The sequence below is a fragment of the Acinonyx jubatus genome, chromosome A1 (genome assembly GCF_027475565.1).
Source record: "Acinonyx jubatus isolate Ajub_Pintada_27869175 chromosome A1, VMU_Ajub_asm_v1.0, whole genome shotgun sequence".
NCBI classification, from domain to species: Eukaryota; Metazoa; Chordata; class Mammalia; order Carnivora; family Felidae; genus Acinonyx; species Acinonyx jubatus.
This window is the reverse complement of record NC_069380.1, coordinates 31,703,446-31,775,534: the sequence shown is the minus strand read 5'-3', so window position 1 is coordinate 31,775,534 and position 72,089 is coordinate 31,703,446. Positions and strand designations below refer to the sequence as shown.

Here is a 72,089-nt window from a genome sequence, read left to right as displayed (position 1 = left end):
AAATGTACAATTTCATGAAGGATGTTTTATCATTTGGTGTGAGATATTTAAAAAAGCCATTATACATGCAAAAATAAATTTAGCAGCATAGTATTACTTATTATTGTAAAACTTATTTAACCAGTATACTTTTTTCACTGCACATGAAGTCTCATTTTTGTTTTAACCCACTTAACAAGTGATGCACACTAATTTTAATTGTGTGAGAATATATATGACTTGTGCGCCTAATATTACATATTCCATTTGGGAGCTACCATTTATTTACATGAAAGTTGCAGCATCAGAAATACATAAATGAACTATTTAGCATCTACTATGTATAATACCTGAATGTTGTATTTTTAGCCTGTCCATTGTATCATTTTATAATTCTTATGTTTTATATTTAAAAGTTGAGATAAGTAAAAGTAATTTACACATCCATTTATTAACATTTCTCGGGGCGCCTGGGTGGCGCAGTCGGTTAAGCGTCCGACTTCAGCCAGGTCACGATCTCACGGTCCGGGAGTTCGAGCCCCGCGTCGGGCTATGGGCTGATGGCTCAGAGCCTGGACCCTGTTTCAGATTCTGTCTCCCTCTCTCTCTGCCCCTCCCCCATTCATGCTCTGTCTCTGTCTGTCCCCAAAATAAATAAACGTTGAAAAAAAAAAAAAAAACATTTCTCTACAGAGAGCATATAATCGGGAAACATAGTCTTACTTCTCAAATGACAAAATGCTAAATTAGAAAAATCATCACTGTATTCTATCTTTTTAATATTTGTTTTGCTGGGAAAATTACTTTTAAGTATTAAAATTACTTTTAATAAGTAATTTTGAAAGTTTCATCAAATAACTGTAAGTCTTAGAATGGGCAAAAATCACCTTGAGGAATATTTGGAGAAATATCAATATTTTTATGCCAGACGTTAATTTGCATTTTAATACCAGTGTTCCTTTTGTGTTCTCTGCTAACCAACAGTGCATTTCTAAAAAATAAAATGCACTTGCTCAGTGATAGACTTGGATACTACTTCATGAGTACATTTATTTTCTCTCCAATAACTGCTCATTTGTTTGTCAAACATTCTATGATGCCCTTAAATCTCCACTTTAAGGGGCATGCATTTCAACAATTATTAGTCAATTATAAATGCTGTTTCCCTTTTTGTCTGTCATCTATTCTCTGATGTGACTTCTTCATGAAAAACGTCAAAAACTCATGAGAGATATAAAACTAAAGACAAGTGTTAGGGTATACTTCAATAGGATAGTAGAGATGTGAACCGCAAGTGAGCCACGTACTGTAATAATAAAGAAGTGTGAGGGACAGTGGAATTAGGAGATCAGTTAATCAAAACGAATGTGATTTTCTTGGACAGTAGGTTGGGCATACAGCTGATCCTCCTTGGGTTAGAAAGACTATATCTGCCTTAAACCTGGATGATTGCCTGGAGTGCAGTGGATGTCCCCACTGTTAGCAAAACTGCTTCCAAACATCTCAAGGCTCGAAAGGAACGTGGCACGAAGCCGTGTGCTGCGTGAACTATATAAATCTTATCGCCCTGCTTGCCTGGCCTGAGCAAATCATTGCTTACGGAGTTCTTCGCCTATCCCTGGAAGTGTGGGAAGAGAAGAATGGAAGAATTGTCAACGTTACTGTCATATATTTAAGGTAATAATAGGTTTAAAAGGATTAAAATCCGCTTTACTTTGAAATATCTAAATAAAACAAACATTTCGTATTTTGTTTCAGAGAAGGCACACAGATGCTGGCTGTTGAAACCAACCCAGAATAGGTTGGTAAAGACGCACTGTTCACATGTTTCAAAAATGTCGTGAGTGAGTCCGTTGGGTCCGTGTTCCAGCTGCTTTATTAATTTAAACAGGTTGTGCCTTCGTATCCACCCAAATCAATTGTTCAATCAGCACAACAAGCCACCTCAACTTCTAATAAATGACAACAATGACAAAATTACCAAGAAAACAAACCGTGCCGTCTCCAAGTCTCTGTTCTATATCATACTCTTCTATCAAAAGGTACGGTGGTCCCTTCGCATCCCCATTGTTTACTTCTATCTGTGTACCTCTCATCTGACACATATCATGCACACTTATCTGACACGTATACCTTGTACACTTCTTACCTGACACATAATTTGACATATCATGCCGTTTCCAACATAACCATGAAATAGTCTCAAGCGTTAACAATTGTATCTTTACACGACTTATATTAATATAAATTTATATGATCACCGATCTTGTGTTTCCTTACTAGAATTTTACAGTTCTCCTCTGACCACTACTTTATGGCTCAGATGCGGGGTAGAGAGTGCCCCCTTCTGCCAGGGGAACGGAATAGCAATTATTAAATAGATCGCAGGAGCTACAATCTGGTGGAATGATAATGAAAAATGAAGAAAGAGGCCACATTCTGGAGGAAACTCAGTCTGGCAAACAACCTTACAGTAAAGACTAGAATAGTGTTTCTCCAAATATAGCTGTTGGCTCACATGCCTCAAAATCACAAGGGGGAATTTTTAAAAATACCAGTTTTGAATTCCATCACAAACTTGATGAAAATGAATTTTAGGAGGTGGCGCTCAGACTACCTACTAACAAGATTCTCAGGTTATACTACACACTGAAGTATGACACACATTAAAGTAAGGGTTACAAAATAAGGCAGAAATAGGTACATAAATAGAAAATACTGTAACAACATCTCTTACCTGCAGTTAAAACTTAAAATTTATGAAAATACATAAAAAAGAAGCGGGGGGGGGGGGCATTTGTGTAAATTGCCTGCAGTTTCTGGGGCTTAAAGAGGAAGATTTTTATTAACCTCTGAGAATAAATATTAATTTAAACATTTAATGTTTATTTATTTTTGAGAGAGACAGGAAGACTCTCTCAAAGAGTCAGAGTGGGGAAGGGCAGAGAGACTGGGGGACAGACGATCCAAAGGGGCTCCATGCTGACAGCAGAGAGCCTGATGTGAGGCTCAAACTTAGGATCTGTGAGATCATGACCTGAACTGAAATCCAACACTTAACCGACTGAACCACCCAGGCACCCTGAGAATAGATATTAAGATTGCTTATTTGTTTTAGGAGAATATCCAAGTGGATTTTTTTTTTAATGTTTATTTATTATTGAGAGACAGAGAGAGACAGAGCATGAGCATGGGAGGGGCAAAGAGAGAGGGAAACACAGAATCCAAGGCAGGCTCCAGGCTCTGAGCTGTCAGCAGAGAGCCCGACGTGGGGCTTGAGCTCACAAACCGGGAGATCATGCCCTGAGCTGAAGTCGGATGCTTAACTGACTGAGCCACCTAGGTGCCCCAAGTGGATTTAATAAATAGCCGGATATAGCTCAAAATTTGAGTTTTCTTGGTAAAATTGTGAAAACATTACCAATCTGAATGAATATGGTATGTGCATTCCACTGCAATTTAGCATTTTAATATCATGATAGGTCCTTATCTCTTCCTAAAAACTATTTTTCATGAAGTAGAGTTTGTGTAATATTGATATAACCATACCAATTTTCCGATCACTCATGTTGGCATGATATATATTTTGTCATCTTTTTACTTACAACATGTTTGTGTCCTTAGGTTTAAAGATTATGTTTTAAATACCATAGTTCCTTTTAACAGTCTCTGCCTTTTGATTAGGGTGTTTAATGTACTTTCATTTAATATATTTGGTGAAACATTTGAGTTTAAGTCTATCTTCCTGATGTTTGTTTTCTATTTTTCCCATTTACTCTTTATTTCTTTGTTTTTCGTCTCCTTCCTTCTTTTCAATGCATCAGGCATCTGCTTCATTTCCAATTTTTCCTCTATTGATTTAGTTAGGCCTGATTGTGTGGTGTTTGCTGTGTTCTCCATATTGCAATATGCCGCTTAAGCTTAACATAGCTATCTTTAAAAATATTCTGCTACTTCACACATAATGTAAGAATTTTACAAAAATACGCCTCCAATTATTCCCAACATACGTTGTACTCTTGTTGTGAACTAGTCTCCTTCCACATATGCTGTGAAACCACACTGCATTGTTGTTATTTTTACTCTGTAAAGTTGATAGTCTTTTACAGAGATTTAACATCTCAATATTAAAAAGCCTTTTATATTTACTCACACATTATATTTTCTGGTTGTCTCTCTGGTATAATTTCCCTGCAGTCCAAAAATCATCTTTGAAAATGCTGTGGGTACATGTTTGTTAACTGGATGGGTCTCACAGCATTTAAGCTGTCTGAAAGTGTCTTTATGTCACATTTATTTTTCAATGATGACTGTTCTTAATATGGACTTTGATGGTAACAGTTCATAGTTGATCTGAGAAAGCCGGAGGTTTTCTTCACTTCTGCCCTGCCTGCAGCCTGAGCAGCCTGGCAATATGGCTCTTTCTCAACATCCCTCACCTCACTCATCTACTGGTAGCTTTTGCCTCATACTCAGTGAAGACCCCCCAGTGCATGGATGGTATAATAAACTCCCAGCCCCTTGTGGCCGTGCCTATGCTTCGGGACATTGTTCTCCTAAATCACCAGTGCTTCCCACAGGCATAGATAGCCTAGAGGCACTCATGACCTATCCTCAGGCTTCTCCAGGCCTCAAGTGAGGGCTATCTTTCAGCTTTTACTGTCCCTAATCTTTTTTCACGAGTGTTTGGTAGATGCCTGCATAGAAAAGTTAACAAGTGAGTACAGACTCCCCTTATCTCTGGGGCTCCAAGTGATTCTAAGTCATCACTCTGGCATATGCTCAAACTTTAAGAAATCATTAGAAGTTCAGCTATTCTTGGGCACCTGGGAGGCTCAGTCAGTTAAGCGTCCAACTACAGCTCAGGTCATGATCTCACAGTTTTGTAGGTTGGAGCCCCACGTCAGGCTCTGTGCTGACAGCTCAGCTTGGAGCCTGGAGCCTGCTTCATATTCTGTGTCTCCCTCTCTCTCTCTGCCCCTCCCCCACTCGCACTCTGTCTCTCTCTTTCAAAAATAAACATCAAAAATATTTAAAAAAACAAAAAGAAGTTCAGCTGTTCTTTTCTTACCCTAGGATTATTGCAACCTTTCCTTTTCCTGCTGCTCTAGCAAAGATGAAAGTTGACATAGGCCCTTTCTACGTTAAGAGGGTTTGTTACTTATTTGGATTTTAGTACATGTGTTTCCTTAAGCCCTCAATTCCATAATGAGTTTTAAAAATCTATAATTTTGTAGGCAGTCTAGTTTGTAATTATTATTATCATATGACTTTCTACCTTGCAATTGAAACAAACATTCAAACACCAGACGCAATCTTACACACACACACACACACACACACACACAGTCCAGATTATTTAATTGATATGACAGTTTAGTCAGCCATTGTCAAAAGCTGAAATTTCATTATATTTTTTCCTAAAAGAATTTGTATGCCTCTTTGATACTGTCATTCTGTTTTAGAGTAGAAGAGCGATCATAAAATGAGATGCAAAACTAGAATTATGCCAACTAAAGTGAATATTTAGACTTACCAGTTTAAAAAAAGGAGTGCATTTAGTAATTGATTTCACTCCTCCCCCACCTGCCCTGCTAAATACATTTTTATTGTTTGGATTGTCTTCAAACAACTCCCCCTCCCTGCCGTAGGGTACAAGTACCCCAGTTTGAGATTCCAGTTAAAACAGAAGGCAATGTATAGTTATTTAATAATGAATCCAAGGCAGAAGCCCCCCGGGCTTGTTTATCAAGCTCATAATGCTCTCCAAAGACCCACACTTCAACAAATGATCCATTCTGGCATCTTCCCTGGGTTAGAAACTCTGTTATCCAGGTCACAGATTACTGCAAGTGTCACATCTCCACAGAGAAAAGTCACACGAGTCAGAAGTGAGTGGTTCATCTTCAAAAGACCATTGTCATTCTGTGTCTCTTTCTCTTAAGGGACAAGAAGAAAATTTCCTACCCCTTTTTCCAACAGACTTTGCAGAGAATTGGATCAAGACACAAATGCTCATATTTAGGTGAATAACTGAATAACTTGCGAAGAGAAATGCCGTTACCACAATTAATTTTGTTGCAGGTTGATTCTCTACTTTTTGGTGGGATTTTTTTTTAATTTTTCTCTTTGTGAGACAAATGATTTTCATGGTCATTTTCATGCTAATGAAAATATAAGCATCCCCCTTCTGGAAATGAGTAAAGCAGTATTAAGGAGAGAAAAACACTGTAACTTTCAAATCTTTGCATGCAATAATTGAGGTGCCTTAAGAACCTTTTCACTGAATTCACCTAGGTACTTTTGGAAACTGACTTAGAAACTGTTTCAGTGAATGAGTTTAAGAACGTCTGCACTGAAAAGAAATGTCACAATCTTTCCAGGCGATTGCAGTCAGGTGCTCAATCTCAGGACAAAATTAAGACTAGGTAATTTTTTCATGGTGATACTGCAATTAGCATTTTCCTTGAAATTCCCAATGACCAATATGATTTTGGTTATCTGATGAACACACTAACTGTTGAAGCAAACTATGTAAAGTCTATAAGCAAAATGGAATGAAACGTAAGAAAAATTGTAAAGATAGAGCTTCCATGAATTTGATGGTATTCTTAAATTCTGATTATGTTAGCTTTAATAATGGGCTTAACAGTTATAAATTTAAAAATAATAGGAACAAATTATATTCAGTAAAATTCTCATTCATGGAATAGATCTATTACATATGGATTTAGAAAAAAAAAGTACACAAACAAACAACAAAAGCCTATTATGTTGCTTAAGACTCTATGAAAATTCTATACAGAAAAGATGGGTTTCTCTCCTCTTACTAATCCAATACGGAACATTATAATAGGGTACATTTAGATGAAGTATTTCCCTAGGCACATTGATGAATACATATTTTTGAAAAATCATATAATGTTAAAGTATTTAATAATATTATTTATTAACAATAAAGCACATAGTCTTATTCTAATACCTACAATATCAGAAATAATGTTAAGGAGTAGTAATATGTTCTGATAAAAGTCGTTAAAGGTATTATGTGAATTATATCTTCTTTTCTGATATAAATTACTCTTTGAAGTAATGCCTAAATGCCAAGATCTTTAAAATATTGTTATTTACCATAATATAAAGATGACTAAGAAATAAATAATGGTGATAATACTACTACATTACTACTGGTAAAAATATCTAAAACATTTTGAGGTTTACTTGGTAAAAATACATTCCCACATGTTAAAATAACTGTTACAAGCCATTACAACATATACTAATATATTTTATTTATGTATTATAGAAGGAAAGCATTTGTGTAAATTAGGATTATCACTTTAAAAGTAGAATGCATTATTTTTGTTTTGTTTTGTTTTAATCTCTAAAATGCAGACCACTGCTTTTGGAATTCATAATATTTTATGTATAATGTTGATTTATATCAATTATTTTTGCAGCAAAGGCATTTTATGCTAAGCTGATTGCAAAGCATTATTTACCTTACCAGGATATTTAAAAAAAAAAATTCTTAGAATAAGCTTTCAAGAAAAAAAATTGAACTTGGAAATGCTAAATACCATTCAAGGTACAGTAATCATTTCAACAAACTGAGCAAAGTTAAATAACATTAAAAAATAAATTCATTACTGAAGATAGCTGGAAATGATGAGGTAATTGAGAATCATTCACACATGGAAATCTGCTCATCAGAAAAAAAGAAACAAAAAAAACCTAAACCAAGAGCAAAAGTTTCATTAGACAAAATTTTAAAACCCTGCATATTTATTGATTTTTTCCAGTGTGGAAATCAACTCTGTCCTTAATTCAAAATAAATAGTACTAATTTGGATTGTAAACTAATGACAGTCCAGAAATAATAAATGGATTTCAAAAGAGAATTAAGGTATTTTTTTATAAAGCATCTAGTAGAGATAAGTACTGTGCAAGCTGTGTTAAATACAATCTCGCCAATTTAAAAGAGTATTTCAAAAAGAAGGAAGGAAGGAAGGAAGGAAGGAAGGAAGGAAGGAAGGAAAAGAAAAAAAGTATAAATAGAGAGAGGGAGGCAGAAAGAGAGGAAAAAAGAAAGAAAAAACAGAACTACAAAATGCTAACTCACTCATCCAATGTTCAAGCCCAAATACAAAACTAAATTCATGAATTCAGTTTTATGTTGTTTTTATCATCCTGAAGAGCTTTCACATTATCATTTTAGCTAAAATCAGCTTTTATATCCCATTTTATATCCATTTCTCAATAAATATTGGATCAATTTACTTGAATCCCCTATTAAATATGAGAAAAAGCAAAGCTATTCAAAAATACACCTTTTTGCATTAACCATTATTTTAAAATATTCACTTTGTTCTAATTTATTAATATTCAGAGAAAACTATTTCAACATTGATGTTATGAATTTGTAAAATGACAAAGCCATCATTCTACATAAAACAATAATTTTTGAAAAGTACATTGTATGTAAAATATACATGACTTTTACACATTAGGTAGAGTCAAGAATGTGGATTTATTAATATAATTCCCTACAGCTGATTTTCTTAGGATTTATTTCATATGGTCATATATATGCACGCACGCACACATACACACACACAACTACTTACATAAATTTCTCCTGTGATTACTTAAGGATTCTGGTTATTTTGCCTTTTTTTTAACATTTAATGCATATTACTTAATATATGCTACATAAAATCAGTGAAAATCATAGTTACTTTTGAGCTATCAACAGATAAAACATTAATATTGGATACTTTCAGAATTTGTCAAAGTGATTGAGTCCCAGATAAGAAAATTTCAAAAGCATCCTACACACACTGCAACATGTATTGTCAACAACAAAATGATGGGATACAAGAATTGTGATATATGTCGTAGGCATACAAGAAGAACACATTATAGTCTTCATGATTTGAAGAAACTCTTTTTTAAATATAGAGCACAGTTTGCACGTATTCCCCATACTGTTTGAGGGCACTGGTAATAATCCTGCCACTGATAACTGATCTATTAGCCAGAAACTCCCTAGGAAATCCAGAGCCTATAGAGGAAGGTCCAGGGAATTAATATTTTGTTTGTTTTTACCTCACTAGGGATTAAAATCTATCATATGGTCCTGTGGGTTATTCCCCACTTCTAAATAACGTATTAGTGATTTCACCAATATTGTTCTCATAGGCAGCAAAATTCTGTGCCAAGAAACCCATGTTCCCTTCATTTTCACTTCTGGACAAGATGGAGTAATAAAAACTGAACTACTTTCCCACTTGTAGTAATCACAAAACAGAGAAAGTACATTCAACAATGATTTGCAAGACACTGGACATGAAGGAATGAGACACTGACCTCCCAAGTATGAAAAACAAAGGAGGTGGGCCCTACTTACATAGGATCCAGGCTGCAATGCAAGGAATGAGGAACCACACAGAATCAAGCAGAGAGTCCAGAGGGCTGAATGGAGCTATTTGTCAGGAGGGATCCAGGCAACTAGTGTTTACAGGACAGAGAATAAGAGGAGAGAGAGACAAACACACACTATGTTGCTATACCAAACAATAAATGTAACAATTTATACTACTTTGAACATTCTACTTAGTATTTAGGAAGACTATTAATTTGGACTGCAAGAAAAAAAAAAAGGTACCTTGTAAAGAACTTACATTTCTTGATACTTCTGTATGAAACATAGATGAGTGAAAAGACTGGGAGACTAGCATGAATTCCAGGGGACATAAGGGTCCACTTGGGTCTAGTGATTAAAAAAATGTAAAGTTAGACAAGTCAGCATAGCTGCCTGTGTTTATTTAGACATTCAGATGCTACAGCAGACACACAGTCGGTAGAAAATTTTAATGTAGCCAAGAGAGTACTAAGAAATCAGAACTAAGCAAGGGAATTGAAGGCATCATCAGGAGAAGTGTCTGTTTTTTATAGTGCTACCTGTGTGTTCTATTTCATTTCATATTCCATGTTCTTAAATGACATGTATACATACTGGCTTTATTTTATCTCTTTCCCCTAGCTATTTCCATCCGTCATTTCATGAAAACTGCTGCTCAAATAATCATCGATGAATTTCTTGTTGTTAAAACTCAAAACCATATTTTTGACTTAATGGTTGAGCACTATCCTCAGTATTTTAATGTGGATTCTACAAACACTTTTTCTCTTTCGTGAACATTCCAATCCTGACTTCTGATTTCTTTTTGCTTTAAACTTTCTCTTTAGGTAATTATATCTACATCTATGCTTTTAATTATCAATAGTGACAATAAGAGACTTGATTTATTTCTCTAGCTTGGAATGCTTCTTAGAGCTTCAGATTTACATGCATACTCACTCTGTTTCAAAATTCCATTTTTGTGTCATAGATACTGCAAATTTTCAATGAATAAAACATAATTCTCATTCTCATCAAAGAAATAGGTACATTGTTAATGAAAGATCGTATTTTCCTGCTGTACTAAAGAATAGTTTGTTATTATAATAATAAGTACATTTTTTATTTTTTTGTATATCTACTCTTCAGTTGCCCTGGAATATAAACTTAGACATGATTTTTTTGAGTCAAAGAAGATGCTCACCTGCAAGTTTATTAGAATTGTCAATTTATTTTCTAACGAATTTTTTTTTTCTAATCCTAACTTACATTATTAGCATATAAGATCCACATCCTAGACAAATTTGGTTTTGTCAGAATGAATTTTGGCTGCTCTAGTGGGTATGATATAGAATACCCTTATAGTGTAGATGGATGATATAATACATAGATAGATATGATATATAATATCGTTTTAATTTTGCATTTCCCTAATCACTAATGAATTTTAGCAACTTTCATATGTTCATCTGCCATTCATGTTTCCTGATTTCCCAAAATCCATTATATATATTTTATCATCTTTTTTGGTTCACTTTTTACCTTCCTTGATATGGACATTTTACATATATACCTATGGTATTGCCTGGTGGGTTGTCTATATATGGAGGCTAATATATATAACAACTACAGCATAAGTGTCAGGGATGGACAGGGTTAAGGACCTGTCCTTATCATTGCAAGGACTTTGCAAGATTTCTCCACTTTACATAAAATTGCACAATGTTCACTCTAAGTAGTCTGTGAAATGTTACATATGCATGATGTAAATTTTAGAGCAACCACTAAAAATATTATACAAGCACTATAGCCAAAAAGCCAAATAGATAGATTAAAATGAAACACTAAAATGTAGCCAAATAATCAGAAGGCCAAAAAGAAAAAAAAAAAGGAAAAGGAGAAACAGAGGAAAACATAACCAAAATAAAAAAAATAGTATATAATAGTCTATAATAAAATAGCAATGATAAATCCAACAATGAAATTGTCACATTACAAATTGATGCTCTAAAACACTCTTATTTAAATAAAAAAGTGACATAGTAGTTAAAATGCTAGTCTTGTATATACTGCCTAATAGATACATCCTTTAAATTTAATGATACAAAGTGTTGAGTGTAAGTAAGGAGGGGGGGAGTGTAGTATAATAATTTAAGCAAAAAATGGGGTTTTAGTAATATTTTATAAAATAGACTTTCAGGCAATATCAGAAATAACTATGAATATTTTATAATGATAAAAGGGAAATTTCATCAGGAGGCCACAGTGACTTATATAGATGGATGCATCTAACAATAGAACCTCAAAATATATAAAGAAAATGTCAACAGATTTAAAAGGAGAAAAAGACAATTTCTACATACACAATATGAGATTGTAACAGGTAGGGCATAGAAATGTCAGAATGATTGCAAAGGGCATGACTAAATTCTGTGGTGATGTAAACAACTTTTATCTTGATTTTGGTGATTACAAACAGCTAAATTTGTGAGAATTTGTGGAATTGTATCCTTTTAGTTTTTATATCAATAAATTCCAAAAATGAAAAGGGAAAGAAAACTTACCTAAATTTTTTGTGAACAGATGACAGATTTTGCTTGTGTACATGTGGGTTCATGTGCAGATTTTTATACTGTTTGATTCAAAGCAAAAACATAGTTTGCTATTATATTCCTGTGTGTGTGTGTGTGTGTGTGTGTGCCATAACTTATTTATCCATTAATTTTCAACTTTTGTGACCATATTTACACTTTTGGCTTATCTCTTATATTTAGTATATTACTAGATTTTAAAAAAAATCAAATTTGACAGTCAACTTCTATTATTTTACTTGTTAACTTATTTGATTTACATTTGTTATTTTATTGATATATTTACACTTTATTATATTCTTTTATGCTCTATTTTTGTCAAAAATTTTAATTATTGTCATTAAATTAATTTTAATTGTCATGTATTATTTCTGCCTTTATAAATACTTTTTCTTAATTTAATTTAAAATTCACTCTTTTAGAATCTTTTGGAAATTTTATATTACATTTTATTAAGCCACATCCTCCTCATCCCCCCCCCCATAGAGGTTAGATGGGGTATTTACAGTGAATAATTATGTAATATTTGTGAGGTTATGTATTTTTATATATTTTTTGAATTTATGTTTGAAATGCCTGATCCACACAAAGGAGGTATTTTTGAATGTACAGAAAGATAGTTTGCCTGTGATGCTACCCAGTTCCCTCTTTTTACTCAAGTCTTCCATTTGGCAAAAGTTGGCCCTCAATAGCTCTGTGACACAGACATGAATCTTACCTCTTTCACCCCCAGCACTCCTGACAGATGACTCTTCAGTACGAAGTATTATTGCTCTTGCTCTCGGGGATTTAGAAAATGTATCTCTTAAAATATGAATTAATGTTACATGAAATATAAAAATATCTCTGGAAATAAAACCAAAAACGAAAATGCTTCATCATCCTGTTGGTTTTATGAAGATTCTAACACCTCCTCATCCTCAAAAGAAGGTACACATTCCCTCTCCATCCCACCTGTGCCTCCGGGGTCAACCCAAAATAAAGCTGTTTTTGTAATTGCATTTAGCAATACTATATTTTATTATTATATAATTTACATTTCTCTCATCTCCTGTTTAAAATATATAATATACGTTTTGGTAAGTTAGTATCTAAGTGAAAGTTGCACCAGAGTGAAAGAGTCAAAGAGGAATAGAAGAAATGAGACCAGAACTGATTCCAAACTCACCTCTGCTGAAACAAAGGGTGGGAGAGATTTGAAGAGCTGGGGCAGGGGTAGTAGACCATTTGTTTGCTAACTGGCTTTACTCAGAGGAAAAATAAACTTTCTCTTACATTCATGACAGGGGTAGTTTTACAACTTAGAGCAAAGCACCCACTGAATTTAGGTTCCTACCCTCCTACACACACTGAGAGATAGAGCATTATCTTCTTTGATGGTTATATTTCAGAGGGAGGGCTCCCAGGTCATTGAGAAAGCATGCTGGGGTTATAAGACTGGCAAGAAGCTTTTTAAAAGATGTGCATATCTTTCAAAGTGGCAGAGAAAGAATTTACATTGGCATTAGTCTGAAGTAAGTACTCTAAGGAAGAGAAAGACAAGACACAGATGCAGAAACGTACCTAAAGTCTGTTCAAGCTGAGGGAAATGGTAGGATTACCTTGACCATTAGTCAGAAACTGACGAGAGCAATAAAATCAAAGTTGGTTGTGTAAAGTCTCAACACCAACTGTCAGAAATAATCAAGAACATCCTAGCATGTCTTTCAGTAAATCATGTGATCTTTCCAATTCAACAATACTCAAGGGCACACAGATGAAACTAGGTTTGTTTATTAGTTTTTCAGGAGCTATTGATATGACACCATGCAGGAAGGTATTACCTTCTTATCTACAATAAAATATACCATGACTATGGCTGAAGTACATTTCCTGACACTATACATATATTAAGATGTGGTATGAAATTCAGGTGTACTTGCATAAGTGCATTTGGGTTCCCAACAATAAACTCCCATCTACAATTAATTTTCACAAGAATGGCTTAAGCATTGATATGTAGGTGCTAAAATGATTATAGTGCTTACATTTATTTAATGTATATGATAATAGTTATATTCCAGATTGAAGAAAGGCAGAAAGAAAGCAAAGGAACAGAACAGCAGATGGGGAAGGGACAAGGAAGAGAAGACGGAAGTCTAAAGGAATTTTCTACTCATTACATTAAACTTCCTGTTGTTAGAACTATAACTCTGACCACTTATAAACAAACACATATTTTGCAATACTTACAAAAACAACACTACCTAGTGGACTTTCTTCTTCCTTATTTCCACCTCCAAATGAACAGTCACCCAAGGTATGATTAAATTTATCTTAGATGAAAAAGACCTCCAATAAAGACAAATTAATGCTATTTATGTACATGCCTATAAGCTCAAGCAGAGCTATTCTCATATAGAATGACCCAAGACAATATTTTAAAAGTAAAAATACTTCAAGATTATGAATAATCTGTGCTTGAAAAGTAAAACTTCTATTGAATATTTTTAGCTCCAAAACTATACTAAGAACCCACTATATTATTTCTTATAACAACTTGTTTTCTTATAACAAGTGCTACAGTTAAATGCACTGCTATACTAAAGAAATTCTGTAAGAGTTTATTGTAAGTTTTCTGAAAAATTTTTACAAAAATAAATATATTTGTTTCAAATCCCTCTGACTCATAATCTGAAGATTATATTTAATTTGACCAAAGAGAAAAGGAATTAAAACAAGATAAGAAAATATAGACATTCTAATAAGAATTATGTATTTGTTTTTTAATACCATGAGAATATCAAATCCCATGTGAGAAATTCACTTCCATTACTTAATCTATTTTTTCTAAAAAAACATATACATTACTGACTTTTAAAATATCTCTAGTACCATATGTATAAAACTAATACTTAGTTTTTAAAGTATTCCAACTATATGTAATAATTTGACCAATCAGTAAATTATTAAGCATTTAGAAACCCCACTCCATGGTGACAATCATGGTAATCAATATGAATATTTAGTGTATTTTTTCAGATGCTTTATGTGCATTAATGTATGATCACTGAAAGAGAATGAAAGAAAGCGTGGTTTTTAATAAGTGTACTTAGAAAATATAATGTTACAAAATTAGACTTTTATTTTAATAGTATATCATAGATAGTTTTCCAGATAAATTAATGCAGATTTAAATGGCTTTTAATAGTTGAAGACTATTTTATAATATATATTTGTCAGAATTAATTAAACTATATCCGATGATGAACAAATATGGTGTTTATAATTTTAGCATTATAAGCATTTATTTTGTAGCTATATTGAATCCCTCTGAGGCAAGTTTATTTCTGAAACAAACTTTTAGAAATGTGATTGTTGAATTAAAGGGATACTATTTCAAAAGAATGTTTTCTAGTTACTCTCATTTGCTTTACAAACATTTATTGAGTGCCTAACATAAGGCTGGTACTGTTTGGGGCACTTAAAGTCTGTCAGTGGACAGAGAAAGAAAGATATATGCCCTTGAAGAGCAAATTTACAAGCAGGTAAATTAAATTTGGTATATTTTATGAAAAGAGGCCCAATTGTATTTGTATGTATTTATTATCCAAATATCTTGGTACCATTTATTGGACATTTTATCATTCCTATTACAATCTGTAAAAAAACTCATACATTTATTAAGTAAGTGACTGTTTCTAAGTTCTCTACTCTTCTTCATTGATCTCTCTATCTAGCCTTGGACTAGTATTATATTAAATATTATAATTTATAAAAGATTTTGACATCTGGTGGTGCTAATCCTATGTTAATGCTGTTAAAATAACTTCCACATTCAGAATCTGTTTAAATATCATCACTTCCCCATGTATCTGTTAGGCTGTTCCCTACATTTGACTTATAACAGTGCTTCAGTTACTTTTTATCTCATATTTCAGTTTTATTTCTTCCATAGTACTCATCAAATTATCTTTTCTAAATGTTGATTTACTTATTTAAAGTCACACTTCCTGCAGTGGAATATAAGCTCCCTAAGAACTGAGATCCTGATTGAACACAGGCACTGCTGTCTACCTGTCCATACCTCACTAAGAAAGATGCCTCGCACTTAGGAGATAATAATAATTGTTGAAAGCATAGGTAAAAAGATGACTTAAATGCTTATAAAATATAGTCTAAAACTTCTGATTCACATTTTATTTTCTGTATGTGTGGATGCTTTAACAACTCAATTTCTCAAAGTGTAATCAACTACAGACCTCACTTCTATTACTGAGAACAACAAAAATTTTATAGTTTTGTTTTTTTTTTTTTTCTTAAAATACTTCAATCACTAAAGTAAGGGAATTGTCATGGGTGTTAGCACATCTGATTCTCAGCATCACAACAATCTTTTCAAGGATGTGGTTTATTCTCTATTATGAAATAATCTGTAGGCTAAAAATGCACATAAACCACATATGTACCATTTATTTTTTTATTTTTAAAATTTTTTTTCAACGTTTTTATTTTATTTTTGGGACAGAGAGAGACAGAGCATGAACGGGCGAGGGGCAGAGAGAGAGGGAGACACAGAATCGGAAACAGGCTCCAGGCTCTGAGCCATCAGCCCAGAGCCCGACACGGGGCTCGAACTCACCGACCTCACCGACCGCGAGATCGTGACCTGGCTGAAGTCGGACGCTTAACCGGCTGCGCCACCCAGGCGCCCCTGTGTACCATTTAATAGATAAGGCATTTACTATACTCAAATCTAGCAGACGAACATTGTGTGTATACAGAAGCCTCTTAAATGTCCCTCCATAATCACTCTATTTTCCCTCTAGAGGCAAGGACTATTTTTTGACTTTTGTTTTACTCATGCTTTGTTTTTCCATTCTATTACATGTGTATACATTCCTAAATAATACAGTTTTATTTTTCCTGTCCTTTGAGTTTTTGATGACTGGAATTGTAGCGTAAGTATTCTCTTACATTGGCTTCTTTCACTCATTAGTTTGTGAGATCAAACCACATTGTTGTATATGATCCTATTTCTGTGCTTAGTGTTTTTCTGTACTAACCCTTTACAGAATATATCTCAAGTTATTAGTTTATTTTGTAGTTTATACTTGATGAGCATCTAGTTTGTTTCCAGTCTGGGATTTCTCATGCAAGGTTTGTGTAATTATTATTGTGCATGGATTCCGGTGTTCTTGTACATGAGTTTCTAAGCGCTGGAAGATATTTCAACTTTTCCAGGTAAGGACAACTTGTTTTCCACAACACCTGTGGCATTTACACTCCTAAAAATGTATGAATTTTACCTGTGTTCCACATGATCTCTAGTATTTAATATTATCCAGTTTTCATGTATCTGCCATACTGATGTAAATCTAAGAAAATCTCTTCATGGTTGAAATTTCCATTGTATGTTTAATAATACAAAGTACCTTTTAACATATTGTCTATTTATATTTTCCATTTTGAAGTATAAAAATATTTTACTGATATCTTTCTTGGTTTGTTTGTTCTATTCTTATTAATTTGTAGGAATTCTTAATATACTTTTGATACTTGTCTTTTTTTGATTGTAAGAATTGAAAATATTTTTCTCTCATTTTTTCAATGTTAATTTTGGTAAACAAAAATTCTTAATTTTAAGGCAGTCAAAAGTGTTAACTTTCTTAGTGTTTATAATTTCAGTATTCTGTTTTAACATAATTTTTACTGTGACAGTATGCTCTTCTCTCTTCTAAAATATTGATAGATTTCCTTTTGTATGTAGGTGTTTATTCCTTTTGGAATTGGATTTCACATATGGTGAAGTAGAATTCCCACTTTGTAAAATTTCTTTACTACCCAAATATCCTAGCAGGGTTTATTGCAAAGTCTGTCCTTTGCCTTCTAATCTGCAAACTGCCTCTTTCAAAATTTGTCTCTAGAAATGCATAGATCTGTTTGTAGGCTCTTCACTTTGTCCCATCAGTCCTTCTCTAGCCTGATACCAGCATCTGATTGTCTCAAACACCAGTTTTCTAGGTCTTGATATCTGGTGGAGAAAAATCTTTCAAATGCATTCATTTTCCCTCTAAGAACATATTGCCTATTCTTAGTCTTAATCAGTTCCAAATATATTTAGAATTAGCTAGTTATGTCCTGTTAAAAAAAATATCATGAGTATTTTAGAATATATTTGAACATATGGACTTAATTTAGGGAAGTAATGTCACCTTTATATTATTGACTCTTTTAATCTGTAAACATGATATAGCTCTCATTTTGATACTTCATATTTTATCAATAGCATTTAAAAATTCTACTTGCTAATTTTTGTTCCTTGCAGATAAAAATATAACAATTTTTTTACAATGTATTTGTATCTTCCAGCTACTTCCTTGTCTCATTAATTCTGGTAAAACTTTTCTAGCTAATTGTTGGATTTTTTGTTGGGTATAAATTACATTATTTGTGAATACAGTTTTAAATGTTTACAATTTATTTTATATTGTTTATCCTCACTGGCTGAGATAATTAGTAAAAGAAAAATGAAAATTAAAATTGAAAAGAAATGATAATCACTGATGTTTTCCCAGTTCCTGATTCAAAGAAATTTAACTGTTTTATAATACATATTATTTGCTGTAGGTTGATGTGTGAAAAATCATTCATTTTCAAGCAGATTTTGTCAACAGTGCTTCATTTTTTTCAAACACTTCTTAAAATAAACTGTCTTTGTTAATGCTAAAATCCACATTGTTGGAGGTCATTCTCTGCTAACTTGTTTCCTTATGTGGTGGGTTTTCTTTGACGATTTTCTACATATCGCCCTGAAATTTCTTCTCCAGGGAGGAATTCTGGTCTTTTCATATCAAATTTGTGAAGAACCACAAGTATGTAGCTTAATGCTGTATCTTCAATTGATCATATCAATGTCATTGTAGAAACTGACCTATACTGTATTCTTCCCTCATTTTCTATTAAATATCTGAACATTCAGAGATTTGCTGTACATACCTTACTTTGTGAAATGAAAAAAAGTAAATATTAGTTTCACTAATAATTCAATGAACTAGAAATCAGTATTTCTTTTACTCACCATAGTTTGTGTCAGAATATTTTTGTTAACAATCACACTCATTTATTCACATTTTGTAATCTCTATATGGACACTTTTTAAAACATGGATTTAAATAATTATGATTTTTTGACATCTCTAATTCAAGTTTAATATTGTAGGAATTTTTCTTATTCTGTTTGTATTTCTTTTCATGCACATTAAAAACCTTCATCTGATAAAACATAAAGACATTTACTTGCTTTATCCTACAATACGTAATTTCAAAATATAATAACATTATTAAAACTAACATTAAGTACAGTGTGTAGTGAAGTTTAAGATTACTTGTAGATCTTTTGTCCTCAGCATATACCCTACTAAGGGTATATAGTCAAAGTAATTTAAAATATTTATTCAAAGTATTCAAAAGCAACCTGGAATAATCATTATTCCTGAAAGTTATGTTGTATATTTGATAGATACTTTAATCTGTTTCTGTTCGATTTTAGGTTTGCTTTTTTAAACAATTTTTAAATTTTAATTAACATACAGTGCAATATTGGTTTCTGGAATAGAATTCAGTGATTTATCACTTACATACAACACCCCGTGCCATCACAAGTGCCCTCTTTATAATTAAGTATACTAAAATTAAGTATATAATACATGATATAATATGCTTAAATTATTTTTATGTTCATCAATATGGTTTAATATGTTTGATTACATATATTTTATGTAATGTGCTTAGATAAGATCAGTATAATCAATAATAGCATTGCCTACCATGCCCAAATGTAATTTTAAATGGCTTCCCTTTGTAATCATAAAATTTTGTAATGCAAATATCCTTGTATCTTAAGATTTTGAAATTTGTATCAGGAAGCCATGATTGCAAATATCATTGTATGTGATCTACTTTTGCTTCCCTTCCAGTCAGAGAAAACTGAATTTCTTAGCCCTGTTACATTGAGGCAAGGATCTGCACCTAGTTTGGCCCAAGGACATTGATCAAAGTGATGTGTGTAGGTTCAGGGCCACCTCAAACAACCCTGTATGCAAGACTTTCCAGCTGCCTCTTACTTAATTTACTACAGTGAAATTGGTGGAGGGTTTGAAGTGAAGATGGTACTACTAAAAAGATCAGTAGACACCTAGATGGATAAAAAGAGCCACTTATAAGAATTTTTGGTGCAAACATGAGCAGGTGGCCCAAAGGATAATTACCTTCTATACTCTGAAATTATAAACATTTTAGAAAGTACTGGAAAGACCAGAAATCCATTAATGAAAATAGTGAAAGTAGTTAACAACTTATAGAATGAATGATGTAGTGTTGTATATAATTTTGGGTATAACCAATTAGCGCCAAAGCAACTATGAATCAAAAAAAAAAAAAAAAAGAAGTGAAGTTCACTCAAAATACTCAGGCTTCCTGCTAGTGTTGAAGATTTAGGTCTCTGAATCTCTCCTAGTGAAATGGACTGGTTTGGGAACTGTCACCTGCTATGAGCAGCTCCAACCCTTTGCACAGATGGGGAGACTTTCTCTAACTAAAGGAACATGTCACCACTGGATGAATCAGCTGGAAGTGAATGGTAGCCTGGTTAGGGAGAAAGAAACTTCTGCCCTATTGCACCTCTTCATTGTTCACAGTTGCCATTTATCTTGCTGACAGGAATAAATGATTGATAGGTGTTGAATTGTCTTGTATCTTCTTATGGCTATTTTTTTTCACAGCATGAACCCATGTTCTTGTTTAAACCCTTATATAAAAATGCCTTAGAATAAAACATTTATACCTGTAAAATATCCTCCATTTGAAAAATAAGTAGGGGCGCCTGGGTGGCTCAGTCGGTTGAGCTTCCGACTTCGGCTCAGGTCATGATCTCACGGTTCGTGGGTTCGAGCCCCGCATCAGGCTCTGTGCTGACAGCTCAGAGCCTGGAGCTTGTTTCAGATTCTGTGTCTCCCTCTCTCTCTGACCCTCCCCCACTCATGCTCTGTCTCTCTCTGTCTCAAAAATAAATAAACATTAAAAAAAAAAGAAAATGTAAGTAAATGTGTAGATTTGGTTTATAATTTAACATTCCACTAATGTGATTATTGAATCAACCAACCACTATACTGGAAATTCTGGAAGTCAAACAAAATCCTAGAATTTTGAAAGACAGATTACTTATATAGTGTCATTTGTAAATGAGGGAAAAGACAAAAAATATTAACATCTTCTTTTTGAAAAAGATAAATATGAGAAAACACAATGATACATTGAGAATTTGGGATAATACCCCAGTACTCCTCCCCCTCTGTTTTTGCATTTATATACATTCAACACCATAAACTAATCAATTGCACAGCACATATGTGTCTTTCTCAGTAAGCCAGCTAACTGAGAAAGATATTAATGCATTTAAGTTTTGATAATCATTCTATAATTAAAGTTCCAATGTATGTTCAAATAAGTGTGTCTCAACTTTATTTTAACCTATGATCCATTTTGGTAAACATTAAATTCTTATGTTCTCCATTAATGTCATTTGAGTTTCAAAATAAATTAGATATTGTCACCAAGAGCATGTCAAATCAATGATAATATTAGGAAAAAAATTATAATTTGAAAGATAAGATCATTTTGTGCTTAAGGTCTGCTTATTTGTCACGGGGTTCACTGTCCTAAGAAGGTTCACTGTCCTAAGTTTAAACACAATGCAGGTCATTTTCAATGTCAAGTTTGTTTTACTCTTTAGTTTCCAGGCTAAATTCATATTGTAAAATTTGTACTGTTTTGTCCTTGCAAGTCCCTACCCTTGCTCATAATAAAGTCAAACTATCCAGAAATGCTTCCTTTCTTTGTTTCCAGAAAATATCAGCACTCTGTCATATCTGATAATGTCTTATACTGGTATACCATCTCTGTGCTGATATACTAATGGTGTACCACTATCGGAAACAAATCAAAGAGAAAATTATATTTAATTACAGAACAGAAGGTGTGTTAAGATAAAATATATTCAGAAGGTATATTTAGGGAAAAAAAGTAGTGTGTCTAGAAATAATATATTTTCGGGGCACCTGGGTGGCCCAATTGGTTAAGCGACCAATTCTTGATTTCAGCTCAGGTCATGATCTCATGGGTAGTGTGTTTACAACACTCATGGGGCTCTGCACTGACAGCACAAGCTTGCTTGGGATCCTCTCTCTCTCCCTCTCTCTCTGTCCCTCCCCTGATCATGCTCTCTCTCTCTCTCTCAAAATAAATGAGCAGAGATATAGTAGAATTGGGGCTCTCTCTGATGCAAGTTTGAGAGCAAGCCTAGTCAGCTTTTTCAGATTTCTTAAATAAAAACCAAGGCGTTTGTGGTAAGATATGGCAGGGTGGGGAAAGGCAGAGGAGAAGAAAAAGAAGAATAAACTGTAGTGATTTGGATTCAAAGACATGAAAGTGTTTTGTGCTTTTGCCTTTCTTGCCTTCCAAATGCCCTGAGGATGTATGGATCAGAAATTAAATCAAAATAATGCTCTGTACTGAGACTAAAAAGGTCTATTCCAGATACCTTCATATCTCTTACTTTCGTTTCACTTTGTCCAGTGACAAATCTCTCAGTATTAAAATTTTTATGGTATCTGTTTATCTTATGTTTATTAGGATAGAGTTTGCCTTTTCATTAAAAATATGTATTTTTCTTCTATGTCTTTTCCTAGTGATGTCTGATCAATACCTCCTATTGTCCAGATATAATATTATTGAATTCTTTTATTTATTCTTTGTAGTTACCCTTCAGAGTTGCCATTGCTCGATTTAAAAAAAAAAAAAAAAAACTAAGTTTATTTATCTTGAGAGGGAGAGAGAGCACAAGCAGGAGAGGGGCAGAGAAAGAGGGAAAGAGAGAATCCCAAGCAGGTTCTACACATCAGCAGAGCCCATTGCAGTGCTGGAACCCAGGAGATGGGAAATCATGACCTGAGCCAAAACCAAGAGTCAGCTGCTTCATCTATGGAACCACTCAAGCTTTCCTGATTTTTTTTTTTTTTTTGAATTAAAGTTATATATTGGGCTTATCTTGCTGTTACTGTTATTTAAATAAGTTGGATTTTGCTATTTCACTTACTAGCACAAGATTCCATTGACAGAAGGAATCATTCCATGACAAGAATGTTTACCAGTTTAATCAACTTAAGGGCTTCCTACAGACATGGATTGCTTCATGAAACTATGGCTTCCCTGCGTAGCTACACCTCCTCTACTGTCAAAACTTAACTTATTTCAGGAACACTCCTGATTCAGTACTGAATTACCTATTCACTCATTGGCCATTTCTACCTATGGCTTCCAAAATGACTACTCCATTACTAAGATCTACCTCAATGTCCCATCCTACCACCATTGGTCCCTTACAAAACCTTGATTTTCCATCTCTACCGGCCATGATGTCCTGTTAAGTCACAGCTCTGCTCAGTGCTATTCGCGCTCAGGATGGGGTTCTCTTTTCTTGGTATGGACATTTGCTTGATACTGACTTCAAGATCTAATAAACCTAGATCTTTGTGTTTGTCTCTACCTCTTTATACCTTTGTGGCTTATTATCCACAAGTCTTGCTACTATCAGTTACTTTGACTGCAATTTCAAGTAATTTGGAGTTTTTAATTGTCCAAGTACCCTAATTTTGCTGAAGATGTGGATTGAGGAGTTTTATCTTTTATTTTCCTCTTTTTCTACATTTTCCTGGAGAAAAGTGGAATACTCTAATATACGTCAGCACCTTATTCCTACTTCTCCTGCTTATATGTGAAATATCATCATTTTTTAAGCATTTCTCCAAATGTTTATTTAAATGGATATTGGGAATGATAGGGAAAATCAAACCTAAATATACAGGGGGTAAGATTGATATACTCAGGTTGAAAAATTGGTTCAAAATCAGTAAAAAAAAAAAAAGTGATTTTATTATGCTCACCAAGATCTATAATTTTTTAAGAAAATTAATATCACTTTATTTAGTTTCCTAGGTTTATAATGTTTTAGAAAGTGCACAGATTTAAGATACTATTGAATGCTGATATCCCGAGTCATATTTATGGAACAAGAAACTTAAAGCCAAGAATTTCTCCTGCAACAATTTGTCTGGGATAAAGAAAAAGAACAGAATAAATGGATATACATATATCCTAAGCAAAATGATAAATCTCTTTTTAGACTGAAGCTACTATTTATTTACCAAATTAGTTTGAAGTACCCATGGGAATACAATGTCTAACAGCAATACTTACATAACAGGTATATATTGATGTAAAAACTGTAACTTAGCTAAAATGTCAATCGATCAATCAATGACAAAGGTTTTAGCAATTCTTTGGCATATTGCTGTTATTTTGCTAAACAAGATAAATTAGCAAAATAACCAGAGTGGAAATTAATTTACAGTAACTACACACCATCTTAAGTACTGTGTTGTGTTGCTTAAATGTCACTTAGTGTGAACTTTATTGTACTGGATAATTTAATTTCTTAAATGAACTTTCCTTCAAACACTATCTTATTACTTTGTTATTTCCCCAAGTACCCAACATGAGAAAGGAAATCTATTCCTTAAATTTATAAGTACAGAATTAAAACATATTTAATGACTTGATAAACACATCCAACATGGATCTCTTTTATAATTAAACTTCAATAAAGGTTTATAATTGCCTTTGATGTTAGGATCTTCAATTTTCTTTTACCCAGTTTAAATGCACATTATATCCTTTTTAAAAATAACTTAAGCTGTGCTTCTGAAAATACATTTTTTTTAATCTAAATTTCATTTTGAAATGAAAGGCAAAAAAGAAGACATGTCTATTTAGATACATATGCTCTATTTGGTACTTTTTAAAAATTATTATTTTCATACTGATCTTGACCAATTTACACAAGAATGGTAACATACACATTTATGTCTGAATGGTGATCTCATTTCTATTTCCACTAGCAAAAACAATTGTAACTAAACCGAACATCTCACAAGAGTTAAGGATAGATGTCACCAAGATGCCCACATAGGAGGCTCCTGAATTTCCCTCCTACCACAGAGACACCAAATATGTAGCTACATATGAATCAGTTTCCACTGACAGAAATCCAAAAATTAGTTGAATGACTTGTACACATTGGGCAACTGAGAAAGTATCATCAAGGGCTTTGAAATGCGATTTCAAGCCCATCAAGGGCTTTGAAAACAAGATACACTCTCACCAGAAACCCCAACCTCTGCACAGTGCCTTACAACTGGGAGGGAACCCTCTCAACTTGTGGGTTCCCCCTAAGGAAGGAAGATATTGCATCAAGCTAGCACCTTGTCTTTTAAGGTTAACACCCGAGGGACAGGTCAAAATCTGAAGGTCAGGGGAACTTGTGTTCATGAGTTCCACAAAACAGGAGCAGACAAAGCACTTGTTAAGTAGGTGTGTGAGCTCTCCCTGATACCATTGCCCCAGGCTCAGTGCAGAGCAAACTGATAAAACTTCCCATTTTCCAGCTTTTCCCCTGAAGGGATTTGACAACATTCTTTGTAGCTGTCGCCTAACTTCCTGCCTCCTAATAACAATCTAGGGAATGACTGGGATCCTCTTCAGAGCACTAACAAGCCGGGGAGCCCTTACCCCACCCTCTCCCTCCTGCTCACTCTGACAATAAAACCAAGTTACTGGCTCTCCTTTCAAGGAGGCTGTTCATACATTTTAACACCCCAACATCTATGGCTGGCACCTGAAGGACAGGCCCTCAAAGCACCTAGCCAACAGTTTGCATTCATGAGCCCCACAGCACTGTAGCAAACAAAGAAGCTATTTTTTAAACAGGCAGGTGAACACTCTTCATGCCTATACACCTGGACTCGGTGTGAGCAACAGGCACAAAAGACCATCCCCCAGTTTCTCCCTTAAAGTGGTTTGGCTGCATACTTTGCCAGCTGCTGCCTGAGGGTCAGGCTTCTCAACACCCTGCATCTTTCTGAGAGCCTGAAAGAGCTGGTGGGCATTTCCCCACATTCTACTGCAGGTTGGCTCCAACAATACAAACTAGTGTTTAGTCTAGGCCCTCTGTTTGTTTTTTTTTCCTAAGGCTACCCCCTAGAAAGAAACTTCTCCACACATCTTGTACCCCAAGGTTTTTGGCTGTCACTCAAGGGGCAGGGCCCTCAAATCAACTTGCTCTGATAGCCAACGGGGCTTGGTATCCACAAGTACCACAGGACCATGTTACACAAAAATACAGTGTTAAAATGAGTACAAAGCACTTCTTAAAACTGTCCCTCACGCTGAGCACAGAGACAGCAGGCAGAAACACCTGGAAGGGATCTGACTACATATTTTTCAAGCTGTGGCCTGAGCTTCCGGCTTCTAATCAGCCTGCATGTGAGAATTGACTGGGATTCTTCTGGGAGCCTCATAGAGCTTGTGGCCTCAACCCCAGCCATCTTCCTTCAGTTGTCTCCAAAAGTAAACCAGCTCTTCAGCTTCTCTCTGGAAGGAGCTTGTCCATACATCCATTACGCACTTGTTATGGCCACCACTTGACAGACTGGTTCCAAATTACCTAGCTCTGGGAGCTGAAAAGACTAGGCATTCTACAGTCCCCCAGGATCACATGAAAACAGAGAGGTGGTTCTAGTGGATGCAAAAACACTCCTAGCAACCATTCCCTCTGGCTCAGTACAGAGTGACTGAGCAAAAACACCCAACCCTAGTTTCTCCCCCTAGGGGTAGACTGTACATCCAATATCCTGACTTTCCCAGCTACTGCCTGAAGGCTGGACCTCCAATTCGCCTGCACTGGGGAGATGAAGGGGCAGGCAGATAGCAGTCCTCCAGGACCCAAAAAGGAGTATGGATATTTCCCATGCTTTTGAATAGGATAAAAGTCTATGAGCATGATAGCAACTTAGGTTTGTTTTGCTTCTTTCTATCACAGTCAGTGGAAAATATCGTAACTCACATTTGGCACTTGATTCCATGGTTTGCATCAATAATGGGTATAAATCGTGCTTCATTTTCATTGCTGTAACTATACTTCTCTCTTTCACTCAAGAAAGCATTATGTGAAGTCAAATGAGTAAGACTGACTTCATGTCAGGGAAAAATTATAAATACATTTTTATAAACTTTGCTATTTTAACTTATTTTAGTAAGAGATTTGATATGGCATGAGTCATAATTGATTGAGATATATTAGTGGGTCATACCCCCAATATTCAGTTACCTCAATATCAGTACTGTGCATTAAAGCTGATACAGTAGATGATCGAATTTTTGAGCGTTAAGGTACCAGGGACTTTTTCCCTTTTTCCTTTCACTCAGCACAAGGATAGAGACTTAAAATCCAGAGAAATGTCTTTCCAGGATTAAGCAGTGAATGTGTCCAAGCTGAAGTTATAATAATTATTAATATCAATATTGTTTTATAATACTAGTATTACTAAACATTAATATTTATTGTATATTGCTATATAGTATATGCACTGTTTTAAGGGTTTCATAAACAATTAGGTATTTTTTTAATCAGATAATTTAATCATTTCAATAACCTGAAAGGTTATATAATTTGCCCAAGGTAACTGGCTAGAAACTGGAAGAACCAGGATTCCATGCTGACAGGCTCACTCAATAACTCATGGTTTTCACCACTAAATGCTATTAAATAATGTGCATGAAACACGTGTTACATGTTGTGGGCCATTTTGAATACACAAAGTCATTTAAGGTAGACCATAAAATTTAAGTCATTGAGATTTTACAATAATTGTTAAACACTTTGTCATTTGATCCTTACAGCAGTCCTATAAAACAAATTCTATGATGAGTCTTAAGTTTACAGAGAACGAAATCAAAAGATATAAATGGTAAATGACTTCGCCAGAGTATTAGAATTTGCCCAAGATTCAAAAGCTAGTAAGCCACAAATGTGGCGTTGAATTTTGGTCTTGGACTCTAAAACAGAAGTGTTTTTTATTTGTTTTTTTAATATAGCTTTAGGAATCATTTTTATTCCTGTACAGTGGGATTGTGGAAGGGTGTGTGTGTGTGGAAAGGTATCTATGTTTCTGTCACATACAGTCAATCTTCTGGTATAACACAAAGATCTTTGGATCTTTGTCAATTAGAGCACGAAGTGTTCCTCAGAAAGCAGGGAGTTTAGTAGATGATTCCTAGGACCTATCCAGCTCAAACACTGATTTATTCTATGGTTTCTCACACTGAATCTGGGTGGGGTGTTGATTGTTTTTTCAAGCACACAGCATAATGATTTGGTATTTGTAGATATTGCCAAATGAGCTCCGCAATCAGTCTAGGTAACAACTAGGTAACTAGTTGTTATGTACCTAGGTTATCTTATGTTATGTTATGATACCTAGGTACCATACATAGTTACATTTTTTTCTTGTGATAAGTTGTTTAGTTAGTTAGTTTGCTTATTTATTTATTTATTTATTTATTTATTGAGAGAGACAATGGTAGCTCAATTGGAGGAGGGGCAGAGAGAGAGGGGACAGAGGATCCAAAGCCGGCTCTGTGCTGATAGCCGAGAGCCACATACAGGGTACTAACTCAGGAACTGTGAGATCATGACTTGAGCCAAGGTCAGACGCTTAACCAACTGAACTACCCTGGTGTCCCTTTTGTGATAAGTTTTAAGATCTATCTTTTAGCCACTTTTAAATATGCAATACAGTGTTATTAACTATACTCATCATGCTATATACGTTATATCCCCATGACATTTATTTTATAATAAGAAATTTGTAAAAAACAAAAAACACATATTCTTATGCATTATTATCACGATATATAGCCAAGAGAGTTTTTATGGCACAGCGACACATTTTAGGTTACTAACAATGTAAAACAACAGTATGGTTGTTGTTATAAGGAATCATGAGACTAAGACTGTATGTGAAGTAAGCAATACATAGAGTATTTCAAACAAATATTCATGAACTGATAGACAATGCAGATTATTATCTGTATTTTAATGGTGTATTCACTGACGTAAGGCAGAGCACTAAGGTAAGGGGAAACTGCAAGCTTTGTTAGAGCCAGTGAACAAATACAGAAGATATTACTGTGCAACACTGGACTGCAGCTGGTTGCTTTGCTCTCCTTTAAAAGGTTTACGAGTTTCTTTCAAAGACGTAATGTTATTCCTAATCAAATGTGTCTTCAAATATCACTCTCACGGTATGGTTTATTCTAAATAAAGGTTTGTCTCTCAGTTTATCTCCTATAGTATTGTATGAAATATATTTTAAAAATAGATCGCAATTAATTTACAGTGGTCCAACATATGTAGATTTCTCACAGCATTTTTTATCAATTTTATCGTTCACAATATACTATCATTACTATTATACTATTATTATTATATTATTAACTATCATCATATGAAAAGAATGATAACTTTTCCTAAAATAATGTGCAGAAAAAATTACTCCCAGTCTGTATCTCATTTACAGCGGCGTTTGTGTGTGTGTTGCATAAAGCATATATATACTTTTAAAAATTATATATCACATGTTATAAATAGATACATATTTTTTAAAAAGAACTAAAGTTAAGAATTAAGAGATGCACTTTATTTCTTCTAGAGAGTTGTGGTTCAACATTTCCTTCTCTCTTATGTTCCCTTCAAATAGGAAAAGTGTTTAAACTTTAAGGAAAAAGAAGTTTCTAGTTGCACAATGGCTTCGTTCTATTTAAAGACAGTTATTTTCACCCAGAGCTTTCATGCCACTTACACACTATCTCATCAGCTAGTCAATAAAGAATTATGTACAGAGCTATAATTCCTTTAAAAAAACTTTTGCATTTTTTTTCCTAAATTGAGCTATCACTCACACTTTTGTAATATAGACCTCGGTTTATCAAACTCATATCCATATGTCTGATATTTTTCCATACAGGTTCTTTTAACATTTCTTCTGTTTTGCATTGCATACTGGATTGACAGTATACAACTCATGGACACTTGGATAAGTCATACCTGCAGTGACTTTTTAAATAATTTTTCTTAACATTTATTTATATTTGAGAGAAAGACAGTGTGTGAGCAGGGAGGGACACAGAGACAGAGACAGGTTCTGAAGAAGGTTCCAGGCTCTGAGCTGTCAGCACAGAGCCGGATGCGGGGCTTGAACTCATGAGCTGTGTGATCATGACCTGAGCCAAAGTTGGATGCTTAACCAACTGAGCCACCCAGGAGCCCCTGCAGTGATTTTTTAAAAACATTCTTCGTACGGAATGAAAAATAGCTTTCATTTCATATGTTTGCTTAAATGAGATAAGAAAAACTAATAATCTTATAAAATACTTCTTGTAGTGGCTGTACTGATTCTAATTTGCAGAAGTTCTGTGAAGTAAAATAGTTATTATTTATGAATTGCCCATCCCTTATGGAACTGAAAGATTGGACCAATCTACTCACTAGCATTTTTACTTATCATGGTTTTGAACAAATGTACACTTTTTAAGCTCCATCTCAATAAGTTCCAAAAAAACCCAAAACAAAACAAACAAAAAAAAACAAACATGAAAAAAAAAAAAAACCAAAAGAGGATAAAGGAAAAAACAATGAAGATAAAAGAAGAAAGCAATGAAATAGAAAATAAAATGCAGTTGAGAACAATGACAATGCTAAAAGGTTAATCAAATTGATGAATGCTTATAAAATCTGATCAAAAACAGAAAGAACCGAAATGATCATCACTGAAGGTTCTAGACATAAAAATAACAAAAGTATTTACAATTTTTGGCAGTGACTTTGGCTATATAGACAAATTCCTGTAGAACTCAAAAAAGAATAGAAAATCTGAATTGTTATATACCTTATAAAAATAGATCTATAATTAAAAAAAGGAGAAAACCTTATGTGCAGATGGTTTCCCACGTACTTGTTCTATATTTTTAATAAAGAAATAACATCAATGTTGCAAAATTTTTCCAGATTTTAGCAAAGAAATAATTAATTTTATGTTGCCAACATGACCTTAATATCAAAAGTTGACAAGCACTTTGCAAAAGTCAGAACATATCTGATGAATATCTCTCATGCACATGGGTGCATAATCTTTAACAAAATATTGGTCAGTCAAATTCAATAATATGTAACAAGAATAACATATGATACAGAATAGCTTATCCCATAAGTAAAAGAGTAACTTATCATTTTAACTATGTTATACAATTTGCAACATTCACAGGACAATAAAGAAAAGTCATATGATCAATAAGAGAGAAAAACTTCACAAATAAGCCAACACCTATTATTGATGGGGGGGGAACCTCACCATAGAAGGGGACTTCTTTTATCTGATAATCTGAATGGGAAAAAAACAAAAAACATATGTAATGTTTAAGTATTGATAGCTGTCTCTCTGAGACCAAAGATAGTCAATATCAACACTTCTATTGTATCATCCTGTCCAGGGGCCATGCTAATCTTCTCTGTATCTTTCCAATGTTAGCATATGTGCTGCCTAAGCCAGCACCACTTCTGTTGTATATCAGAGAGCCTAGAAAATGCAATACAGACAGAAAATGAGAAATAAAGATGAAAGAAAAAGATGAAAAATACATACAAAACAATTTATCTTCATTTTCTAGGAGTATTTGTTTTTAGCATTTGAGGGCTTACATAGACATGTACCTGCACACTTCTCCAAAATCATTACTTAGGGGCAATTCCATAATGGTGATTTCATCATGAAATTCACAGGTATTAATGATTTTTAAAGCTCATTTCATTTTTAAACATATCCATAAATAAGAGAAGCATTTACTGAACTACTTTGAATAATTTTTTGTTAATGTTTTTGACAATTATAAACATTATCAGTGGTTGATTAGTAAATACTTCAATGACAGAGTTTTAACTTCATATGCATACTTTTGTTAACAGACATAAAAAATGCTTGAACATTCGCAGAATGTGTTTATGGACATTTTTTTTTTGACCTAAAACAGACTTATATATGCTTTAAGAGAAAATACTTATTTATCTTTTTTAAAAAGGTTTCTGTTGCAGAGGAGGTTTAGGGTAAGACAAATCCATGTTTATATTGTGGCCTTTTCAAATATCTTATTGAAAGTATTCTGGTATACTTTTATAATAGAAAGATACAAAGCACTTCAACATTGTTGTCTTCATGCTTATATATCAACAAAATTGTTTAGGATGATTGAGAATGTTTCAACAGTAAAAATGATTTAACAAGATCCTTGAATCTACAACCTAGAAAAACATAGATAATTCTAGTATTTCCAATCTCTAATTTTGTGATATTTGGTTTCACTAAGACTTGGAATTTTAAAAATCATGTCTGGGTGTACTCAAGTCAATGCTGAATTAATATCTGTGAGAAGATTCAACACTGGAGAAATTTGGACTAAATAATTACTAAGACAACTTTCAATTCTAAGGTTCCTTTATTCTGGTACTGAGTGAACTATTCTGCAACATGTGTGGATTTCTTGACAGTAATAATAGCTCCCACTCAATTAACTGAATCCCTGCGAGGTTGGTTTGACGCAACTGAATGTCATATATCAATCGTGCTGGCCCAGGGATTTCTGCTGCCCAAACAATCAGATATCTTTTGCATGTCAATTGGCTATGTCTATGGTTAGAAATACCTAAATATGCAATAAATTGAAAAATTTTATCTTGACATTTGGATATAGCCTACTACAGATGGGATATGACTTCAAATGATAGGAACTAGTGTCATAAAACACAATGTTTAAAATAAAGACTAGCATTTGTCAAGAATGGAAGCTGACCTTTGGAGAAAATTAAAGTTTATGTGCCTAGATCTCACCAGGCTGTCATTAACATAGATTATTTTACTCTGTGCCCAATAAAGAAAATACTTGACTATTTTACCTAGTTATATTATGTTAATAAAATGAATAGTACCCGAATTTGAATAGACCCCTCTTGTGTGTGTGGAGTTTTAATAATTACTAATTTATAGCAAAAGCAACAAGTAGTAAACACAGTTGTGCTCAACCAAGAATATGTTTGTCCTCCAGCAGATATCTGGCAATATCTGAAGCTATTTTTGGTTTTCAACAAAATGTGGGGAGCTACTCCACTGGAAACTAGTGGATGAAGAGCAGGATGCAGCTAAGCACAGGAGCAATCACACACAATAGGCATAATTCTGTCCAAAATGTCAGTGATTCCAAAGTTCAGAATCACTGAGCTAATTTTTTTTTGGGGGGGGGAGGTTATCATACTGTTTACTGCATGCTTCATTTACAATCTTTTTTAAAAAGATCTTTTAGGGACACCTGGGTGGCTCAGTCAATTAAGCATCAGATTCTTGATTTCCACTCGGGTCATGATCTCATGGTTGTGAGATCAAGACCCACATCAGGCTCTGCACTGGATGTGGAGTCTGCTTTATATTCTCTCTTTCCCTCTTACTGTTTCCCGCCCCTGCTCATGTGCATACCTGCTCTCTCTCTCTCTCTCAAAAAACAAAACAAAACAAAACAAACAAACAACAAAAAAACAAAAAACAAAAAACAAAAAACCCACTTTCATTTAATATTGACAGAATGAGAAGTAAGCATGGGACAGGGTTGAACACAGCTAAAGTATAGCTAATTTTAAAATTTGGGGAACACTATTTTTGTAACACATATGAATAGATAACATACAGGGAACCGTTAGTAGAAATGAGCTTTACACAGAAAGGAGAGAATGGCATGATATAATTTATGTAAGAAGACATTAGTTTCCACAAAAACAAATGGGTAAGCATTTGCTGTGAAGTAAAGGTTCAACTGATAATCTTCCTCTTCTTCCATTACTTGTATTTGTATATCAGCATGCTGGGATGCAAATCACAACTGCTCCTGGAGCATGTTAGTCTTCAAGTAGTATCTTTAGGTTTCAGACATTTGGTTTGTTTTTGGTTGTTTAGTTATCAGCATTTAGTTGCTTAAGTACTAGAATAATTAATTGGAAAGCAAGTCTCATTTCCTGAACTCAATATCCCACAGATTTTCTGGTTCAATGTCAAGGAAAGAAGAGCTATTTTTCTATATCTGTGTTCTTTCCTTCCCATACAAATTAGAAATCAGATGCTTTTAAAACTAAGTATCATTTGAACAATATAAAATCCATACATTCTCCACATGACTCCTTTACCAGCAGAATATTCCGAAGCAAGTATAATATGATACAAATTCCCCATGGTTCTTCAATAATTTTTTTAAGTGCCATCAAATATCAAATAAAGTGATGGAAAACTGAAAAAGTTCAAACAAACTTTAACTTTCTAAAAGAAATTATAGTAGCTTTTGTTAAAAAACAAAATTGGTCTGCTCAGTCTGCCAAAATGAAATATCACAGGCTGGATAAAAAACCAGAAAAAAAATTTTTCCCCAGTTTTGGTGGTTGGAAGTTTAAGATCAAAGCACCAGCAATGCTGGTGTCTGATGAGATCTCATCTTGGATTACAGATGGCCTCCTTATGTCCTCACATGGCCTTTTCTCTTTATATGCCTGGAAGAGAGGGAGCTCTTTGAAGTCTCTGCTTCTTCTTCCAAGGATCCTAATTTTATCAGATTAGGGTCCCATCATTATCACCTCATTTAACCTTAACTACCTACTTGAGGACCCTATATCTAGATACAGTCACATTGGCCATTATAGTGTCAACATATGAATTTGGGAAGGACAAATTTCAGTCTGCAAAAGCTATATTTTTCTGTTTTCTCAGATTATGGTAATCCATAAAATAACAATAATATACATAAAAGTGCCATTTATCTGTTAAAAAGATGATAATCCTATTGGTTAGCAGATACTGTGTTGGTCTGTCAGGGTAGGGGACAAGACAGAAACATTCACTGACATCCTGCAACTAATAGCCTAATGGAGAATATTTTGGAACAAGGCTAGTGATACCATGAAATGTGTGTTTATTCCTATAGATTTGGAGATAATGGTGGGAAGAAGCAATGTGCTTACATTTTGGCCTATGCTTATATTTTTAAATACAAGGTAAGGTTATGAGAATGAAAAGAGGCAGGATTTCTGGTAGGTAAGGACCTGGAGGATAGTAGAGAGTACTGGAAAACTAAATAGTTTCCTTAAGAGGGCAAAAATTAAAAATATATAGTAATGCTGTGAATCATTGTTGAAAATCCAGTTAAATATTGTGACCATATTAAAATGATCATAAATTTACACTCTGCCTCTGTTTTATCATACAAAAGGACACAGAAAATAGACAAAACTAAATCAGTAGCAATAGTGATGATGTTAGCTGAAAATATTAAACACTTGCTGTGATAAACACCTTCACTGGATTATTTCATCCTTTTTATAGTAATTCTGTGAAGTATCTACTATTAGTTTTCTCATGTGATGTTTGAGTAAATTGAGGCTTACAAAGATTTAAATAAATCTGCAAATAATGATTAGTATAAGAAAAGTGCATGTAGTTTGACTTCTTCAAATACAAGATTCTTAGATCCTTCACTGTTTCTTCCAGGGTCAGAACTTTGGCAGGTGCATGTGATATGACATCAGGGATACAATAAAATTAAATCATCCACAGGAGCAATTGAAAAGATAAATCATGAAATGTTTGCTAAATGGGACTGGGACTAAACACTAAATAAAGACTTAGACAGGAGGATGTCAATGGTCTTCAGCGTAATAATGAAGAAGAAAAACCTGCATTTGGAGTACTTGAGTACAGAGGAAAAAAGGTGGCTGCATAGTTTGATGTTTAAATTATTTATTATGTTTGGTGACACTGTTTCTGAAGAAAAACATAACTGTGATTGCAGAAATAAGTTAATTAGAGCAAGGGAGGAGAAAGTCATTAAAAAATATGAATATGAAAATCCTAGCTGTCAAAACCCCAGAGGCCAGGGGATTCAAGGGGTTATCAATGAGTATCCAATATACCAAAAATGTCAGCCATACCCAAGTCATCAATGAATTAAAGGATGGGGGTTGATTAATCTAATATTGATGATAAGATGCTAAAAATACTTTTTTATATCCTAGGGGTATGAGAAGTAATATGGAAGCAGTAGTGAGTGTCGAAGATAACATCTTCACTCTTGCCCTGAATTATGAAGGGTTTGAATAAATAAATATTTTTCCTGGATGATTACAGAATAAACAATATTCTCTGGGAATGACCAGATCTCATTTGAAGCAATACTGTGAAGGAAGCATTCAGAGAATGGGTTGGCTGACTTTAGAATAGGCATTTCAAGAGATTAGTTGAAAGCAGGAGAAAGAAACTAGTCATGAAATGTAGATTGAAAGAAAGGAAGTTCAAACAGAGAGCAAGGGTCTAACAATTTAGCACATCATATATTATAGAATCAATTGGCATGCTAACTGGACAGCAACAAACAGCAGCAAATAGTAGCGTTAGGTATGGTGAAGTTAATAGCCTCTCAAAAGGTGCTTTACAGATTGTAGCCGTGATTCTGAAATGAGATCTCATAGAAGATGATATAGGCTTGGGAGGCTGTGTGTGTTAATTTTCTTCACAGCCTGCTAGTATTAGCAGATACAGTAAGGATAGCACTGCCAGAAAGCAACAAGAAAGCAAGGAGGAGTCATATTACCCTTCAAACTGAGTTTTGGAGCGGAGGCTGGTGTCAGCAGAGGTCAAAATGACACACGTCTGGTTCAAGATTTTAATCTCTCAGTGCCCTCTTGAGTGGTAGGAACTATTCCACTTAATAACTTCATATTCATTGCAGGACAGTCTCAGGTCTTGATTCCTTTCTCTTCTTCTGCATTGGATTGTTCTGCTTTGGTATTTATGAAATACATATTTTGTGGAATTGACTATATTTACTTTTGAAATGCTATACTGAATAATGTCCCAACAGTTATTTTCCTTCCCAAGTAGAAATCTCACAGGAATTTTATTCTTGTGCCTTATTTTCTTCAGAGAGATCCTATTTTGATTTTCATTCTCTCATATATCAGAAAAAAACCCTAGACTAGTGGCTTTCCCTATATTTCTAGATCCAATCTATAAGGAAGTGTGTGTGTGTGTGTGTGTGTGTGTGTGTACACACACACACACATATATATATATATATATATATATATATATATATATATTAATAGTAGTTGGAATTATACCACTTCCTACATTTTTATAAATGAATAACCACATGAAGGTATAAAATTACATATATTTTCAAATATTTAATATATGTAATTGCACTTGATATTCATATTAACTGTTAGTGATTATTCACCTGTTTATATATTTCACAAATATTTGTTGAATGTTATGTGTTTGGAATTTTATTGGTTTCTGTGGCTTGGATAAATACTAGAGCACCACTATTCTGAAGGAGGCAGCTATGTACATGTACAATGTAATCAGTGTAATAAAATTATGCACAATGTGCTCAATACTAACACACAGAAGAAAGAGTGATAGTCTGTGTATCTGATAGTCTGTAGTGCATTTTGGAAATATTTTTTAGAAAGAATTGACATTAAAGTGAGGTTATGAAATCTGAATAAGCTCTCACCAAATATGCCACAAAGAGGTAATAGCCAAAAGGGTCGAACACTTGCTAAGGCACAGATCTGTAAAGTTGCAAGGAATCGTAGTCAGCTTTGTGCTGCTGGGGAATGGTTGTATTACTTTCAAAGAACATATGTGCCCTGCTAATGAATTGAGGTTTGTTCTTGAAGCAATTGGAAGTTTCTTAAACCTAGTAATCAGTTCTGAAGTGCAAAGATTTAAGAGTGGAAGAAGAAACCAGGCTTGTGAGTAACTGTATTTTGTTTCCCTTTTTCCCCACAATCTTTGGAGAAAAGCTTGGTCTTCTGAATGAATTATAAAGATGCTGCAGATAATTAATTCAAATATCCATTGTAAGCTATAGACTTTTTGTAAATTCTTTGCTTGATTTTTTTTCATGTTGTTTCCTTCAATTCCTGTAGGTAGGCAGGCAGGCAGGCAGGTAGATAGATAATAGATAGATATACAAATATAATTAATATCAATAATACAACATCAATATTATATGTAGATGGAGAAGTCTTCTTTTTTTTACGTTTATTTATTTATTTTGAGAGAGTGCATGAGGTGGGGGAGCAGAGAGAGAGGGAGAGAGAGGGAATCCCAAGCAGGTCCTGTACTATCTGTGCAGAGCCCTATGCAGGGTTTGAACTCATGAACCCATGAGATCATGATCTGAATGGAAACCAAGAGTCAGATGCTTAACTGACTAGCCACCCAGGCATTCTATAGACAGAGAAGGCTTCTGTATGTCATTAATGATTAATAAGTCCCTCAATCTGACTAAATTTCAGATAAATCTCTGCCAGACATAGGCCTTTCACCACTCCTTTCTCAGAGCATTAAAGGTAGAAAGCTTGCAATTGTAAATTATTTTTCTGCCCCTTTGAAATATAAATCTTTTATAATCTAGGACAATCTTTCTTAAGAACCTGGGGGCTGTTCTTTTGAAATGTCATCATCACGGAAGAGAGGGTCCCAATCTCCCAGTCTCTGTGGGAAGATAGGAGCCTACCTTCGATAAGCACCAGTTAGCAAACACAGACTCTTTTGTCACATGAACCAACCTCCCCACACCAAATCCCTCCATACTTTCCTATCAACTCAACCCAGTGCTCACAAACTTTCCTGCCGTTTAGGAGAGTAGAGTTCAGTATCTTTCCCCTACTTCAATACTCTTGAATAGTTTTCCTTATCTATTTAACTCCGTCCAATGCAATTGCTCTTGGACATCATGAGGCCCTGAATTAAAAGCCAGCTGAAATTCAGTCCAGCTGAAAACCTTTTTATATGCAATGCATATAGATTTCAAAAAATGGGACAAGCATTTTTTTCTTGAATTTTAATAGTTGGTCATGGTGCAATTTTTCATGATTTATCTGTCTCCACATAGATTTTATTGGTTAAATTATAGTAGCTATATCAAGAGTACTCTACAGATTACATTTATAATAGTTAAGCATTATTATATAAAGTTCCTTGATAACTGGAAAGATGACTTCGATTTCTTTCTATCCATCATCACACCTGAAAATAATGTTAAAACAAGCATGCATTTAATAAATGTTTTGCATGATAGGGAAATTCTGATAACAGCTGACTCATGGATGGGCAAAATCATTGGAATAGAAAACAGGTGCAGGGACACAGTAAATACAATTACGGAGATTATTTCATCTGATTATAATCATGATGGCTAATGTTTAGTTATATCCATATAATTTCAGTAAATGGAGTTGATCACCATATGGCAGAATTTGACTTACTGACTATGAAACTAACACACACACACACATACACATACACACACAGAGAAATATTCCTGTGATCAAGATGCTTTTGCTTAACATACAGATGTACCCTTCTAAAAGACGTGTATCTATATTTTTGCTATGTAAATATACCTCAATATACATGAAAATTTGAAATTGCAAAGTAGTTTAAGTGATTACTTCTATAGAATTCAAATATATTCTTATCTTCACACATTACAAAATGATTTACCATTAAGTACATCCAAATAAAGGCATACACTATTACACTTAATTGTTTTAAATTGTTTTATGGGTCGTTAATGATTTGTCCAATGGGAATGAGGGTCAAAATGAACAAAGATAAAACTTATCCATTATATAGTGTTTCACTTATAAAGATTTTATTTACATAAAATTTACTTAAAAGAAATTCATATGCAGATACATATTTTTAAAAACATAAAATATATATGGTGTATTCCACTAAAAGAGTTTTTAAGGACTCATATTGGGATTATTTAAAATCAAAAAGAAAGGAAATTTTTTGCACAAATTATCTTTCAACTATATAGTGCCCTGGAGCAGTCATCTGTTACACAGAACACTACATCTGAAAAATTTGGTTTCTTACCCAAAGACATGAGTTTAGTTTCTTAAGAATATAAATATTTTCTATAAGAAAACCAGAATAAATTATTTCCATTTTTTCTTAAGACTACATTTACTATCTACCCATTACACGAAGTAAAATATATCTGCATATTCCCAAATTGATATGTATATAAGTGAGACACAAATTTAATCAAAGATTTTGAAATAATAAAATTTACTTTAAAAAGATTACTTCATAAATATTTTGATGACTTTAATATTATATTCATTCACAAATTAACTTTTTGGTATGAACTGTTACATTAAATTGCTTATTTTTATTCATAGATTTTACTAAAGAAGAATTATTCTTTAATATTTTTAAGGAAATATTTTGAAGAAAATTTTTTCTTGCATCCTAATGAGCAATCCCAGCAATTAGATGAAGACTATATTTAATGTTACAGATGACAAAATGTAAGTGAAGAAACACTGAACCCATAGAACACTGTTCGGATACTCTCTTCTACTCAATCCTAGATGTAGGTCAGTTCTCCCTCACACCTTGATATGATAGATTCAGCATTTGGAGCTTAAGACAAATAAGGCAAACAGGAAAGCTCAGTTGACATGAGTTTCTATGTCAAGGGAGTAAATTTCTTACAACATGCTCCACAGCCAGTCTCACCTCTGAATATCCTATCCCAAAAGCCAGGTTTTAAGACCGTGGTAAGCATATTTGTTTGCTATTATTTAAGTATAAACAGCTATTAAGAGAAAACTCAGTGGGGCAGATGATAGAACCTACATGCTTTTGAGTTCCAGGTTCATTCAGGCTTGTCCTCAATCCCAAAGCCCTGGAATACCTTGCTCTGTGATATTGAGTCCTGGCTGAAAAGATCTGGATCCAGCAAGTATATACAGGCAATGAGACCAATCTGGCTAGTCCTTGCTGACACTTCTAAATAGAGATGGCTTCCTGGCCAAGAAAAAGTAAAGCAAACATTTTCTTATTTCTTATTAGGAAACAATAGCCAACAAGAACATGTTAACACTCAATTTCTCAATGAACTAGACATTTGGGCTCTTCCAATATGGAATGTAAACAAATGTAAACATGAGGAAATAGGGAATTTCTATGGGAAAACATACACACACACACATACACACACACGTGTGTGTATGTGTATGTGTGTATGTTGCTCTCACTCAATATATATATATATTGAGAGAGAGTGTGTGTGTGTGTTATATCCAAGGCACACAGGTGGCTCCAGAAGACCTTAAGTTTATGCTCTTAGGGTCATCTCTGTCCATCACCTACCCATAAAGAATGGACCACCATATCAGGTATTACCCCATCCTCCCAGGTGAAGGAAAGGATTTAAACTGAATGCTCTTGGTGGGATTTTATCCTGGCACCAGCTAATTAACAATCAGAGGTCAGGGAGTGTTATGAGGCTAACTGACCCAGATGCCTCTTTATGTCTGACTAGACTGCAGTTTGTAAATTAGGTAGGAGTTACTACAAGTACCCTTCTCCAGGACTACCAACTCAGGCCACACAGTCTTAAATTCCACATACAACTTCAAAGTCGTTCTCAGAAAGAGAGTCAAGATATATTTAAATTAAAGTAAAAATTTTAATGTTTAACTTGGCTACTATTAGCCTGGTATTTCCTCTGTAGCTCCTCTGGTTAAGGATTATTATTCCTATTTTACCGAGATGAAAATGGGCTCAGATTGTTGAGAGGTACCTTTCAGGCCACAAAACTAGTCCATGGTAGACCACAAAAGCAAGGAGGGATCGATTGGCTTCCAATGGTTGTACAACACATTCATTCACTCTCTGAAGCACAAAGGCATCATATGAAGACACAGGGAATCTGTCTGGAAGGAACTCAACATGAAGGGTGAGGATAGAATCTGGAATAGACCTTTAGTCTCAGTACAAGCATTATTTTGATTTAATTTCTGATCCCTACATCCTCAGGGCATTTGGAAGGCAAGAAAGACAAAAGCACAAAACACTTTCATGTCTTTGAATCCAAATCACTACAGTTTGTTCCTCTTTGTCTTCTCCTCTGCCTTTTCCCCCATATATTACCACAAACGCCTTGGGTTTTATTTAAGAAATCTGAAAAAGCTAAATAGGGATGCTCTCAAACTTGCATTTAGACCTGCTCATGATCCTTGTGTCACGGTAATTTTCACTTAAGTCAAGACACATTTGTAGCAAGACACATTTAAGAAAAAGATATTTATTATATTTAATTCTCAATGACTGTAAAGATTAAAAAACTTCAGAGAATGCAACTGACATAATCCTCACCACCACTAAGTGGTAAATTTGTAGCTAAACTCAAATTCATTAAGTTGAAACCAGTTTGCTTTTCATTACAAAATAGCTAATGCAAAACAGTTCTCTTAGCATGGAGATAAGAGGCTCTGTATACAGCTCAAAAGAGGTATTTAGATAAATACATAAAAATTTGATACAATTAATTCCTAATGACCAATAATTTTTAATGAACTAAATTGTGTAATATGCCATATTTATGCAAAAAAGCATAAATCAGTGTCTTAAGGAAAAATATACAATTTCAGAAAATTCATTGTTAAGTATGAAAGGTAGGGTCTAACTCAAATTGAAAATCATACCAACTAGTGTCTGCCTTTTTTAAAAAATATATATTCACCCTAATAAACATTTCTATAAAATTTGAAAGTAAATCTACAATAGTTTACCAGTATATTATGAAGTCCTATTTGGTCAGTGATTTCAATGGCACCTTTAAATAGGAGAGCATTCTATCTGAATATATGTGATTTTAATAAAATCCTTAAATCACAGAAAAATAATTACATACAGTAAATGTATCAACTTATGATTGAGATTTCATTTTCATTAGGTTTATATTTTCCCTCTTGAGCAGTTCTATTAATTTCACGTTTAAAAAAGTTCTCACAACTACAAAAAATGTAACAATACCTAAGTGCTCCAAAACGAATAAAATTAGCATTTGTGCCCTGCACACTTCTGATGTATTACATAGATCGAAGGCGTAGAAAGCACCTCTCCAGAGATGTGAGAGCTGCTTTCATTTTCATCTTGGTTGGAAGGCTACATAAAAGTGATGTGAGTAGAATAGGTGTTAAAATAAATAGAGATCTCTATTCAGCTTTAGTTGTTTGCAAAAACTCACAGTTCTTTAGAATGTCATTAACTTACCTAAGGCCAGACCTCAGTTTGCATATAGAGAATGGCTGAAGGGAAAGATATTACATGTGAATTAAGAGTTTTCTGGCTCATTTCTCAGATTATATAATAGCTCAGGACAAAAAGATCATGTTAGTCATTAATGTTTCTATGTAAACACATGGTTGGAAACATTGTCTATTTACTGAAAGAGAAAACAAAAAATGAAAAAAAAATCTAGTGTTCGTCTCTTCAGAAAAAATGCATTTTAGTGGGGGTATTTTTTATGACACCCCATCATCATTCTCCTGTGACTGCTGCAGCCTTTTGTTCTGGGTTCCCTCAACAGTGAGAGGACCCACACTCTGCAGATCCACCTGACTTTCCACCAGAGTGCAGGTCCACGGGAGAGAATGGAACAGAGGAAGTTGGTGCTTTCTCTCTTATCTTCTTGCTCATATCACTGTAGTAAATAACTAAAAGCTTCCACTCTCATTTTTTGTCTTGTTGCTTTAATCTGCTACTCCCACACTCGGCAGCTCAGGTCTCTCCCAGTTCAGAGGAGCTCTGACAAATTGGCACCGTGAACAAGATAGCCTATTAAGCACAATGCCATTCTGGAAGAGCAAAAAGCCTGAAGATCATGGGTTCCTTTGGGAGGGGAGAGTGGAGTCTACAGGGCATTCTAGAGGGGTGCTAGCTAATTATTTGCAAGCATCTGAGGGTCCTGAGGCACTTCACCAATGTGTCTTGGGAAGTGGTCGTGGAACCCATGGGGCCCTTTGCCAGATGGCCAATGGGCCTGGCAGAGTGCTCAGTGGGACCATGGGCCATTCTTGGAGGATCCCAACAGATTATTCATATAAATGTCTCAATTTCCAAGAGGATCTTTGGTCCTTCTCTTTAGCCCCCACATCCCAGGCTGAACTCACCTCAGGGTCAGATTAAAGATATAACAAGTTTTCAGAAAAAGATAAGGAAGCAATTCCCTAGTCACTGCTTTTGGTCCTCCAACAATGGTACCAAAGGTGGTCAAGGGGGACCCACAAGCTGGATGCTTCAAAGACATCCTTGGCGCCTGATAAACACCCTGCAGTGCAGCAAGTTAATGAAACTTTAGACAAGAAAAATAGTATACAGTCTATTAGGTTTGCTTCTGCCCCAAAGAGAATTAGGAGACTTAATTATATCCCCTTGCGAGGTAACCTTGCTAAAGTCGGTGAGAGTCACACATTGTGGGGCTGTTACCACTAGCCCACTGGTAAGAGTGTCTTCTGATCACAGATGATGAGTAGCAGTAGCAGCATAAGAAAAACTGCCTTCCTGGTGCTGCCCTGCTCCAGGGAAGCTGGGGCTCCCGGCTGGAGCTCTGCCCAAACCTGCGCAAACCGCTTTACACTTCCCCAGGAGTCCTAGCAAGTGGGACTCCACCTGCTCCCCGCCAGGCCTCTTCCACTCGACTTTCCATTCCTTCCCCATGCTCTTGACCAGATCCCGACAGGTGGTCTCTGTGACCTACAGGGATTGTTCACTCTGGGGATGGGTCAGAAGGCCCCAGTGGCTTTTGCCCTGACTTTTCAGCTTTCAGAAATAAAACTAGGAGAAAATCTAATGTCCTTAGGTCTCCAAGAGGGATCAGAGATTAAAACTCAAGAAAAAAGTTTTTAAAAATTGCACTTCCTGGGCTTTTTAGATACCAATGCACACAGGTAACTGTGATCCTTATAACCCTTGGGGCCAGAATGAGGGGAAAACAGGTAATACTCTCTGATTTGGATTTGAGGCCACAATCACACACAACTTTGCCCAAGCCCAGCTGTAGATAGGTCTCTTTATTTTATTTTATTTTTTAAACGTTTATTTATTTTTGAGACAGAGAGACAGAGCATGAACGGGGGAGGGTCAGAAAGAGGGAGACACAGAATCTGAAACAGGCTCCAGGCTCTGAGCTGTCAGCACAGAGCCCGACGCGGGGCTCAAACTCACAGACCGTGAGATCATGACCTGAGCCAAAGTCGGCCGCTCAACTGACTGAACCACCCAGGCGCCCCAGATAGATAGGTCTCTTTAGAAGCCTACAAACCTCCATTTTTATTGTTCTTCTACACAACATGCCTTCTTTCTTTAGCTACGTTTACTTTTTTCTTTTTATCATTTGCATTGAGCAGGAGTGGGATAGTAATTTCTATATGAAAAGGTCATTGTAAGGCTCAAAATGATTTATAAGGAAGCTTTTAGTAAACACTGAAATCTATATGAACCTAAGAGAGTACACTTATTTATGTATTTTAATTAAGATACATTAAATTCTATGGTGATGAATAGTTTCTTTGCAAATAATAGCTGTATACTAAGTCCTAATCAGCCTTTTGTCTTAAGATAACACCTGCTACTCCTAATGTATGCTGTCTTGATTAACAGAAAAAAATACTTTGTACTGGTGTTCACTCCAGATTGTTTTGCTCTTTTCCATTTCTTTTGCTCTAGAAACTAAAAGAGTGCATTTAAAGCATCCTATATAAAATATTAAGTGGAAAAATATGAAAAAATGGCAAGCTGGTTATACACTAGCATACTTATAAAATCTGTTTTTTAATTGCCTTTATAGAGATACTTGGCTTTTTTATCAACACAATTAAATTCTAAGTACCCTGTGTTATATGTAAGCGATGAATCACTAAATTCTACACCTGAAATCAATTTTACCATATATGTTAACTAACTAGAATTTAAATAAAAAATTGAAATTAAAAAATACTGAGTACCCCAATATAGAAAAATGTTTGTGTCCTAAGAGCCAGAAGAATTGGATTCTTGCTTTAACCCTATCTAAAGGCACACATACGGTTTAAGCAAGCTGTATCAATTCTGAGCCTGTTTTCTCATCTGTGAAAAGAGGGATTGCATTATGTGACTTCTAAGTAACTTCTAATTGGGATAATAATATACTTTTTATATATGTAAATTAAAGAATTGCTGGAATTCAAACTTGTTAATACTGGATATTTTAATTTTTTATTGTGTAATATTCTAAGCCTAAAGTAGTGGAGAGAATATAGCTATGATCCCCAATGTACAGCTCATGCAGCTTACACAGTTATCATTTTGTGGGCAATTTTATCTATACACCTTCTAGTTTATTATTTTTTTCTTTTTTTAATGTTTATTTATTTTTGAGAGAGACAGAGACAGAATGTGAGTGGGTTAGGGGCAGGGAGAGAGGGAGACACAGAATCCAAAGCAGACTCCAGGCTCTGAGCTGTCAGCACATAGCCCAACACGGGCCTTGAACTCATGAGCTGTGAGATCATGACCTGAGCCCAAGTCGGACGCTCAACCAACTGAGCCACCTAGGCGCCCCTACAGCTTCTAGTTTCTACCCTTCTTCTTATTGTTATATCACATTCCATACATCAAATAATTTTATCCATAAACACATTGATATATATCGAGAAAATATGCCATGATGCCATCACTCTCCCCAAAGATGAAGAATATTGACCTAGTTAAAAGTCAAACCAGTATGCAAATTCTTTTAATTTACCCATAAAGTTTTAAAATATATTTTATATTGGGGCACTTGGGTGACTCAGTCTGTTAAGTGTCTGACTTCAGCTCAGGTCATGATCTCGTGGTTCATAGGTTTGAGCCCCTTGTCCAGCTCTGTGATGACAGCTTGGAGCCTGGAGCCTGCTTTGGATTCTGTGTCTCCCTCTCTCTATCTGTGTCTCCCATGCTTGTACTCTGTCTCAATCTCTCAAAAATATTTTAAAAATTTTAATATATTTTATATTGTTTAATTTAGAACTTTGATCAGTTGCTATGTCCCTAAACTATATTTAATCTATAAATTTTCTCTCCCTGTCTCTTACTTGTTTAAGAAACTGGTAATTTACTCCCTAGAGTTACCTACAGTCTTAGTTTTATTGATTTCATTTCTAGATGTCATTTACTATGTGCTTATATACATTTCATTTCCTTTATTTTGATAAACAAACAAGTTTAAAATGAGATTCATATTTGGCCAATCAGATAAATCAGATATAGGTTCAGGTTCGAATTTCTGGCAAGACAACTTTATAGGTTGCCTTGTGATTGTGTCCATTTTGTGGTCTTAATAGTCATTTAATTTCTTTTTTTTTCTAGATCCATTATTTCACTAAAAGTTGCAAATTATGACATTCTTTCATTCCTTCATCATTACCTGGAATTTCTTTAAAAAGCCTATAGGGTAGGCAACACATTACTTCTAGCATCTTAGGGTCTCCACTGGGCAAGAGAATTAAAAAAAAAACCTAAGATATTAAGAGCACAAAGGCATACAGATTTTTATACGTTGATGGAAGCCCTCATTGGCAAATGAAGACTCAAGAAGTGGCTGGGCAATTATACACTCAATTGAAAAAAGAGACAATTATGGAAAAATAACTAAAATATTTGAAGATAACTCCCTGTCTCTGGTGATAAGAATGTTTCTTTCTTGTTGGTATAAGGAGAGTACATTTCACACTGAAGTTCTGTCTCCTGAAAGGGGAGGTCAGAGTCCTTCTTGCACCTGCTATTTTTTAAGCATATTTAGGGATGAGTCTGCCACCTTTCTAAGGTATTTCCCTAATCAGTTAGGGATTAAATGCTAGAGTTATCCCTTTATTTGCTAGCTTTCAAATTAACAAGATTTATCTTATGTTCTCCAACTTTATGCAATGATTTGTTGTCTTTGGTGCTTCATTATCATTATTAACTTATGATGTTAAATATATTTGATATTATACTTATAAGTACTTTAAAATTATTATTCTTGTGAGGCTTAAATTGTTTTCTCTTTGGGCAGAAGCAGCCTCCTCAATCTGGTTCTTGAATCCTTTGGGAATATTCTTTGTTATTTTTGGAAATCCCCTCAGTTTTTGGCATGACAAATCTTACCATATGTGCTGCCTGGAATATTCAACTAGAACTTTATTCAAGCATCCCTGACTCCTTTCTTTGAGGAGTGCTTCTCAAAGATCACAGTCCGAGCACTAGTGATGCTCATATTTACTAGCTTAACCCTGGTATCTAGTCCTTTTTATAAGAAAGGAAAAGTTAAGAGGAGCCAAGATGGTGGAATAGCATGGAAGTTTTTTTGCATCTCTCACCCATGAAATACAGCCAGATCAACACTAAACCATCCTGCACACCTAGAAAACTGATTGGAGGATTAACACAACAATCTGCACAAACTGAACCACAGAATTCAGCAGGTATGTGGTGCAGAGAGGTGAGCTTGGGGAGTTAGAAGCCTTGGGAAGGGAGGTGATTTTGTGGATGGAGAGAGCACAGAGATGGGGCAGGGGTAGAGAATACAGGAAAAGCATCCCTCCCCAAAAGCAGCTGGAGAGAAACTGGAAAACTGGAAACAACCACAGGGAAAAACTAGAAAGGGAGAAAGGACAAAGGACAAAGGAGAGGGTTTAAATTCCATTAAGACTGTAAACAAGGGGAGTGCAAAGTCGCAACTCCGCACCTCAATACCTGGCAGTGCTCTGGTGGGAAGGGCGAATGCCCAGGAGCAGAGTGGGGTCCGGGAGGTTCTCGGGACACATGGGGAAAAGCGATTCCACTGCTGGAAGGACATTTGGTAGAGACTCTTGAAGCCAACTGATCCCAGCAGACCCCAGAAAATGGCCACATTCGCTGGTGCAGGAATCAGGTCATTAAGGGTGAAGCCTGGTGCCAGATGTGTGTTGTGATTTTCCATAATTCCTGAAATGCTGCTGCTACACTGTCTCGTGAACTTTTTCTGAGGCGGGCTGGCACCTGGCCATACTCTCAGGGCACCGGCAGCAGCAGGGTCCAGCAAGTGTTCCTGGGTGCAGCCGGCATTTGGCCATTGCTCAGTGAGACCATCCCGCAGAGGCGCGGAACGGGTCAAAGCCACAGCCCTTCAGAAGTAAGGGGCTGGGGAAAACAGCCGCATCTGAGACAAAACTTGGGAAAGAGGTACTGCCTGGGGCCTGGTCACGGAGAGTGAAAAAGCAGGTAGTGGATGAAAGCTGAAGACAGAGCACTGATCAGGTAGAACAATGTTCGATGCTAGAGACTAGTAGCTGGGTGACATGACTTTCACCACTCCCGCGCATGCACAAATGCATCTATGAGTGCCACAACACTACAACCCAGTAAGCTAGCAGCGCCATCTGGTGGAGAATAGAGCCGTTACACTGAGCCCCGCCAAACTGGGCCAACCTCCCTCTTCAAAAACACAAGTCTCACCGCCTACTTAGTTTATGTATTATAAAGCACTTCAGAGTCTGACTTCTACAGGAAAATGAAGTAATTTCAGTCCTACTTCAATCTGTTTGCAGGTCCATCTATTCAATTTTCATTTTTTTTTTGCTTCTTTTTTTTCCTTGAATACAGAAAGAGGAAAAAAATCATTTTTATTGTCAATTTTTATGAAAAATAATTTTCCTTAAATTTTTTTACTATATTTTTTACTTTTGTGTATTTTTTTTCAAATTCTATTTTACTTCCATCATTTTATTTTAGTGTACTTCAGTGTATTCAATTTTTCAAATTTTCAAATGATTTCCTTTTTCTTTTTTTCTCTTGTTCATTTCTTTTCATTTTTCTGATGCAGAAAGAGAAAAACTTCATTTTTACCATAAATTTCTATTAAAATATTTTTCTTTAATTTTTTCCTATATTTTTTGCTTTTATGTAATTTTTTTCAAATTCTATTTTACTGCCATAATTTTATTTTAGTCTACTACAGTGTATTCACTTTTTTAAATTTTCAAACTATTTCCTTCTTCTTTTTTCTTTCTTTTCTTTTTCTTGAATACAGAGAGAGAAAAAATTCATTTTTATTTTTAATTCTTGTTAAAATTATTTTTCTTTAATTTTTTTCAAATATAATCTTTAATTTTGTGTAAATTTATTCAAATTCTATTTTACTCCCATCATCTCATTTTAGTCTACTTCAGTGTATTCATTTTTTCAAATTATCAAACGATTTACTTGCCCCCCTTTTATTTCTCCAATGTGTCAAACGACTTTCAACACCCAAACCAAAACACACCTAGGATCCAGCATCATCTATACGATTTTGTGTGTGTGTGTGTTTTAATTTTTAATTTTAATATTTTTTAAATTTTAACAATTTTTAATTTTAATATTTTTTACTTTTAATTTTTCTACCTCATTAATTCCTTTTCTCCCTCCAAAATGACAAAATGAAGGAATTCACCCCAAAGAAAGAACACGAAGAAACAACAACCAGGGATTTAACCAACACAGATAGGAGCAAGATGTCTGAACCACAATTTAGAATCACGATAATAAGAATACTAGCTGGAGTCGAAAATAGATTAGAATGCCTTTCTGCAGAGATAAAAGAAGTAAAAAATAGCCAGAATGAAATTAAAAATGCTATAACTGAGCTGCTATCACAGATGGATGCAGCAGCAGGAAGGATGGACGAGGAAGAACAGAGAATCAGCGATATAGAGGACAAACTCAGAGAGAATAATGAAGCAGAAAAAAAGAGGGAGATAAAGGGAAAAGAGCACAGCTTAAGAATTAGAGAAATCAGTGGCTCATTAAAAAGGAACAAAAAGGAATCATAGGGGTCCCAGAAGAGGAAGAGACAGAAATAGGGGTAGAAGGGATTAGTGAGCAAATCATAGCAGAAACCGTTCCTGACCTGGAGAAAGACAGAGACATCAAAATCCAGGAAGCACAGAGAGCCCCCATTAGATTCGACAAAAACCGACCATCAACAAGGCATATCATAGTCAAATTCACAAAATGCTCATGCAAGGAGAGAATCATGAAAGCAGCAAGGGAAAAAAAAGTCCCTAACCGACAAGGGAAGACAGATCAGGTTCAGAGCAGACCTATCCACAGAAACTTGGCAGGCCAGAAAGGAGCGGTGGGATATATTCAGTGTGCTGAATCAGGAAAATATGCAGCCACGAATTCTTTATCCAGCAAGGCTGTCATGCAAAATAGAAGCAGAGATAAAAAGTTTTCCAGACAAACAAACAAAAAAAAGTTTTCCAGTTTTAGTTTTGTGACCGCTAAACCAGCCCTGCAAGAAATTTTCAGGGGGACTCTCAGAGGGGAGAAAAGATGAAAATATAAATATTAAATAAATAAATACATAAATAAATACATAAATACCGAAAGCAACAAAAGATTAGAAAGGACCAGAGAACACCACCAGTAACTCCAACTCTTCAAGCATCATAATGGCAATAAATTCGTATCTTTCAGTACTCACTCTAAATGTCAATGGACTCAATGCTCCAATCAAAAGACATAAGGTAACAGAATGGACAAGAAAACAAATCCATCTATATGCTGTTTACAAGAGACCCACTTTAGACCTCAAGACACCTTCAGATTAAAAATAAGGGGAGGGAGAACCATCTATCATGCTAATGGTCAACAAAAGAAAGCTGGAGTAGCCATACTTATATCAGACAATTTAGACTTTAAAATAAAGACTGTATCAAGACATGCAGAAGGGCATTATATCATAATCAAGGGGTCTACCACCAAGAAGACCTAACAATTATAAACATTTATGCACCAAATGTGAGAGCTCCCAAATATATAAATCAATTAACCACAAACATAAAGAAACTCATCAATAGTAATACCATAATAATAGAAGACTTCAACACCCACTCACAGCAATGGACAGATCATCTAATCAAAAAAGCAACAAGGAAACAATGGCTTCGAATGACACACTGGACCGGATGGACTTCACAGATGTATTCAGAACATTTCATCCTAAAGTAGAATACACATTCTTCTCCAGTGCACATGGAAACTTCTCCAGAATAGACCACATACTAGGACACACATCAGCCCTCAACAACTACAAAAAGATATAGATCATACTCTGCATATTTTCAGACCACGGTGCTACGAAACTCGAAATCAACCACAAGAAAAAATTTGGAAAGGTAACAAATACTTGGAGACTGAAGAACATCCTAGGTAAAGAATCAATGGGTCAACCAAGAAGTTAAAGAGGAAATTAAAAAGTATGTGGAAGTCAATGAAAAGGATAACACCACATCTCAAAATCTCTGGGGCACAGCAAAGGTGGTCATAAGAGGAAAGTATAGAGCAATCCAGGCCTTCCTAAAGAAGGAAGAAAGATCTCAAATACACAACCTAACCTTATGCCTTAAGGAGGTGGAAAAAAGAACAGCAAATAAAACCCAAAACCAGCAGAAGACAAGAAATAATAAAGATTAGAGCAGACATTAATGCTATTAAAACCAAAAAAAAAAAAAAAAGTAGAACAGATAAATCAAACGAGAAGCTGGTTCTTTAAAAGATTTAACAAATTTAATAAACCACTAGCCAGTTTGATCAAGAAGAAAAAGGAAAGGACCCAAATAAATAAAATCAAGAAAAAAAGAGGAGAGATCACAACCAACATAGTAGAAAGAAAAACAATGATAAGTGATTATTATGGGCAATTATATTGCCAATAAAATGGGCAATCTGGAAGAAATGGACAAATTCCTAGAAACATATACACTACCAAAACTGAAGCAGGAAGAAATAGAAAATTTGAACAGACCAATACCAGTAAGGAAATCGAGTTAGTAGTCAAAAATCTGCCAAAAAACAAGAGTCCAGTGCCAGATGGCTTTCCAGGCGAATTCTACCAAACATTTAAGGAAGAGTTAACACCTATTCTCTTGAAGCTGTTCCAAAAAATAGAAATGGAAGGAAAACTTCCAAACTCTTTCTGTTAGCCAGCATTACCTTGATTCCAAAACCAGATAGAGACCCCACTAAAAAGGAGAACTATAGACCAATTTCCCTGAGGAACATGGATGCAAAAATCCTCAACAAGATATTAGCCAACTGGCTCCAACAATACATTAAAAAAATTATTCACCACGACCAAGTGGGATTTATACCTCGGATGCAGGGCTGGTTCAATATCTGCAAAACAATTAACATGATTCATCACATCAATAAAAGAAAGGACAAGAACCATATGATCCTCTCAATAGGTGCAGAGAAAGCATTTGACAAAATACAGCATCCTTTCTTAATAAAACCCTCAAGAAAGTAGGGATAGAAGGAGCATACCTAGAGATCATAAAAGCCATATATGAACAACCCAACGGTAATATCAACCTCAATGGGGAAAAACTAAGAGCTTTCCCCTTAAGGTCAGGAACAAGACAGGGATGTCCACTCTCGCCACTATTATTCAACATAGTATTGGAAGTCATAGCCTCTGCAATCAGTCAACACAAAGAAATAAAAGGCATCCCAATATGCCAGGAGGAGGTCAAACTTTCACTCTTCCCAGATGACATGATACTCTATATGGAAAATCCAAAAGATTCTACCAAAAAACTGCTAGAATTGATTCATGAATTCAGCAAAGTTGCAGGGTATAAAATCAATGCACAGAAATCGGTTGCATTCCTACACACCGACAATGAAGCGACAGAAAAAGAAATCAAGGAATCGATCCCATTTACAGCTGCACCAAAAACCATTAAATACCTAAGAATCTAACCAAAGAGGTGAAAAATCTATACGCTGAAAACTATTGAAAGCTTATGAATGAAATTGAAGAAGACACAAAAAAAAAAAAAAATGGAAAAAGATTCCATGCTCCTGGATAGGAAGAACAAATATCGTTAAAATGTCGATACTACCCAAAGCAATCTACATATTCAATGCAATCCCTATCAAAATAACACCAGCATGCTTCACAGAACTAGAACAAATAATCCTAAAATTTGTATGGAACCCGGAAAGACCCCAAAGAGCCAAAGCAATCTTGAAAAAGAAAACCAAAGCAGGAGGCGTCACTATCCTAGACTTCAAGCTGTAGTACAAAGTTGTAATCATCAAGACAGTGTGGTACTGGCACAAGAATAGACACTCAGATCAATGGAACAGAATAGAGAACCCAGACAGGGACTCACAAACATATGGTCAACTAATCTTTGACAAAGCAGGAAAGAATATCCAATGGAATAACGACAGTCTCTTCAGCAAGTGGTGCTGGGAGAACTGGACAGCGACATGCAGAAGAATGAACCTGGACCACTTTCTTACACCATACACAAAAATAAACTCAAAAAGGATAAAAGACCTCAGTGTAAGACAGGAAGCCATCAAAATCCTCAAGGAGAAAGCAGGCAAAAACCTCTTTTATCTTGGCCGCAGCAATTTCTTACTCATCGTGTCTCTGGAGGCAAGGGAAACAAAAGCAAAAATGAACTACTGGGACCTCATCAAAATAAAAAGCTTCTGCACAGCAAAGGAAACAATCAGCAAAACAAAAGGCAACCAACAGAATGGGAGAAGATATTCACAAATGACATAACAGATAAAGGATTAGTATCCAAAATCTATAAAGAACTTACCAAACTCAACATCCAAAAACAAATAATCCAGTGAAGAAGTGGGCAAAAGACATGAATAGACACTTTTCCAAAGAAGACATCCAGATGGCCAACCAACACATGAAAAAATGCTCCACATCACTTATCATCAGGGAAACACAAATCAAAACCAAAATGAGATACCACCTCACAACTGTCAGAATGGCTAACATTAACAACTCAGGCAACAACAGATGTTGGTGAGGATGTGGAGAAAGAGGATCTCTTTTGCATTTTTGGTGGGAATGCAAGCTGGTGCAGCCACTCTGCAAAACAGTATGGAGGTTCCTCAAAAAACTGAAAGTAGAACTATCCTACGACCCAGCAATTGCACTACTAGGTATTTATCCAAGGGATACAAGTATGCTGTTTTGAAGGACACATGCATCCCAATGTTTATAGCAGCACTATCAACAATGGTCAAAGTATGGAAAGAGCCCAAATGTCCATTGATGGATGAATGGATAAGGAAGATGTGGTATACACACACACACACACACACACACACACATAGGAGTATTACTCAACAATGAAAAAGAATGAAAGCTTGCCATTTGCAGTTACGTGGATGGAACTGGAGGGTATTATTGTAAGTGAAATTAGTCAGAGAAAGACAAAAATCCTATGACTGCACTCATATGAGAACTTTAAGAGACAAAACAGATGACATAAGGGAAGGGAAACAAAAATAATATAAAAACAGGGAAGGGGACAAAACAGAAGAAACTCATAAATATGGAGAACAAACTGAGGGTTACTGGAGGGGTTGTGGGAGGGGGGATGGGCTAAATGGGTCAGGGGCACTAAGGAATCTACTCCTGAAAACATTGTTGCACTATATGCTAAATAATTTGGATAAATTTAAAAAAATAAAAAATAAAATTTAAAAAAAAGAAAGAAAAAAACAGATAAGAAAGAAAGGAGAAGTTAAAAAACTGATATTTATTTATTTATTTATTTATTTATTTATTTATTTGTATGTTTACTTATTTTTGAGAGAGAGACAGTGGGTGAGTGGGGGAGGAGCAGAGAGGGAGACACAAAATCTGAAGCAGGCTCCAGACACCAAATTGTCAGCACAGAGCCTGACCCAGGGCTCAAACTCATGAACCACAAGATCATGACCTGAGGCTAAATTAGACACTTAACCGACTGAGCTACCCAGGTGCCCCACAAATTAATATTTCTTATAAGGTAAATTCTTCATGAATTCATACTGAAACTTCCAATTCAAATTCAGAATGACAAAAAATTACTTAATCATTACAGCTAGTTCTCATTTGTCCCATTTTCAAAATGAGGTCTCCAATATCACCAACGTAATTATTTATTTCCTTTATCATACAATACAAATGCAACTGTATTGCGATTATAATGGTAACACTACCTCCAAATGTATAAAAGTCTTAACAGTACCAACACTACTTTCCAACTTCATGACTAAAATGAGGTTAAGATTTTCCTCTTGCTTTTGTTTGTTCATTTGTCCCTTTGGTAACATAGAGTGTGTGAAGGTATTGGAAATAATTTTTTCTATTACTTATCCAAACTACTGAATATCAAATTAAGATCATTTGTGTAGTTTGGATTTCAAATTTTATGAACTTATTTTTTAATTTTTAATTATTTGTTTTGAGAGAACAAGAGAGACAGAACACATGCAAGCAGGGTAGAGGCAGAGAGAGAGGAAGAGAGAATCCCAAGCAGATTTCATGCTGCCAGCCCAATGCAGAGCTTGATCCCATGAAGGGTGAGATCATGACCTGAGCTGAAACCAAGAGTTCAGTCGCTTAACCAATGGAGCCACCTAGGTGCCTCTTTTTGAAGTTATTTTTAAGGAATTTTCTTATGCTGATATATAAATGAGACATATAGCTATAATGTTAAATACATATAGTGACCCGAGAGCCAGCATTTGTTTGTGTGTATACATACCCATAAATATATGTGTGCCCTAATAAGAAAATATGTACAAACTCTTACGGTTATTAAATGTTGAAACATAGTTTAAAATTGATATTTTCCGGGGCGCCTGGGTGGCTCAGTCAGTTAAGCGTACGACTTCGGCTGAGGTCATGATCTCGCGGTCCATGAGTTCGAGCCCCGCGTCGGGCTCTGTGCTGACAGCTCAGAGCCTGGAGCCTGTTTCAGATTCTGTGTCTCCCTCTCTCTCTGACCCTCCCCTGTTCATGCTCTGTCTCTCTCTGTCTCAAAAATAAATAAACGTGAAAAAAAAATTAAAAAAATAATAAAATTGATATTTTTCAAATCCTTTTTTTTGCCACTAAAGGTATGATTACATAAGGTTTTTCCTATGTAATATAATGGTTTATATTAATTCCTATTAATATAACGGTTTATATCAATGTGTATTTTAATACTAGACAACCTTTGTTTTTTTGAATTAACCTCACTTAGTCACTATGTACTATTTTTAAATATATTACTGGATTTTGCTTGCTAACATTTCGTTTAGGATTTTACCTCAATTTTCTTAAGTGGTCAATTTTAGGCCATTTTTTTCATTGTAAAATATTTTTATGTTTGTGGATTAATACTATCAGTACTTATATAAAAGAATTCAAAAATTTGGCATTTTGTATCTATGCTCTAGAGAAGTTAGAATAGCATATACTTATGTGAATTTTAAAGGTATGACAAAATACACCTCTGAAAATATCTGGGCCTGATGGCTTTTATGAATGATTTATTTAGCTATTATTTCTCCAATGTTTATTGATCCTTTTTAGATTTATAGGCTAGAATCATTGTCTATCAGTTGCCTTTTTATAGAAAATTATTCATTATTAATTAAGTTTTCAAATGTATTTATATAAAGTTGCACAAAAATCTCTATGACTATATTTTTATTTACTCAGTTTTGATAATTTTTCTCTTTTTTTTCCCTTTTTTTTTTTTTGGTTTGTTTTCTGTATTCTATCCTGATTAGGTTGGCTAATGGCCTGTTTCCTTTTTTTTTTCCCCTAGTAATGAAGATTAAATTTCCACACACAATTCAGATAACAAACCTACTTCTGAATCCTGACTTGGTTACTTGGATTTTGTAAGATTACTTAATCTCTCTAAATTTCTTAAAGTAGTCATTCACATCATTAAGGATTTAAAAGAATAAGAAATATAAAATTCTAAGCTCAGAAACTGGTATTTAGAAAACAATCAATATTTGCCATTCTCATTGTTAGTGAATATTGAAAACAAATACAACAGAAAAAAAATTCTTATTCTCATACATATACTTTTAACTATTTTACCAGAACCACATATTAGTGGTACTAAGATACATGCTGAATGTCTTAATTTGAACAGCTGCACGGTTAATGGACATAGGGTAAATCACTTCATAAAATTAGCATTGCTAAAATTATGAATATTATAGCTCTGGATGGTTAGATCTATAGTATTGCTCATAATGATACTTTGTTTTTAAATTTAGATTGATCTTTTCCATAAAAAATCAATTTGTTTAAATTCTTGTTTTTTGCATAATTATCATTCAGCATAAGAGACAAGAAACAAAACTAAAAAAGTGGATTAAAACTACAAATGCTGACACTAGAAATAACTATGAAATAATCTTCTTATGTTATTATGCAGCTAATGTTTGAAATACTACCAGTGTCTACTTTGAATGAAGCAGTGACCTTCACAGTATTTTGTAAAGGAGTAAAAAGGAAAAGGAAAACAGAATACCAAACAGTTTCAACATACTAAAGAGAGAAAATAATTTTTATCCCCACCCTGAAACATCATAGAAAAGCAGGGTAGGCATTTGTGTAGAATCACATTTTAAAAATTACAATATCTAATTTGAAATATTAGGAGGTCTAATAAATGTAGAAATTAGAAAACTCTAAAATAAAGTTTTATCTCAGTAACTGGTTCTTTTACATTACATTATAAGTCTTATATTTGCATTATGTGTAGATCAAATTAACATGAGGAATGTTGTGATGTGCATTTGCATGTGGTGTGTGTGTGTGTGTGTGATGTGTGTGTGTGTGCATGTGTGCATGTGTGTATGAGAGAGAGATCTATATAGTTTTAGGAAATTTTAGTATTTTAATGGGTTATCATTCTGTTACATTTCAAACCTTTTTAAGATGCAAATTTCCTTTCAGGAGTGGGTAAGATAACTGCTAATTTGTTATTCATTCAATAGTTTTTTTAGTTACTACTATGTGTCTATGGAATGTTAAGGTTTTGCCATATTAAAATTAAAATCATAGGGGCGCCTTGGTGGCTTAGTCAGTTAAACATCCATTTTGGCTCAGGTCATGATCTTGCAGTTCGTGAGTTCAAGCCCCACGTTGGGCTCTGTGCTGATGGCTCGGAGCCTGGAGCCTGTTTCTGATTCTGTGTCTCCCTCTCTCTGCCCCTCTCCCACTTGTACCTTCTCTCTCTCTCTTTCTCTCTCTCTCTCTCTTAAAAATAAATAAACATTAAAAAATTAAAAAAAAACCATATCATCTCCAGACAACTAAACATGTAAATCTATAATTACTATAAAATGCAGTACACACTGCAACACTCAAAGTTTTGACATCTTGGGGCTATTTCTAATAGTTTATCATCACAAACCACATATAGACATGTATATGTATACCTTTACCAAGAATTCATAATTGCAAAACTAAACCTGCTATCCTTCCATTGTTTAAAAAAAGGACACAATTTTCTTTAAATGTCAAATACAATAAAATCACAATAACCATACCCTGAATACAGTAAACAATTTAAAATCCCTTTCACAAATGTTCATGCTGCATGAGTTCTTACTGTAGTAAAATGACAACTTTTTTTCTTCCTGGGCTTGTCCTCTGCTTTTGTGTCTATTAACAATGGAATCAAGCATGTCCCTGACGCCTGGGGCACAAGATCTTTTTGAGAGACTGGGGGATGTGCCATCATTTGTGAGGAGGAAAAGTGAGCATGGCGAGGAGGAGGGGAGGGACTCCACACAGGATATAACTTTGACTTTCAGAATAAAACACTTTGTGTAATTTATTTTACCAGATCTCTCCTTCCCTTTTTCCCACTCCAATTATCTCTCTTATTCAACTGCTATTACAGATCTCAGCCGCTGGCAAAAGTGGCACACAAGAATGATTCCTCTGAGGCAGCAGCTCGAGCTCATCCCTGGATTGCCCAATCGCCCCTCTAAATGTTGTGGCTCGAATTCCCAGAACACATCACCCTCACAATAGCAGCTGGTGACCCCGAAATGATAAGTAGGAGCAAAATGTCCCAACTGCTTACAGTAACTTTACTTGCCCAAGGTCAGAACAAGCCAGTTATCTGTTTTAGAATCCCTGATGAGGAATGGTACGATCTTACCTTTCTTCTGAATGAGTCTGAAACTCCAAAATGCCTTGTGAAAACAGAACTGCGAATTTGAAAAAACAAATTGTCTTCATGACAGCATTGTCTTTATTCTTACGTATGAGACTGGGCATTCTTTACACTATAATGTGAGCAATGATTTGCTTGAGTAAGAGTACCTAAAAACAATATGAATTGTAGGCCCTGTGGGTCTTGGTGACAGTTCTTCGTAAGTAGACCTAGTAGAGAGAGTTGCAGGGATGAGTGGATAAATAGAGAATAGCCTATAAAGTATCCCAGTGAGGTAGGTCCAAACATAATACTAATAATGGGTTGAACTCCTCATACTATGCCTGGAAGATGGCAGCCTCTTTTTTAGAAACCATTACAAAGTTCATCCTCACCAAAGAAAAATTAGTGATTATCCAGTTAGTAAGTAGCTCTACTGCTATAGCTGTTTAATTAAAGCTTTTACATAATTTCTCTTTCATACGTCTTAGATCAGCAGCTACAGAATCCTCAGTTTCTCCATCTCTCAGCATCACCCTTCCCACAGAGCTGATGGGCTCTTAACCAATCATAGAAATAGCCATAAATGATTGCATGTATACTATGAGACATACATTTTATATGCATTCACTTAATTCTCAGAAATTTAGAAATCTGGCATTATTTTGCTATTTTTTTTGTTACGCAGATGAAAAAAACTGAGGCTTGAAAACATTATGTAATTATTCTAAAGCCTCACTGATAATAAACAGAAAGGAGGCATTTGAAGCCTAGGGTTTTCTGGCTTGAAAGTTCGTTGTCTCTCTAGTCTAAAACTGTGATTCTCATTGTTTTATAATCAAACTAAACTTAAGTATGCATTATAATAAATGACACTAATATATTGAGGTGTGGTGTTGCCAGAGTAGAAATTTACTGTTTTCTACTAGGGAAAATGCTGACTCTCTAAATTATCTCAATATTTCAATCACTATTTAAAAAGCACCCACTAAGGTAATAAAATATTGAATGTGTATGAGAATATAGAATGTTTAATGAAATTTCTAAAGGAAAATAAACTGAGGAGAGATGTAAAACACCAATTAGCAGACTTGTGTGTGTATATATATATATGAAATATACATATATGTATATATGTATTACATGTATATGTATATACACACATATACACACACTCTCATATAGTTTTTGATATTGTTTCACTTGGTTACTACATAATTAACATAATTACTGAGTTAATTGATGGTTTATGTTACAATACACAGCACCCAGCAATCAAGTAAAATAAATGAGCAAGCAAATCAATGAAATGCATACATTTACATATAAAATATGTAAGAGATCTCTAGTTTCTATTCTTTTATTTTATCCAATAAAACTTCCAAAAGTCACTGGAAGTAGTTTCCAATAAGAAAACGTTTTTGCTTTTAGTTATTACATGTTGCTTCTTGCCACCAGTGTGGTACTTGAAAACGGTGGCCAATATTTGCCTCTTGAGAAAAACAGATGTATATGCATAAAAAATATGGTATATTCCTTATCTAAAAACAATTTTTGTTAACAAATTACTGCATGTTCTTTTTTTATTAATGTTTTGAAACACCAGTGTAGTACCAGAAAATAGTTGTCAATATTTTTGGATGGAAAATGACTAAGTCATTTTATTGTAATAGATTTGTGATTGATCTTTAATGTAATGGAACATTGATACAAAAGTATGTAACACACTACAAAATACAAATTTATAAGAACCTACCTCCATGTCAACTGGAAATATTTTGGGTAGACAATTTTAAATCAGTCTCCATCCTTCCTTCCCTCCCTCCCTCCTTACTTCCTCCCTCCCTCCCTCCCTCCCTCATTTCCTTCCTTCCTTCCTTCTTTCTTCCTCTCTATATCCTATTTTTGAAAAGCGCCTTCTTTACAAGTTATATACCATCATATGTCTTTGAGGTAAACTTGCCATCCTGAACTTAAACATAAGCTGTACTTGTAAACACACACACACACACACACACACACACACACACACACCTTTAAGTCTTAAAAAGCACCTAAAGCAGTACCTATGTAGTAATTTAAAGCCTTTTTTTGTGAAACAAACATATCCTCATATATTTCAGTTGTATATTTTGTTAGAAAATCAACTATTCCTTATAAAATAATTATTTTGAAATATAATCTAGGCATTTTGATTTAGCAATATCTAAAAATGTATAAAAGCAAATCACTTGATACCTGGACATTCAGTACCTCAAGTTATACAATACAGATTCTTGGTGATCCAATGTGCTGCATCAAATTAGTCATGTATTACTGTAACAATCCTCCCTAAAACTATTGGTCTAAAAAATGCTAAATATTTATCACTTATCCTGTCAAAGTTTCAAGTTGACAGGAGCAGAGATATTCTCAAAACATAAGGTCTCAGATGGAAGACTCAGAATATTGTGGTCAGAAGGAAATGAAGGCTCATTCTCTCATACATCTGGTTGTGTTGGCTCCAGGCTGGAAGCTTAGATGAACATTTGGCCAGGAACGGTGGGTTACACATGCCTCTCTTCATAGCCTGGGCTTCCTTACACGCTGGCTAGATTCCAATGATAAGTGACCCAGGTGAGAGAGATAGCAGGGTGAAAACTCAGGAATTCCTTGTTTTGTTTAAGCTTTAGATGTCAAATAGCATCACTTCCACCACATTCTATTCCTTAGGCTGTTGCATAGATCTGTCCGGCATCAGTGGGAAGGAACAAAAATCCTTCACCTCTTCACACATGTCCGTCAACATCCCACTATAAGATTATGTAGGGTGGGATATATCATGTTACTGTGGTTTTGCTTTGGGGCCACAAAAAAATATTAATAATTCCAATTCGTTCCCTCCCACAACACCCCAAAGTTTTATCCCATTATATCAGCTGAAAGTCCAGTATCTTATCATGTAAATAAGGTTCAGATGCATATGAATCTTCTTTGTTGCAGGTCCTGGGGTATAGCTCTTCAAGTACAGTTCCCTGCCTTCTAAAGACCCATGAAACTAAGAGAAAAATGAATACACTCCCACATCCAGTATGCAGTGGTTATACAGACATGGCATAATTGCCACAGATACCCCTGTTAAATGAGGGAGAAAACTGAAGGCATGCTGATGTCACTGGTTCATAGAAGATATGAAATTCACAGTGCATGATGCTTGCTGATTACTTGTTTAGGATTCAGTTCTATTTCTTGGGAATGATTTTCCACAGCTGCTTGATACACACTCTGGTTTCTTGGTTACCTTACAAGTCATTATTCCACTCCTGTAAGAAATGGCCAATGAATATTTTTCTCAGCTTTTTTCTGTTTGTAATTTGGACTCTGAAGTCCTATTTGTATTTTGTACTATCGCTATCATTTGATTCTGATCTGGTTGTATATCTGTCAATAGAATTCTTTTAAAAATTTTGTGGGTTTTCTATGGAACTCATAGAGATTTTTTTTTCTATTAGAAAAAGCCACATATACAAATTCTGGTGAAATATATTCTGCTGGACCTTGGATTTCTCACAAAGTTGCTGTAAAATAACAGCATTAAACTTCTTAAAGGCACTTGTTTTTTGTTTGGGACAACAATTTAAAACTTTCTGAGAACTTCACTAAGACTTTTATAGTCACAACATCAGGCTCATCTCTAGATTATGTTTTTCAACTATGCCTTTGATGTAAGTTTAGCTCAGATGCCATTTCATAATTTTAGCATCATTCATCATTTGTAAAGCCTGAGAGTCAGAAAATTTATTTTCAGACACAGAAAGTCATAGCTTCTTTGTGTGTATTCACTCATTCTTTAACCTCTCTCTCTGATTCATGTCTCACTAAATACATTTAGAAGAAGAAAGCCAATATTTTCAACAGAAATCTCCTTAATTGTATCATCTACTTCACTAGGTACATTTTCTTCTTTTTTTGTTATTGTAGATTATTTAATTTTTTCTTTTTTCTGAATAAGTCAGTGCATTTTTAAAATTTGAATGTTACTTAGTTAACATACAGGGCAATATTGGTTTCAGGAATAGAATTCAGTGATTCATCATTTACATACAACATCCAGTGCTCATCACAACTACAGCCCTATTTAGTACCCATCACCTACCTACCCATCTCCCTCCAGCAACCCTTAGTTTGTTCTCTATCCTTAAGAGTCCTTTGTGGTTTGTTTCCCTCCCTTCCTTTCCCCCCTTCTCATATGTTCATCTGTTTCATTTCTTAAATTTGATATATGAGTGAAGTCATATGGTATTTGTCTTTCTCTGATTGACTTATTTCAGTTAGCATTATACACTATAGCTCCATCCACATTGTTGCAAATGGCAAGATTTAATTCTTTTTGATGGCTGAGTAATAGTCCATTGTTAATATACACCACCTCTTCTTTATCCATCAGTCAAGGCACATTTGGGTTCTCTCCATGGTTTGGCTATTGTCTTTTTTTTTTCTTTTAACCTTCTACCGTATCATAATAATACTTCTAGCATCTTCAAAGGTCATCAGATTTCTACTAACATTCTCTTCAAGTTCATTTCAACTTCTAACTGTTACTTGCTCTGAAAGACACTGATCCAAATTTTCGATTTTTTGTTTCTTGGTGGAAGAACTACACTTTTAGCTTTGTAGCAATAAGAATTAATCTATACTAGCTATTTATCACTATAATACATTAACCCTAACCTTATTGATTTAACAGCAATTATCTAACATTTTCTATAGACTAGGATTTCAGGCAGTACACAACAAACATTTCTTTTTTTCTGCCCCACAATCCTAATATCTCATTTAGGATATTGAAACCTGAGGCCTAGAGTTATCTGAAAGCATATCACTTAGATACTCAGTAGCTGAGGTAAATGTCGGTTGAGTGACTTGCTAGAGTTATTCATGGGAGTAGAAACTTATGGACCCTCCATATGACTTATGTTTCCTGAAAGACAATGGTTGGGTCTGTAGCAAGTGCACATTAAGAGAGACAGAGACTAGCAGAGCCACATTACCTTTTATAACGTTTAGCTTTAGAAGTCATACAGGATTACTTCTATCACATTCTACCGAGTGAGGTGATTACTGTGCCCAGTTTCAGGTAGGGTGAAGAGAACAGCATCACCTTTTGGTAGAAATAGGTAGACACCATAATGTAAGAAGGGTATATTGGATTGGATATATATTGGGGTGGTCATATCTGGAGAATACAATCTTCAGCATCTAGCAACATGAGTTAACTCAGAAAATTCCAACGGACTGAGGAAATCCAGGACGCATGAGGAAGAACTTATTATAGGAATATCAATTGTGTAATAATTAAAAAACAAAGAGTAGCTTTAATTACAACACCAATTTTCCATAATATATTGAAGTATGAGTTAATTTTCTGTCAACAATTATATTAATGACACATTTTTAATGCTAACCATTAAGGCACAAGGGAATATATACATTCTAAAATTACACACAATAAAATTCATTTTACCTAGTGATTCATGGCTACCTTACAAAAGAAGAGCAAATCAAATATTTATATATTCCAATGTAGGTAAAATCTCATAGGTATGTGTGCTGTGTATATTTTTAATAGTAATTTACTACAAGTTGGTTTTGGGCAGTGAGCAGAAATAAAACTGATAAGATTAAACTCTGTATGGAATGGTTTGATTGAAATATTTTTGTAAGATGTCAATATAAATTATCATGGTTTACTTAGTTCTCTGGCAAAAGTCTCCATTCTGCATAATTGGGCAGAGTCTTTGGCTAAAGGTTTGAGACAGTGATGTTAAAGCACAGATGAAAATAATGCATACTCAAGGTTTAAAGGCATACAGAAACTTCATTCTTTATTCATTTCTTTCTATAATTTCCCATGTATTTCCCCATGGTTAGTGACAAGACACTGAACTTACAGCTAGAAGAAAGTTCCAGAAAGCACAGATATGAGCCACTTGCCCAAAAGCTGTCTGGTAAAAAGACTAGAAAATTTGGAAGACCTAGGGTCTAACATTGTATATACTGGTGGAAAATGTAGGCCATTGGATAATTTCTCATGATGTATGTATACTTGTATGCACACATATCTAAAGATGGACCAAAACAAAGAAAGAAACAAACAACAAACAAACAAACCAGCAAAGAATAAAGGCAGTCAATTTACACTCTGGGTAAGCTGCAGATGAAAAGTGTTTTCCCAGTGAGAAGACCTCATTTTCTTCATAAGAAGTTTCAACAATGCCTATCATTTATTGCATTCTTGGTACTTAAGATAGGTGAACGGCAGGCAGAACAAAAAGCAAGTAGCCATTATCATTACCATCACTCTCATTCATCAACAGCATATCAGTGCTTTGTGCATATGTTGAATGAAAAAAATAAATCCACTATTAAGTGTGGATTGATGGATAATTTTAACTACCTCATAGCTTTCCCAGTGAGTGACCTCTTAGAAGAAATTAGAACTCATCATAAACTGTGTCATTAGTGTAATCAGTAGAATTACACTGCATTTGCTGCTTACTTGTACAAATATGTTTCAACTAAAAGCTCTAACAAAAAAAGCCTCATGTGCTTTGTCTCCATCAGGTGCTCAATAAACCAGCAACTATTGTCACATCATGAATGACCGACCACGGAGAAAGGCAGACCATGTCTGGTCTATACAGCACTCTGTTCTTCCAGAAGAGTGAACCAAACTCCATAGGAATTACCTAGGCTTGTTTTTCCCAATAAACTTCAAAGTTTTCCACAAGTGCAGTAAGACAGAATTGTTTTCATAATGCATACCAAAAAAGCATTGGTAAAGCTGACAGTTTTATAGTATTTGTTTTTCTACCTGCTGACTTGCCAAAAGGTTCCAAATACTTTTTTTCTGATATTCCCATGATCCAGGTAAGAGTGTAAATGGGAACTGTGAGTTAGCAGAGTTTGCTTGAGACCTGCTGCGTACTATGTTATCAGTGGTTATTTCAAAGTCCAGCATTAATAAACATTCAACTCTATTTCCTATTAATGATAGTTCTTTAACCTTCACTGCAAGCCTCAGGACTGAAAAAGAAAAATTCATTGCTGCTGACTTTGAATGTGAATAAAGGACATTAAAATTTGAAGCTAAACTCTGTGTGGGCAAATTTATATCCAAGTGGCAGTAAAATAGCACATTAAGTAAGACTTTCCTGCTGTTATTCTTTTTCCTTTGCTGATTTTTATCCTCCCAGTGTTTCTATGCATACTGAAGTGCAATATGCATGTAGATGTGGGCCATTGAGAGTAATATCAGTAAGAGCAAATGCTCTGGACAGTCCATCATTCCTATTCCACCCTCATGAGCATAAAAGGGAGACAAAACCAAGGGTCTTGCTCAAGAGATTATGAAACCAGCTGGAAATCAGTGGATTATAAATAACCTACTATGGTTTTAGTATTTTCACAAAATAAGTAAATTTTCTATCTTGATATTTTAGGAAAAATATTTGTGGTTAAAAGTATGTGGAAAGCACCATTAATCAGCATTGCCATGATCCACTATGTTATCTACAGTCAGCATGTGTAAGAGTTATCTACAATCACCAGTTAAGACACTGGTATTTGTTGATGACTATAAGAATTAGTCATCAGTTCAAGGGAATCAATAATTTCATCATACACGTGTGGAAAACTTCCAAGAACACAGTGTAACGTCCCTTAGCATCAACAAAATTTATACAAGTGAAGTCTTATGTATCATTTATATAATGTTTCAAACAGAAATAACATTGAGAATCTCTTCTCTTTCAAAGTTGTAGGAAGCAAAATAGATCCCTGTTAATGAAATATTAAGGTTGACTCATTTAAGTATATGAAAATTAAAGTTATCACAACAATAGTATTACTTGCTTTCCCTACATCCACTTGGCTCACATACTGTCCCCTTGAAATTCTTTTCTACACTGGATTCTATGACCTTGGATGTTCCTGACCTTGCAGTGACCTCTGCTCAGGTTTTCTCCATTTCCATGGTGGATCAAATTCCTTTAGTCAAATTCAAGTGGAGGATTTCTAAAGATTCTGTTCACAAAAATGCTTTCTTCTTGCTCTACATCAGATATTTCCAAGCATTTTATCAGTTTGAGCCTTTTTACTGTGTGTTTCTTAATAAAATCTAATGTAGAACACCAGTATATAGAGTATGTAATTATTAAATGCATGTCTGTTTTAGGGGTGTCTGGGTGGCTCAGTCGGTTGAGCATCCTACTTCAGCTCAGGTCATGATCTCCAGGTTTGTGAGTTCAAGCCCCGTGTCAGGCTCTGCACTCACAGCTCAAAGCCTGGAGCCTGCTTCAGATTCTGTCTCCTTCTCCCTCTCTCTCTCTCTGCCCCTCTCCCGCTCACGCTCTGTCTCTCTATCTCTTTCAAAGTTAAATAAACATTAAAAAAAATAAAAACAGATGCATGTCTGTTTTGAAAATTTAACAATATAAAACACAGATTGAAAATTGAAGCTCTCCTTTTATTACCTTCTACTTCTCAACCATCTACCATCTTCATAGGACACCACAGACTATTTTCCATGCATTGATGTATATATTTTTTCCTGTTTCTGTTCCCATTAGTTTTGTTTATATTAATGAATTCATATATACAATTCTTTCTTCAGGTGTCCAATCAAAAGCTCAAATTCAATATACCAAAAATTGAATCAAGCATGTTTCCCAGCTGTTTCTGAATCCCTTATTCATTAAAGTCATCATGTGCTCCAATTTAACAAGTTGTAAAATCTCAGATTTAGGTTTGATTTTTCCTGTTATATCCATATTCAACAAGTTACATCAGTTTTTCAAAATGTCTCTCATTGTTCTTCTTTCTGTTCATTAGACTATTTTTCCACTTGAGGCCTTAACTCTTATCTAATTTATGTCAATACTTCCTTAACTTTTACCACAAATCTCTCTATCTCCTTCCAATTGTCTCATTCTCTGAAGGTCAAAGCTTCTTCCTAATTCATAAATTTGAACATTCTTCTTTCCTGTGCAGAAACCATAATTGGCTCTTATTTGTATACATAAATATTCTATGTTCTTCAGCAAAACATTCCTAGCCTTCTATAATCTAGAACTCTAACATAAGTTTCCAGTGACTGCAGTGATCCTTTTTCTTTAGAAATATTGCAATGGACAACTCAGCGTTCCCAGTCTAACCACTGTTCTTTCTGTACCTCTGCTCCCTCAGTTCAAATCCTTCTACTGCTGTCTCTCCATAACCCATACAGTAGGTAAAACCTTATCTATTCTACTGTTACGGGCTGAATTCTGTTCTCTCAAAATTCATATGTTGAAGTCCTGAGTGGCTCAGAATGTAACTTTGTTTGGAAATGGGGCCCCTAAAGAATTGATGAGATTAAAACGAGGCTGTTAGAATGGACCACCAATCTGACGGGTGTTCCATTTGAAAAGAGGGAATTTGGACACACAGGGAGACACCAGGGGTACATGTGCACAGAGGAATAACCATGTGAAAAGGTAGCAAGTAAGCAGCCATCTGCCAACCAGGGAGAGAGACTTTAGAGAAACAAACCTTGCTGCAAACTGATCTTGGACTTCTGGCTTCCAGAAGTGTGAGAAAATGTATTTCTGTTGGTTAAGCAACTCAGTCTCTGTTATTTTGTTATGGCAGGCCTAGCAAACTAATACATCTAAAAGAAGAGGTAACTTGCCATGTATTCCATGAAATCTGTACCATACTTCAGTATACCATGTGAATCCAAACTGGAACAAGTTTGAAAATAAAAATAGAAGGTAGAAAACATGAAAATTGTGTAATCGTGAACTGTATACTTATTGAAATATTTTTATTATAATGCAGATCACTAAATATCTTAAACATAAACTATAAAAATATTTTTTACAACAAACTCATATGTGGTGGTTCCTGGATGGCTCAGTTGGTTGAGTGTCCAACTATCCATGCTCAGTATGGAACCTGTGTAAGATTCTCTCTCTCCCTATACCCCTCTTCCCTGTTTGTGTTCTTTCTCTCTCTCTAAAATTAAAAAAAAAAAAAAAAAACTCATGCAAATGTTGAAAGAAAATTTAAAAATTCTTCTACTTATAATTACATAGCACAAATATTTAGTAGTCATGTATTTAATTAGCTCCATAGATGCATCTATTTCTCATGCTATATCATTAATATTTTAATTAAAAATATTATTTTATATATGGCCTTTTTTATAACTTTCCATAAAATTATATTCAGTTACTGTGTTGCATATTTTGGTTAGATTTATTTTTACCTTAAATTGTTTCTTTTTTCTATTTTTGATTGCAAAAAAGAATTACTTCATCTGCAGTTGCTGACTGTTCAGAGCAAATTTTGTTTAAATCAGGATATTTTTCCACTCTAAGTTTTATATTGAAAGATATAATTTTTAACCGCCATGCTTTGTTTGTCTTTATTCAGATTATCTTCCTCCAAAAATACTGTACACACCAAATCTTTTCAAATTAGTTGTATTTTTCACATTGTAGGTTCCAGAAATTTACTTTATCTGATGCAGAATATAAACTTATATAAATTGAAAAAGTAGCTCTGTCAAAAATTCTTAACCTAAATAGAGAATTTTCCAAAGTATAATTTCAGAATTGTAGGTTAAATTATGTACAACATTTGAACTCTCATTATTTATTATTTTTAGTCCCTCCGTTCCAAAATTTTCTTTTGGAAAATGAACTTCTTTATGAGCTTCTCATAACTTCATGAGTTCATAACTCATGAACTTCTAATGAGCTCTAATTATTTATTATTTTTAGTCCCTCCATTCCAAAATTTTCTTTTGGAAAATGAACTTCTTTTGGAAAGTGACTCAGTTGGTTGAGCACCTGACTCTTGATCTCGGCTCAGGTCATAAACTCAGGGTAGTGGAACTGAGCCGGAGTTGGGCTGGATGCTGAAAACGAAGTCTGCTTGGGATTCTCTCTCCCTCTGTCCCCAACTTGTGTTTCTTTTTTTTTTTTCTCTCTTTCTCCCCCAAAATAAATAAACATTTAAAAAGTGCTTTCCAGGGAGGAGCCAAGATGGCGGAACAGCATGGAAGCTTTTTGTGTGTCTTGCATCCATGAAATACAGCCAGACCCACACTAAACCATCCTACACACCTAGAAAACTGATTGGAGGATTAACACAACAATCTGCACAACCTGAACCACAGAATTCAGCAGGTACACAGCGTGGAGAGCTGAACTTGGGGAGCAAGAAGCTGCAGAAGGTAGGGAACTGCTTTTGCGGGCAGAGAGAGGACGGAGACTGGGGTTGGGGGGGAATATGGGAAAAGCACCCCTCTCCAAAAGCAGCTGGAGAGAAACTGGAAAATTGGAAACAGCCACAGGGACTAAACTAAAAAGGGAGAAAGGAGAAAGGAGAAAGAAGAGGGTTTACATTCAATTAAGACTGTAAACAAGGGGAGCACAAAGGCTGCAACTAGCATCTCGATACCTGGCAGTACTCTGGTGTGAAGGGTGAATCCCCAGGAGCAGAGTGGGATCTGGGAGGTTCTCAGGCCACACGGGGAAGAGCGGTTCCACTGCTGGAAGGACATTTGGTTGAGACTGTTGAAGCCACCTGGTCCCAGCAGATCCCAGAAAATGGCCACATTTGCTGGTGTTGGAACAAGGTCGTTAAGGGTGAAGCCTGGTGCCAGATGTGTGTTGTGATTTTCCATAATCCCTGAAAAGCTGCTGCTACACTATCTCGAGAATTTTTTGGGGGTGGGCTGGCACCTGGCCACAGTCTCAGGGCACCGGCAACAACAAGGTCCAGCGGGCATTCCTGGGTGCAGCTGATATTCGGGCATTGCTCATTTGGCCATTGCTTGGTGAGACCCTCCCACAGTGGGGTGGAAGGGGTCAAAGCCACAGTCCTTCAGAAGTAAGAAGCCGAGGAAAACAGCCGCATCTGAGACAAAACTAGGGAGAGAGGTACTGCCTGGGGCCTGGTCACGCAAAGTGAAAAAGCAGGGAGTGGACGAGAGGTGAAGACAGAGGATGGGTGGGCGATTGCTGATCCGGGAAAACAGACTGGGTAGCTGGGTGCCGCCATTTTCACCACTCACACACATGCACATACACACCTACCAGCACCACAACAATCCACCCAAGTAGGCTAGCAGTGCCATCTGGTGGAGCCGTTAGACTGAGCCACGCCCAACTGGGCCAACTTCA

The 72,089-nt window shown here is 35.0% G+C and overlaps 1 non-coding gene across 1 annotated transcript; it reads right to left on the bottom strand.

Annotated features, from left to right (window-relative positions):
• Positions 1-31,410: 31,410 nt before the first annotated feature.
• Positions 31,411-31,516, bottom strand: LOC113601191 (U6 spliceosomal RNA). The gene has a single exon (XR_003422346.1). It is a non-coding gene; the product is annotated as a U6 spliceosomal RNA (small nuclear RNA).
• Positions 31,517-72,089: the final 40,573 nt, after the last annotated feature.